The 60,948-nt window shown below is 55.8% G+C and overlaps 1 protein-coding gene across 1 annotated transcript; it reads left to right on the top strand.

Annotated features, from left to right (window-relative positions):
* Nucleotides 1-770: 770 nt before the first annotated feature.
* On the top strand, nucleotides 771-36,902 carry MAP2K2 (mitogen-activated protein kinase kinase 2). Its single transcript, XM_030935751.1, has 11 exons — nucleotides 771-1,174; nucleotides 7,869-8,079; nucleotides 16,391-16,537; nucleotides 24,404-24,481; nucleotides 25,455-25,506; nucleotides 25,592-25,716; nucleotides 27,641-27,854; nucleotides 29,690-29,754; nucleotides 31,903-31,964; nucleotides 32,956-33,001; nucleotides 36,517-36,902. Exons 1-11 carry the CDS (start codon nucleotides 1,083-1,085, stop codon nucleotides 36,625-36,627), a joined length of 1,203 nt encoding a protein of 400 aa, XP_030791611.1. The 5' UTR covers nucleotides 771-1,082; the 3' UTR covers nucleotides 36,628-36,902.
* The last annotated feature ends 24,046 nt before the right edge of the window (nucleotides 36,903-60,948 follow it).

Below are 60,948 nucleotides of genomic sequence, written 5' to 3'. Positions count from 1 at the left end.
TTGAGGACATGGCCCTCAGTGAAATATGCCAGACACAAAGGGACAAAACCTGTGTGATCCTACGCATATGAGGTCCCTAGAATCATCAGATTCACAGGAAGTAGGATGGTGGGTTCCAGGGGCTGGGGAGGGGGATAGGGAGTGAGATTTCACAGGGACAGCGTTTCAGTTTGGGAAAATGAGAAACTTCTGGAGATGGTGGTGGTGGTCGCTTAATGCCTCTGAGCTGTGCATTTAGAAATGGTGAAAATGGCAAGTTTTATGTTATGTGTATTTTATAATAAAAATGTTTTAACATGCGCATAACAATACATGCAATTTTATTTGTCAATTAAAATAAATTTTAAAAAATGTTTTAGAGTGGCCTTGCTCTGATGAAAGAGGGGGAGTAACTGACACTTTAAGGCGGTGGGAGCCGGGGGCGTGTGTCCACCTTTGCCAAAAAGATTAAATGGACTCTGGGTAGGTCTCGTCCACTGTTCTGGGGTTTTTCGGGTTGTCTCAGCCCCAGCCTGGGGCACCAGAGGCTTTCAGGAGTCTGGCTTCCTGCCTACCTGTGCATGACCGTCAATCCCACCCTCATCCATCCGTCTCCTCTCCTGCGCCCGCGCCTCGTGCCCCAGGCGCATGCGCACACGCGCCGTGGGAAGGCAAGCGAGTGCGCACGCTCCGGGAAACGCCTCGCCTCGGTGTCCGCCCCTTTCCCCTCCGAAAGACGGCCTGGGCTTCTGCGCAGGCGCGCCGGCTGGGGTTAGGGTCCATCGCGGCTCCCGATCCTGTTATCGCGAGAGGCCGGTCCGCGATCTTGTGGCTGCCCCTCCCCTCCCCCGGCCTCTTGGACTCCGGCTGCGGCGTCAGCCTCTCGCGGGCCTCGGCAGAGGTGGCGGCTCCGTCGCCTCAGCCCCAGCGCCGTTCGGCTACCCTCGGCCCAGGCCCGCAGCGCCGCCCGCCCTCGGCCTCCCCGACGCCGGCCTAGGCCGTGGCCGCAGCCCCGGGCTCGCGTAGGCGCCGATCGCTCCCGGCCCGCCCCCTATGGGCCCCGGCTAGAGGCGCCGCTGCCGCCGCCGGCCCGTGGAGCCCCGATGCTGGCCCGGAGGAAGCCGGTGCTGCCGGCGCTCACCATCAACCCTACCATCGCCGAGGGCCCGTCCCCTACCAGCGAGGGCGCCTCCGAGTGAGTGGGCAGGGGTCGGCCGGAGGCTCGGGGTGCACGGTGCAGGGAGCCCTCGGGGAAGCACGGGGCGAGGGGTGCAGGGGGCAGGAGGGTCACGGGGGAGGATGGGGTGAGGGGTGCACGGGGCAGGGGGTTCTCGAGGGGAGGACAGGGCGAGGGATGCAGGGGGCCTTCGGAGGAGGATAGGGCGAGAGGTTCAGGGGACCTTCGGGGGAGGACGGGGCAGGGGGCCCTTGGAGGACGGGGTGAAGGGTGCACAGGGCAGGGGGGTCTGGGCCGGTGATGGAACGAGGGTCTTTGAGCAGTGAGATTGGGCGAGGGGAGGTCCTTGTGGTGGAAAAAATAGGGTGTGGGATTCCTGAAAAGTGAAATTGGGATAAGGGGAGTCTCTGAGTAGTGAAGTTGGGGTGAAGGGTGTCTCTAAGAGGAGAGGATGGGGGCCCCTGAGCAGTGAGACTGAGTGAGGGAGGCCCCTGCAGTGCAGAAGATGGGGTGTGGGGCTTTTGAAAAGTGAAGCTGGGGTGAGGGGAGTCCCTCAGTAGGAAAATCGGAGTGAGGGGTGTCCGTAAGGAGAGAACAGGATGAGCACTGAGATCGGGGTGAGGGGTCTCTCTAAGAGGAGAGAACAGAGTGTGGGGTCCCTGAGTAGTGAAATAAGGGTGAAGGGTTCCTAAGAGGAAAGGACAGAGTGAGGGTTGCCTTAGTCATGAGATGAGGGTCAGGGGAGCCCCTGAGTAGGGAAACCGGGGTGCAGGGCGTTCCCAAGAGGAGAGGATGGGGTGAGGGGAAGTTAGGCAGCCCCTGAGGAAGGAATTTGGGCAAGGGGGCTCCAGAGGGGAGAGGATGGGGTGACGGGTCCCTGAGTGATGAGACTGAGATGGGGTAGGGTCCCTCAGTAATGAGATTGGGCCAAGGAGGTCCCTGTGGGGAAACAGGGCGTGGAGTCTCTGAGTAGCAGAATGCTGGTGGATCTCTGAGTAGTGAAATGGGGTGAGTGGTCCCTGAATAGTGAAATCAGGGAGATGGGGGGGTCCCTGAGTAATGAGATTGGAATGAGGGGAAATCCCTTTGGGGAAAATATGGGGTTTGGAGTCCTTAAGTCATGAGATCAGGCCAAGGAGATGTCCTTGCAGAGAGAGAGGATGGGGTGCAGGGCTCCTGAATTGTGAGATGGGGTCGAGGGGGTTCCTGAGAGGCGAGGATGTGTCGGTGGGTACTTGTAGGGGGAAGGATAAGCAAGGGGTGTCCTGCCCAGTGAAATGATAGTGAAGCGAGTCCCTCGGGGGAGAAATGGGGTGAGGGGTTCCCTATGGGGGAAAGACGGGGTGGGAGGGTCCCTGGGCCATGAGTTGACAGTGCAGCACCTGGGTGAGGAGGACAGGCTGAGAGGTCCTGGGGTGCGGGGAGCAGTCCTTCTGGGGAATGAGTCCCTGAGTAATGAGGTTGGGGTGGGATGAGGAGGGCACCTAGGGGGCTAAGGTGGGGCGGGGGCGCCCCTTAGGTGAGAGAATGGGCGGAGAAGGTCCATAGACAACCAGGAAAAAGAGAAGAGAGGGGAGGATGGGGGCTCCCAGAGGGGTCAGGATGGGGTAGGAGACCCTAGAGGGGTCAGGATAGAGGGGCTCTAGGGGGGATCAGAGTGGGAGTTCTGGGGTATCTGAGGACAAGGCAGGTCCTAGGGGAGTCAGGATGTGGGGGGCTCTAGCGGGGTCAGGATGGGGGTTCTTGGGGTTCCGGATGGAGGGGTTTCTGCGGGGGTCATCTAGCGGGGTCAGGATGGGGGTTCTAGGGGGCTCATGTTGTGGGGGTTTGGGGAGGTCAGGTTAGGGGTCCTGGGGGGGTCATGTTGGGGGGTTCTGGGGGTTCAGAGCAGGGGGTCTTGGGGGTCATGTTGGGGCAACTCTGGGGGGGTCATGGCAGGGGTCCTAGGGGAGTCATGTTGGGGGATCCTGGGGGGGGTCAGGGCAGGGAGTCCTGGGGGGTCATGTTGGGTTCTGGGGGTTCAGAGCAGGGGGTCCTGGGGGATCATGTTGGGGTGGTTCTGGGGGGTTCAGAGCAGGGGGTCCTACGGGGGTCACATTGGGGGATTCTGGGGGGGTCAGCAGGGGCCCTAGGGAAGTCATGTCGGGGGATTCTAGGGGGTCACGGCAGGGGGTCCTAGGGGTCTCCTGTTGGGTTCTGGGGGGATCAGGACAGGGGGTCCCAGGGGGTTCAGGTTGGGCATCTCTGAGAGGGCATCTCCTGCTTGTGGCGGTGCCTGGTGTGTGGAGTCCCTGAAGCTGGAAGTGTGGTGAGGAGACAGGGAAGCTGGAGTGTGAAGAATGAGGAGGCGCGGGGATCAGGGGACCCTGCTGGCCCCTGGAAGCGGAGGTGCAGATTCTGAAGCAGGTGGACTGGAAAACCCTCCTGAGGGGCTGACCCAGTGCAGAAGCTTTGAGGAGGTGGAGGGAGACCAGAGGCCTGGGCGAAGGGGTCTGAGAAAGGGGCATGCTGGGGCTGGGGTCGCGTGCTGGCAGAATCACACGGCTCCAGGGCGAGGGAGGGGACTGGGTGTTGGGGGCACACACTGGTGGGGTCATGCCAGGGTGATCTCTGCCCTTCCGTTCTGCAGGGCAGAGTGGGGCAGGGCAGGACGATCCCCGGGGCCCTTGGCTAGGGTCCGGGTGCCGTACCTGTGGTGTGACCCCTTGAGAACCAGGTGTCAGGGACTGTGGCATGTCTGGTGGCCTCTCCCACTCGGGGGCCGGCCTTCTGTGACCCGGATGAAGAAGACTCTTGATGCCAATGTGTGCAAGTCAACACGGGCACAGCCAGACACGGGACCTGTTCCTCATTCTCCGCATGGAACTCGCCCTTCACATTCTCTTCTGTGTGGGGTTTGATTTCCATCCCTTGAAGGATTACCCCCAGGAGAGGAAGCTGGCTGTAGGGATGCCAAGGTTTTGTTTTGTTTAATAACCACAGTTGTGTTGCCAGCAAATTTAAGATGGATTAGTCAGCTGACTCCAGGATGCATTTTCAGTGTTTTGAGCAGTACTTGAGATCTTCCAAGTGTGCCATCAGAAGTGTTCATTCATGGCCAGGTGCGGTGGCTCACGCCTGTAATCCCAGCTCTTTGGGAGGCCAAGGTGGCTAGATTACTTGAGGCCCAGTGTTCAAGACCAACCTGGCCAGCATGGCGAAACCCAGTATCTATTAAAAATGCCAAAAAAAATTAGCTGGATGTGGTGGCGCACACCTGTAATCCCAGCTACTTGGGAGGCTGAGGCAGGAGAATCGCTTGGAGCCAGGAGGCAGAGGTTGCAGTGAGCTGAGATCGCGCCACTGCACTCCAGCCTGGGCGACAGAGCAAGACTCTATCTCAAAAAAAAGCAATATTCATTTATTCATTTATGTTATTCATTCATTCATGTCCCCCCCCACCTTCTGTCCCACTCCCAGGGTCTCGCCATTCCTGCTGCTTCTGGGTCTTTGTTCAGCAGCTGCTCAGTGAGCACCTGCTAGGGCTCTCTTTCCCCTCATAGGGGACACTGAGATGAGCAGGAGTTGTCCTGACCTCGGGCAGGTGTTCTGACCTGGGGCAGGTTCCCCCACCCCTGTGAGTCTGTTCCCTCCTGCCTGGGCCTCCGGGGACAATGGTGTGAATGGAATGAGATGGTGTTTGTCCAGCCCAGGAAGCAGTGCTCAGGCCCCTGCCTTCTGGCGAGCTCTTTGCAGCACCAGCTCCAGTGCCATCACCTCATTTCTGGCCTGTGTGCCCCGTGGCTTACGCCACTTCCAGCTGTAGGCAAACAGTGGTCAAACTTTGGGATTGGAAGGTTCCAGATGGAAGGAGCAGTTCACGCCTTCCTTCCCTGCTTCAGTCCCCTCTATGGCTGTCCACCATGACTTTAGCTGCTTCCGAAATTGGGACCTTTCGAGTTGGCCTGCTCTTCCAGGGAGACGTTTAAAGCTGCACTGCCTGGTTGAGTAGCCCCTGGCTACAGGCAACACATAAAACAGGAATTGCCCAGACCCACAAGAGCATAGGCGATAATGCAATAATGCTGTTGTAGATATCAAAGGCTTAAGATGGAAGCAACGTGAAACACTCATTCATTTTTCATACTGGTTGTATGTTGGAAATAACATTTTTGATGGGTTAAATCAAATGTGTTATTAAAATTAATTTCATGGTGGCTCAAGCCTGTAATCCCAGCACTTTGGGAGGCCGAGATGCGCGGATCATGAGGTCAGGAGATCGAGACCATCCTGGCTAACACGGTGAAACCCCGTCTCTACTAAAAAATATAAAAAACTAGCCGGGCGAGGTGACGGGTGCCTGTAATCCCAGCTACTCGGGAGGCTGAGGCAGGAGAATGGCGTGAACCCGGGAGGCAGAGCTTGCAGTGAGCTGAGATCTGGCCACTGCACTCCAGCCTGGGCGACAGAGTGAGACTCCGTCTCAAAAAAATAAAAATAGGGCCGGGCGCGGTGGCTCAAGCCTGTAATCCCAGCACTTTGGGAGGCCGAGGCGGGCGGATCACGAGGTCAGGAGATCGAGACCATCCTGGCTAATGCGGTGAAACCCTGTCTCTACTAAAAAATTCAAAAAAACTAGCCGGGCGAGGTGGCGGCGGCTGTAGTCCCAGCTACTCGGAGGCTGAGGCAGGAGAATGGCGTAAACCCGGGAGGCGGAGGTTGCAGTGAGCCGAGATCGCGCCACTGTACTCCAGCCTGGGTGACAGAGCGAGACTCCGTCTCAAAAAATAAATAAATAAATAAATAAAAATAAAAATAATTTAAAAATTAATTTCAGCCAGGTGTAGTGGCTTACGCCTGTAATCCCAGCACTTTGGGAGGCTGAGGCAGGCAGATCACTTGAGCCCAGGAATTCAAGAACAGCGTGACCAACATGGTGACACCCCATCTCTACTAAAAATACAAAAATTAGCTGGGCGTGGTGGCGGGCACTTGTAATTCCAGCTACTTGGGAGGCTGAGGCAGGAGAGTGGTGTGAACCTGGGAGGCAGAGGTTGCAGTGAGCCAAGATCGCACCTCTGCACTCTAGCCTGGGTGACAGAGTGAGACTCTGTCTCAAAATAAATAAATAAATAAAAATTAATGAAAAATAGCCAGACATGATGGCTTACACCTGTGATCCTAGCTACTAGAAAGGCTGAGGTGGGAGGATCACTTGAGGACAGGAGTTGGAGGCTGCAGTGAGCTATAATCTTGCCACTGCACCCCAGCCTGGGAGACAGAGCAAGACCATGTCTCTAAATAAATGAAATCAGTTCACCTGTTCTTTTTAAACATGGGTACTAGAAGATTTTAATTTGTACACACGGCTTACATTCCATTTCTTTTGCACAGCACTTGGTTCTTGTGTGCATTGAGCTCAATTGTCTGTTAGAGAGAAGTTGTCTGTTACTCCAGGATCTGGTTCCGAGTCAAGGCATTTGTGAAAATAGCTTACCGTCGAAATTTCCTTTGAAAATTCTTGGAATCACCCAATAAAGTGCAATGTACATGGTTGTTTACATTTTTAAAAATTTTTTTATTGTGCAGAAACAATGTCTTGCTCTGTCGCCCAGGTTGGAGTGCATTGTCATGATCATGGCTCACTGTAGCCTCAACCTCCTGGGCTCATGTGATCCTCCCACCTCAGCCTCCTGAGTAACTGGAACCACAGGCATAAGCCACCATGCTCGACTGTAGGTCTCACTTTGTTGCCCAGGCTGGTCATGCTTGGTTTTTGGATTTTTGGTTTGTTTTGTTTTGAGACAGAGTCTCCCTCTGCTACGCAGGCTGGAGTGCAGTGGCAAGATCTCAGTTCACTGCAACTTCCGCCTCCCAGGTTCAAGCAGTTCTCGTGCCTCAGCCTCCCAAGTGGCTGGGATTGCAAACGTGCACCACCGTGCCTGCCTGGTGCAGGTTTTGTACTGAGCCTTCTGCCTTCTGCCTTCTGCTCTTGGTTCTCGTACTGTGCTCAGAACACTTGTTCCTCTATCTCCCGCAAAGACAGGCATCCTGGCCCGGGCTCCGTTCACCTGATCCCTCCCTCGTCTCCTCCCGACATGGTCCGGAGCTTGTGCCTTAGGAAGGAGGGCCTCCCAGCCGGGCGCGGTGCCTCACGCCTGTCATCCCAGCACTTTGAGAGGCTGAGGCGGGGGGATCACTTAATGTCAGGAGTTGGAGACCAGCCTGACCAACATGGTGAAACCCCATCTCTACTGAAAATATAAAATCAGCCAGGCATGGTGGCGGGCACCTGTAATCTCAGCTACTTGGGAGGCTGAGGCAGGAGAATCGCTTGAACCTGGGAGGCGGAGGTTGCAGGGAGCCGAGATTGCACCACTGCACTCCAGTCTGAGCAACGGAGGGAGACTCCGTCTCAAAAAAAAAGAAAAAGAAAAAGCAGACGGAGGCCTTTGAGCTGCGGCTTATCCTTGAGATCCTGAGGTCTGCTAGAGTTGCTGAGATGGGATCGAGGCAGCATCCTCAGTTCCCGGGGATCCGCCCTGGATTCTGGTCATTGGTGTGTCTGCTGGGTGTACACAGCATGGATCCTTCTTTCCTTCTACACCACAAACCCCTGAAGTGCAGGAATCCGGTCTGCGTCCCTCTGGGGGCCGGCGCGCCACGGCCATGCGGTAAACGGCCAGGTGGAATCTCCCTAGGTAGCTAACCCCTGCCCTGGGGGTCTCTGCAGGGCAAACCTGGTGGACCTGCAGAAGAAGCTGGAGGAGCTGGAACTGGACGAGCAGCAGAAGAAGCGTCTGGAAGCCTTTCTGACCCAGAAAGCCAAGGTCGGCGAACTCAAAGACGATGACTTCGAAAGGATCTCAGAGCTGGGCGCGGGCAACGGCGGGGTGGTCACCAAAGTCCAGCACAGACCCTCGGGCCTCATCATGGCCAGGAAGGTGAGCGCTGCGGGGTCAGAGGTCGGGGAGTGGTGGGGAAGGTCCCCCTGGAAACAGGAGGGAGGTTGGGAAGGCAGCCGGATCTCTGCATTCTGATTAGCTCCAGGCTCCGTTCCTCATCCCCACCAGGGACTGTAGGTCCTGAGAAAGGGCCCAGCTTCTGGGCAGATGGGAGCGGTGCCAGCCACACACAGCTGTGCCCTCCGGTGACTACCTTCTGCCCTGGAGGGCACTTGAAATCCACATTCCCAGAAAGCTAGCAAGTGTAGATTTCAGGAATATGAGTGTGTTACGGTTCTCCAGAGAAATAAGTGATGAAGCGTGTGTGCGTTTGCGCCTGTGTGTACAGCCATGCACCTCATGGTGGTGGCTCAGCCAATGACAGACCGCCTATGCAGCGGTGGCGACGTAAGATGATCGGGCCATGTCTTTAATGTGCCTTCTGTATGTTTATTTTTATTTATTTATTTATTTATTTTTGAGACAGAGTCTCTGTCATCCAGGCTGGAGTGCAGTGGCACGATCTTGTCTCACTGCAATCTCCACCTCCTGGGTTCAAGGATTCTCTTGCCTCAGCCTCCCAAGTGGCTGGGATGACAGGTGGACACCACCATGCCCAGCTAACTTTTTTGTATTTTTAGTAGAGGCGGAGTTTCGCCGTGTTGGCCAGGCAGGTGTGGAACTCCTGACCCCAGGTGATCCACCCACCTCGGTTCTCTATATTTAGATAAACAGATGCTTATCAGCACCGCACTGCACTGTACAGAGTACAGGAGCCTGGGTGTAGAATGGGCTTTCCGGTGTTCACACAGTGATGACCTCGCCCAGTGAGGGATTTCTCAGTGTAACCCCGTCCTTAACGATACTTGACTGTATGTGTAGAGAGATTTATTCTAAGGAACTGGCTCACACAGTCCCTGGGCTGGCGGGTCTGAAATCTGCAGGACAGACCAGAGCCCCACGGAATAGCTGACGCCGCGGCTGAGATCCAGGCCCTCCTCCTCTGGGGCCTCGGGCATTTTTTTTTCTTCTTCTTCTTCTCTTTTTTTTCCCAAGACAGGGTCTCCCTCTGTCGCCCAGGCTAGAGTGCAGTGGTGCGATCATAGCTGACTGCAGCCTCCGCCTCCTAGGCTCAAGCGATCCTCCCACCTCAGCATCCTGAAAGTAGCTGGGGCCACAGGTGCACACCCGGCTAATTGTTTGTTTGTTTTGTAGAGACAGAGTCTCACTATATTGCCCAAGCTGGTCTTAGACTCCCGGGCTCAAGTGATCCTCCTGCCTCAGCCTCCCAAGTAGCCAGGACTAAAGGGAACACCAGGCCTGGCTAATTTTTTTATTTTTTGTAGAGATGGGGTCTTGGTTTGTTGCCTAGGCTGGTCTCGAACTCCTGAGCTCAGGCGATCCACCCGCCTCGGCCTCCCAAAGTGCTGGGATTACAGGCATGAGCCACTGCACTTGACCTATATTCTTTCTTTCTTTCTTTTTTTTTTTTCTTTTTTTTTTTTTTTGAGACGGAGTCTCGCTCTGTCGCCCAGTCTGGAGTGCAGTGGCCGGATCTCAGCTCACGGCAAGCTCCGCCTCCCGGGTTTACGCCATTCTCCTGCCTCAGCCTCCCGAGTAGCTGGGACTACAGGCGCCAGCCACCTCGCCCGGCTAGCTTTCTTTTGTATTTTTTAGTAGAGACGGGGTTTCACCGTGTTAGCCAGGATGGTCTCGAACTCCTGACCTCGTGATCCGCCCGTCTCGGCCTCCCAAAGTGCTGGGATTACAGGCTTGAGCCACCGCGCCCGGCCTCTTTTTTTTTTTTCTTGGCTCACTGCAACCTCCACCTCCTGGGTTCAAGGGATTCTTCTGCCTCAGCCTCCCGAGTAGCTGGGATCACAGGTGTGCACCACCACACCCAGTTAATTTTTGTTTTTTTAGTAGAGATGGGGTTCACTGTGTTGGCCAGGCTGGTCTCGAACTCCTGACCTCAAGTGATCCTCTTGCCTCGGCCTCCCAAAGTGCTGGGATTACAGGCATGAGCCACCGCGCCTGGGCAGGCTTTTCCCTGAAGGCCTTCAGCTGATTGGCTGAGACTCACCCACTCTGGGGAGGAGTAATCTGCTTTGCTCAGAGTCTACCGATTTAAAGGTTAATCACATCTTAAAACATACCTTCCCAGCAACCTCTAGACTGGCGTTTGACAACGGGCCACCGTGGTCTCACTCAGGAGACGCATAAAGCTGACTGTCACCCCACTGTTTGATAATCTGCAAGCCCTGGCGCTGATGGCCCCCGAGCTGAGTCATCCCGGGCTCCTAGGCCATGATGCAGCCTCTGCTCTGTGATTGAGGAGAGTGCCCAGGGGATACAGGGAGGTTGTGACCACTTGGAGACAGTGGCTCTTAAACACATAACCTGAGGACTTAGTGTTGACGGGATGTTCAGCTCCTCACCTGTGTTCTTGCAGACATAGAATGCTGCCTCTTCCTGGAAGCCCACCATCCTGTAGTTCCCCAAACTGGGGGAACCTGACCGCACCTGGTCCTGTGGGTCTGCGCAGGTGGCAGCATTGCTCGAGGGCCCTGCCTTCCTCGGGAGCAGCGGCTCAGCTCCTGCGGGGATTTAGCTCTGCAGCTCTGTCTTGTGGCCTCTAGAGTGCTGCCCTCCCTCCCTCCTGAAGTCTGCAGCCGCGGACTTGCTATTCCTGTCCCCGTACTGCAGGCAGCCTCTTCCAAACCAGAGCAGCCTTGGAAAGCTCAGGTCCGCCTCCGCCCGAAGCACCAGGAGGGGAGAAGCAAGCTTGTGGTCGACAGAGCCCCAGCAGGGCCTTGAGCCGGAGTGCCAGTCCCCATGTGTGCCAGGGACCCTCGGGCTTCTCGGGGAGCCTCCAGTGGTCCCTGATGGGCTGGGCAGTGGACATGAACCCAGTGCTTGCTGCAGCAGCAGCTCCTGCTTGCGCGGACAGGCACAGGTGAAGACGGGCTCACCTGCAGCTTTACTGCAGCCGGGAAAGGGAGGTCAGGGCCTTTAAACCTGAGGGCAGGCGTGGCTGGGCAGGCTCTGTGGTCTGGTGCGTGGGGACGTCCCGGCGTCGGCTCCGGGGTTTGGTACTGTCCTTCCGTCATGAAGATAGATGTCATTCACCTTGGGGAAGGCGGGGAAAGGGCACACAGGACTGTCGGTACTATTTTTGCAACTTCCTGTGCTTCTATAATTCTTTCAAAATTAGGTTTTCTTTTAAGCGCCTGAAGACTCGGGGGTGGGAGAGGATGCATTGAGCGCACAGGCTCAGCGGCTCTGGCTGCTATGCAGGTGGGGCTGCGAGGGCTCCTTTCATTTCATCTTATTTATTTACTTACTTTTATTTTTATTTATTTATTTTTTTGAGCCAGAGTCTCGCTCTGTCACCCAGACTGGAGTACAGTGGCGTGATCTCGGCTCACTGCAACCTCCACCTCACGGGTTCAAGCGATTCTCCTCCCTCAGCCTCCTGAGTAGCTGGGATTACAGGCGCCCGCCACCGTGCCCGGCTACTTTTTGTATTTTTAGTAGAGATGTAGTTTCACCATGTTGGCCAGGCTGGTCTCAAACTCCCGATCTCAAGGATTCCACCTGTCTTGGCCTCCCAGATTGTTGGGATTACAGGCGTGAGCCACTGCGCCTGACCCAGTCTCGGTATTTAAGGTCGTGCTGGCTTGTGAATGTCTTCTTGGCTTGACTAGTGGCCTCTGATCCCTCTCCCATTGGAGCAGCACCCCTGCATTACCTGGGCCGGGGAGACAGGTGAAGAACTTGCTGCTTGTTACGCACGTGGGGCTTCTTTGAATTGCCCATGCTCATAGCAGAGATGGGTTTGTTTGTTCTTGCTTCTGAGTTCCTCCACTCCGCCGTAGCTTACTTCCAGGGTGGCGGTCACACGGCCTGCCCAAGGCCACCTCACAGTACCAGCTGCTGTCTCACAAGTGGTGACCTGAGTAAAGCCACTGCCAACACCTTTGACGCATGTTCTCCTTAAAATTGAGCATCAGCCCCGTTTTACTGTTGAAAAAACCGAGGCTGAGTGGGGTCAGTGACTGAATTGGATTTGAACCCTCTTGGACTTGGGAGCAGCTGCCAGGGCATAGCCTCCGGAATCCATTGCACATCCCCTAACTGGCCACCACTCCCATCCTGTGTGTTCATCTTTCACATCTCTTGTAGAGAGGAAGGCTTGCTATGTTGCCCAGTGTTGAACTCCTGGCCTGAAGCGATCCTCCCGCCTCAGCCTCCCAAAGCACTGGAATTACAGATGTGAACCACGGCATCTGGCTCTGTTCCGATTTTTACAACAGCCAATTCGGAACGTTTGGAAGCGCAGCGTGGGCCACACGTGACTGTTGGCTACATCCAGCCCTGGAGCTGTCAGTTTCCGATCCGTGATTTACGATATTGCTGAGATCATTCCAGACCCAGGCCTGCGGCGCGGCAGCCTGGTCCTCCTCCCGCTCCGGCTCTCGCGGACACTCAGTGAAGCTCTTTCCTCTCCTTTCCTACTCCAAATCCCCAACCCCACCCCTGGCCCAAATTCCTCATTCTTCTGTAGAAACCGTCTCCACCTCCGAGCCAGGTCTGGCATTCAGTTTTAACACCCTGACACCATCCGCATTTAATCAGCTATTAGAGCTGGCACGGCCTGGGCTGTGGTGTCCTGGAAAGAATACGGGCTGCAGTGTGCCCCGAGGCAGCCCCCATCCTGACTTAGCAGCTAATGCCACTGGGAACATGGCTCTGAGGCTCCGAACCCGGCTTGCTCAGTCAGCAGGAGCGGGGCAGCCCACCCGTCCCCCGGCGTTGTCAGGGTGAACTTCAGAGGGTGCAGGTGCTCAGGGACGCCCCCTCCCTGCCTGTCTGTCTTCCTTTCCCCTCGCACACCCTCAGTGGTGGCTGCCTGTTCATCTGGAATGCTTGCTCGACAGGCCCCAGGTATTACAGAACCATTAAAACTGAGATCACGCTGCAGCCGCCCTGTGCAGACCGGCCTCCCGCACATCTGCTATTTACTACAGCCTTCCAGAAGGCCTGTCTTTTCCGACGGCCTCATTTCACGTTAGGGGCTCCTGGGATCCCTCCCAGTGCCTGTCCGCCACTTCCTCTCCTCAATCACGGCTTGTGACGGCCAGCCGAACACGCGCTCTTTCCTGCTTCTTGTCACCCATATATGGCTCCTTTGAAGTTTTTGGTCAGGAGCTGAGCCGTCCAAGACAGCAGCCCCCGGTCAGATGTGGCTACTGGGTTCTTACAATGCAATCAGTCCGGATGTGCTGAACGTAGAATACACACACCAAACTTGAAGGGCTTGGTGTGAAAACAAATGTGGCCTTTTCTTTCTTTCTTTTTTTTTTTTTTTTTTTGAGACGGAGTCTCGCTCTGTCACCCAGGCTGGAGTGCAGTGGCGCGATCTCAGTTCACTGCAACCTCCGCCTCTTGGGTTCACGCCATTCTCCTGCCTCAGCCTCCCGAGTAGCTGGGACTACAGGCGCCCACCACCATGCCCGGCTAATGTTTTGTACTTTTAGTAGAGACGGAGTTTCACCGTGTTAGCCAGGATGGTCTCGATCTCTTGACCTCGTGATCCGCCCGCCTCAGCTTCCCAAAGTGCTGGGATTACAGGTGTGAGCCACTGCACAGGGACTTTTTTTTTGAGACGGAGTCTGGCTCTGTCACCCAGGCTGGAGTGCAGTGGCGCAATCTCGGCTCACTGCAAGCTCTGTCTCCTGGGTTCACGCCATTCTCCTGCCTCAGCCTCCCGAGTAGCTGGCACTACAGGCGCCTGCCACCGTGCCGCTAATTTTTTGTATTTTTAGTTGAGACGGGGTTTCACTGTGGTCTCGATCTTCTGACCTCGTGATCTGCCCGCTTCGGCCTCCCAAAGTGCTGGGATTACAGGCGTGAGCCACTGCGCCCAGCCCAAATGTGGCCTTTTTGAGAAAATCTCCCAACCTCCACGTGAACATCCAAGCTTCAGTACCGGGCCCTTGTGAAACAGGAGTGGGCACCAGCACCTCTCAGATACAGCCTGGCTGTAGGGGAGAGCATCCTAGGGTGCTGGGGTGGCCCTGGGGCCTGTGGAGTCACCATGAGGGAGTGGAGTAGCCCAGGGACCCCCGTCTGGAGCTGGATTCTGCAGGGTGACCTGAGGGGAGAAGCCAGAGCTACAGGGGCAGGCGGTGTCAGGGCTGCGGTCAAGGTGGGACACCCTTTGCCTGAGGAGCGGCTGGGTGGGGGGAGCTCAGCACTGTGCCCCTGGGCCCTGCCACGCTTTTCAAGGTCACAGGCCTGGAGCAGGGGGCACACCCCACACGCGCCCTGTGCTGTGGCCACGGTCAGCCTCCTGCTGCCCCGAACGCAGCAAGGGCTCCTTCATGCCTCCGTGCCCGCTGACAGGCGGCTCTTTGTCCCTCTGCCTGGAACACCCTCCCCCATCTCCTCCTCACGGTGACTGTCCTTCCTCAAGGCCCGGCCCCAGTGTCACCTCCTTGTTTCTGCTCCCCAGGCACCCAGATTGCTTCTCCTTGGTGGCATTTTTGCCATGTCGAGGTGGTCTCACCCATTCCTGTTCCCTTCCTGAGCCCGGGTCTCCTCCAGGAAGGAGCCGTCTCCGTCTCAGTCAGTGGCTGTTTCTTCACTGCACACCTGGGCCTGGCTTTGCCTCCGTGGCAGATGAGTGGACACCATGTCTTTTTCTTGTCTTATTGCAGTGGCTGGAGCGGGATGCTGTGATTCTCCAGAGCGCTGGCCCAAAGCCTCAGGCTGCTCCTTGCCGTGTGGGGGGTCCTGGCTCTCCTGGGGCTTGTCCGTGGGGTTAGGGGTTACTCGTGGTGTTTTATCTGATGTCCTTTCTGCACCTTTTTTTGTTTGTTTGTTTGTTTGAGATGGAGTCTCACTCTGTCGCCCAGGCTGGAGTGCAGTGGCGCAGCCTCGGCTCACTGCAACCTCCACCTCCTGAGTTCAAGTGATTCTCCTGCCTCAGCCTCCTGAGTAGCTGGGATTACAGGTGCATGACTAATTTTTTGTATTTTCAGTAGAGATGGGAATTCACCATGTTGGCCAGGCTGGTCGCGAACTCCTAACCTGGTGATTCGCCTGCCTTGACCTCCCAGAGTGATGGGATTACAGACGTGAGCCACTGCGCCTGGCCAAGTTTTTGTATTTTTAGTAGAGACGGGGTTTCACCATGTTAGGCTGGTCTCAAACTCTTGACCTCAAGCAGTCCACCCGCGTCAGCCCCCCAGAGTGCTGGGATTTCAGGTGTGAGCCACCACACCAGGCTCCTTTCTGATCTCTTGAGCGGATCTTTGGCTTCTTGCCTTTTTAAAGTGGCACCAGGGTCAATTTGATGACGATTTCCCCTGCCGTCTTGAAATTGAGTGGAAGGAGAGGGAGAATCCTCAGGGGCGTCCGCGGCTCTGTGTGCCTAACATCTCCACGGGGTGTCTCCAGCTTGAGGGTGGGAAGGGGCTCGAGATAGACCCACCCCAAGCAGGGAGAGGGCTGGAGGGGAGCCATTGCCCTGCCTCCTTCCTGGGACAGGTGAGCACTTTGTCCAAGTCTGATTTGACGGGGAAAACGCTTTCACACAGCTCCCACTACAACTGAGTGGGAATGAGGTATTTGCTTCATTGGTCTTTTTTGAAAACAGGTTTGTTGAGGTGTAATTCACACACCTTACAGTGTCCCCTTTGAAAGTGTGTGACTCAGTGGATTGTAGTGTATTCGTGACATTGTCCTCATCATCACAGTCAATTTTACAGGATTCCGTCACCCCAAAAAGAACCCTGTCCTCATCAGCAGTCACCCCCATCCCCTCCTCCAGCTCCTGGCACCCATGCATCCCCTTCCTGTCCCTGGATCAGCCTGTCCTGGACAGTTCATAGAAATGGGATCACATACGGTGTGGCCTTTTGTGTCTGGCATCTCGCACTAAGTGTGACACCCTCAGGGTCCCTCCACGCTGTGGCCGGGGTCAAGGCCTGGTTCCTTTTTATGGCTGAGTCCTGTTTCGGTGGGGGATGGGCTGCGCTGGGCTGGCCTGCTCTGCCCTGGGTGGGCACCTGGGCTCTTCCCACCCTTGCCTGCTGTGAATCCTGGCGCTATAAGCACTTGTGGACACGTTTCTGTGCAGACGCACGTGTCCACTTCACCTAGGCGGACATCTAGGGGTGGAATTGCGGAGCGGGGGCTGAGTTGGTCTTGACCACTGTTGTGAATGCCTGCAGAGCAGAGGCCCCAAATGCGCTCATCCCATTTTCGGGCGCCTCCAAGCCGGTCTCCCCCCTCTCCCCGGCAGCTGATCCACCTTGAGATCAAGCCGGCCATCCGGAACCAGATCATCCGCGAGCTGCAGGTCCTGCATGAGTGCAACTCGCCATACATCGTGGGCTTCTACGGGGCCTTCTACAGCGACGGGGAGATCAGCATCTGCATGGAGCACATGGTGAGTGCGTCCGGGACAGAGGCAGGGGCAGGGCCTCCCTGGAATAGAGCATGTTGGGGAGAAGGAAGGCTCCCCCTCACGGCCCCTTTCCTCAGAGGCAGCAGTGCGCCGGCTCCCAGGAGATGCCATACAGGTGTGTATATAGATGCTTTGATTTTGTTTTGTTTTCTTTTTGTGTTTTTTGAGAGGCAGTCTGACTCTGTCGCCCAGGCTGGACTCTAGTAGTGCCGCAATCTCGGCTCACTGCAACCTCCACCTCCCGGGTTCAAGCCATTCTCCTGACTCAGCCTCCTGAGTAGCTGGGACTACAGGCGCCCGCCACCATGCCCGGCTAATTTTTGTATTTTTAGTAGAGACGGGGTTTCACCATGTTGGCCAGGCTGGTCTCAAACTCCTGACCTCAAGTGATCCACCTGCCTCGACCTCCCAAAGTACTGGGATGACAGGCATGAGCCGCCACGCCCGGCCAACGATTTTGTTTTTTAAGCACTCATGCCTTCCTCCCAGCTGTGCTTTTTCTCTTGCTGTATCCCGGGTATCGTTACAACAGCAGAGCAGGAAAACACTCCCGTTTTGGGGGTCACGTAGGTTGTTTCCAGTCTCTGCCCCATCTCAAGTAACAAGGCACTGACTCGCAGGCAAACCTGTGAGGTTAAGCTATGTGGGTTCCAGGGCAGATACGACTGAAAATTGATCACTATCAGGCCGGGCACGGTGGCTCATGCCTGTAATCAGGATCTTTTAAGTCCAGGAGTTCGAGACCAGCCTGGGCGGTGAGAAACCAACCCTATAATTGAAAATATTAGGTGAGTGTGGTGTCACATGCCTGTTTTAAGATTTTTAACAACATTTAAAAATGGGGATAAAAGTAGCGCCAGCTACATGAGCGGCTGAGGCGGGAAGATCCTTGAGCCCGGGAGGTTGAGGCTACAGTGAGCTTTGGTCACGCCACTACACTCCAGCCTGGGCAGCAGAGCGAGACGCTGTCTCAAAACAAAACTAAGCTGATGACTGTTTTTAAATGGCCTTCTCAGGAAGGTGTGGCAGTCTGAGCTTGTCAAGGCGGGCCTGTGCCTCCCCCAGCTCAGATCTTTGGGATCACAGTCTCTCGGGGGGCACAGGCACCCCCTCCATTGACTCTGACGCGCCCCCTTGTTTAAGACTCTCTGGCCTTGAAGCCCAGAAGTGGGTAAGATTGGGTGGAACAAAAGGAGAAGTGGCCAGAGCTCAAAACCCCAGAGGAAATGCTGCCGACCCCGCTACACCAAGTTCATCAGGTATCAGACTACCCGCCACACGGCACCCTTTGCAAAACCAGAATGCTTGGGTGACACCCTGCAAACATGCGATCCCCTTTGACAGTTTTGTAATGAAGGCAGGAAGTGAATTTGAGCAAGGCCCCCACATAGCCATGTGACTCGGGCAAGGCAGCACCTGCCTTGGAACCCCTTTCCCGCCAGCAGGGGAGACCTGGCGTCTGCCCCGCTGCTCACAGAGTCACGGTTCCGGCGGCATCAAAGGGCGAGGAAAGGATGAGGAAGCGCTTTGTGGTCTGAGGCGGCCCCTCTGTCATGTAGTGCTCCCCATTCCTCCTCGTCTTCCTCATCTTCCCTCTCCTCGCGCCCAGCAGGCACCCTCTCTACTCAGGAGTTCTGTCTGTCCTCCCCTCATGTGGCTGACTGAGCTCTCAAGACCCCTGCTTCCCATGCGGAAAGGGGAGAGCATGGCAACCCTCCTCCAACCTCTGTTCTTGGTGAATTTAAAATGGGGGTTCCCCGAGTGGGTGCTGGCACCCCAGGGGACACCACACAGACCACCAAGCTGCAAGAGGGAGACACAGGCCATGCTGTCTGTGTTTATGGGATGCATTCTTTAAAAGTTCCAAGTTTGTCTAGCCAGGGATGGTGGCTCACACTTTGTAATCCCAGCACTTTAGGAGGCCAAGGTGGGAGGATCACCTGAGGTCAGGACTTCAAGACCAGCCTGGCCAACATGGTGAAACCCCGTCTCTACTAAAAATACAAAAATTAGCCAGGCACGGTGGCGAGTGCCTGTAATCCCAGCTACTCGGGAGGCTGAGACAGGAGAATAGCTTGAACCTGGGAGGCGGAGGTTGCAGTGAGCCAAGATCGCACCACTGTACTCCAACAGCAGAGTGAGGCTCCATCTCAAAAAAAAAAAAAAAAAAAAAATGTGTCCCACGCCTATAATCCCAGCACTTTAGGAGGCTGAGGTGGGTGAATCACTTAAGCTCAGGAGTCCAAGAGTAGCCTGGGCAATGTAGTGAAGCCCTGTCTCTACGAAAGTACAGAAATTAGCCAGGTGTGGTGTGCACGCCTGTAATCCCAGCTACTCCAGACAAGAGTCGGTTGAACGCTGGAGACAGAGCTTGCCGTGAGCTGATCGCGCCACTGCGCTCCAGCCTGGGCGACAGAGCAAGACTCTGTCTCAGAGAAAACGTCGGCCAGGTGCGGTGGCTCATGCTTGTCATCCCAGCACTTTGGGAGGCTGAGGCGGGCGGATCACGAGGTCAGGAGATCGAGACCATCCTGGCTAACACGGTAAAACCCCGTGTCTACTAAAAAAAAAAAATACAAAAAAAATTAGCCGGGCAAGGTGGCGGGCGCCTGTAGTCCCAGCTACTCGGGAGGCTGAGGCAGGAGAATGGCGTGAACCCGGGAGGCAGAGCTTGCAGTGAGCTGAGATCGTGCCACTGCACTCCAGCCTGGGTGACAGCCAGACTCCGTATCAAAAAAAAAAAAAAAAGAACTAAAAAAAACAGTGTGGAGCATGTTGATTTTAAAGCATTGGGTGAACCCTGACAGAGCAGCATCCTAGGAAGTAAAGCCATCCAAGGGGGCCATCCCTGCCACCCTCACTGGCCCTGTGAATACTCTCCATGCTGAACGATGCCCTCGGAATTCACCCAAGTGCCTGTAGGTTTCCACGGCAGGGCCTGCCCAGCACCTGATTCATTCCCTTCCAGGCCACCCCAGTGAGGCAGAGGGGCAGCTTAGCACCAGGGCTGAGGGTGGGCGTCCGGATGAGGTCTCGGCCCCACTGCTCACTCTCCCCACGAGTTCAGGACAGGACTCGCTGCTTCTGCTGCGAAGCCGAGGGAGGTGGTAGTCCCTGCTGGGGTGAGGACTATGTGAGCTCTCCCCAGGATGGCACCTGGCATGCACGGGGTGTTGCATCCGTGTCCTGCGGCCATTTCCCTGTATTTCTATGCAATTTCCCCATATTTCTATGTCATCTTTATTTTCTTTTATTTGGGGGGTAAGGGGGTACAAGGTCTCTCTCTGTCACCCAGGCTGGAGTGCAGTGGCATGATCCTAGCTCACTGCAGCCTGCACCTCTTGGGCTCAAACGATCCTCCTGCCTCAGCCTTCCAAGTAGCTGGGACTACAGGTGCACCAGCACACTCAAGTAGTTTTTTAAGTTTTTTGTAGATATGGGATCTCACTATGTTGCCCAGGCTGATCTTGAATTCCTGGGCTCAAACGATTCTCCCGCCTCGGCCTCCCAAAGTGCTGAGATTACAGGGGTGAGCCACCGCGCCCAGTCATGTATTTATATAAAATGGCCAGCACTTGTTGGTGACTGGAGCTTAGGAACAGTGGGGCTGGCTGCTTCCCTTGGGCCTGAACCTATTGCTGGATAACTCAGGGCAAGAACCCAGCGGACACTGGGACCTCATGCGATGGGAGAGGAGAGCCAGTGACTTATGGACCTCATAGAGGTACCCCTTGGCCTTTCTCAGGGTCTGGTGAAATCTGCTGAAGAATGCCCATGTTGTTCTGCAGTTATGGAAACTGGACGTGTCCATCAGTAAGGGAGGGATTAAAGAATGGTATTTGGCCACTTTGCAGTGGCAAAGTGAAATCCACAAGGGTGTGCTGAATGGTAGTATCCCCAAATACAACACTACTCATGTAGTGGAGGGGTGGTTGTAGAGAATAAACATTGCATGGGCTGGGCGCTGTGGCTCATGTTTGTAATCTCAGCACTTTGGGAGGCCAAGGCAGGCGGATCACGAGGTCAAGAATTTGAGACCATCCTGGCCAACGTGGTGAAACCCCATCTATACTAAAAATACAAAATTAGCTGGGCACGGTGGTGCACGCCTGTAGTCCCAGCTGCTCAGGAGGCTGAGGCAGGAGAGTCACACGAACCTGGGAGGTGCAGCTTGCAGTGAGCAGAGATCATGCCACTGCACTCCAGCCTGGCGACAGAGCAAGACTCCGTTTCAAAATAAAAGAAAAAGAAAATAAACGTAGCATTGGCCCATTCATTTACTTATTGGCTTTTCAAGTCAGGGTCTTGCTGAGTTGCCCAGACTGGAGTACACTGGTACCATCCTCCCACCTCAGCCTCCCGAGTAGTTGGGACCACGGGCACGAGCCACCATGCACAGCGAATTTATTTGCTTATTTTTGTAGAGATGGGGTCTCTCCATGTTGCCCAGGCTGGTCTTGAACTCCTGCCCACAAGTGACCCTCCTGCCTCGGCCTCCCAGAGTGCTGGGATTACAGACATGAGCCCATTTCGATGTTATTTTAAACTCCGGCTGGGCAAGCATGCCTTTAATCCCAGCGCTTTGGGAGAATCACGTGAGCCCAGTAGGTCGAGGCTGCAGTGAGCTGTGATTGAACCGCTGCTCTACAGCCTGGGCAGTGGAGTGAGTCCTGAGTCTGTATTTCTAAATACACAGTCCAATCTGGGGGCCAGGTGCTCACTCCTGTAATCCCAGCATTTTGGGAGGCGGAAGCAAGAGGACCTCTTGAGCCCAGGAGTTTGAGAGCAGCCTGGGCAACTTGAGGAACCCCAGTCTCTACAAAAAATTGGCAGGACTTGATGTCATGCCTGTAGTCCCAGCTACTTGGAAGGCTGAGGTGGGAGGATTGCCTAAACCCAGTAGGTCCAGGCTGCAGTGAGCCAAGATCACACCACTATGCTGCCATCTGGGCAACCCCTGTCTCACAGAGAGAAAGAGAAGAGAAAAGATCTGGAACAATCTGAGTCACGCTTGAGGGGAGAATGGTGGAAGTGATGGGGCATCCGGGTTTTTTATCTTCGTTTGAATTTTTTACAAGAAAAATGTGTTCGCCTACTACCTGTGTAACAAAAGTACAGTTACAAGACCATTTGAAACATCACCCACACACACACACACACACACACGGTAGAAGTGTATGGTCATGCACAGAGTGAGATTTGGAGCCAGCAGTACACAGCTGCAATACCCTCTGCACCACATCCTGTGTCTGTGACTCAGACAAATTGTTTGTCCTGCCAGACGTTGGTCTTTATAGCTGGAGACCAGCCCTTCTCAACTAGGGGCAGTTCTCCCTCCCAGGAGACACCTGGTGCTGTCTGGGGACGTGTGTGGTTATCACGTCTGCGGGGTGCTCCTGGCATGGAGTGGGTGGAGGTCAGGGACGCTGCTCAGCACCCTGCAGTGCCCACACCGGCCCCACCCCAGAGAGTGACCTGGTCCCGAGGTCACAGTGAAGAAAGGCGGCTGCGGAGAGAGCTCCTGTGAGGCGTCTTCCGCCAGCTCGTGAGGCTTGCAGCCCAGCACTCCGCCTGCCCTCACCTCCTGGGAAAGGCCTTTTTGAATTTCCTCACGCAACAAACATTGATTGTGACCCTATAAGAAATGGAGACTGAAGGAGCTGTGCTGGGGAGCAGGGGTTTTAGGGTTTTAGGGTTGCGTTGGCTGCGCTGGCTGCGTTGGTTGCGTTGGTTGTGTTGGTTTATTTTCTGCCACCCTGCCTCTTTGAAGTTGTTGGTCTCTTTCTGGTTTTTGTTTTTTTGAGGTAAGGTCTCCCTCTGTCACCCAGGCTGGAGTGCAGTGGTGCGATCTCAGCTCACTGCAACCTTGGCCTCCCAGGTTCAAGGGATCCTCCCACTTCAGCCTTCCGAGTAGCTGGGACTACAGGCTTGCGCCACCACGCCCAGCTAATTTCTGTATCTTTTGTAGACGTGGGGTCTCACTGTGTGGCTCGGGCTGGTCTCAAACTCCTCAGCGCAAGCATGCCTTTTCCTCGGACTCCCAAAGTGGTAGGAGTATAGGTGTGAGCCACCACATCTGGCCTTTTTGTTTTAATTGAGGAGTCCTGCTCTGTCACCCAGGCTGGAGAAAAGTGGTGTGATCTCGACTAACGGCAACCTCCGCCTCCCGGGTTCAGGCGATCCTCCTGCCTCAGCCTACAGAGTAGCTGAGATTACAGGCGCCCACCACCACGCCCAGCTAAATTTTTGTATTTTTAGCGGAGATGGGGTTTTACCATATTGGCCAGGCTAGTCTCGAACTCCTGACCTCAAGTGACCCGCCTGCCTCAGCCTCCCAAAGTGCTGGCATTACAGGTGTGAGCCACGGCTCCCAGCCCATGTCTGGCTTCTTTTTAAAGAATTAGTTTAAGATAGATTGATAAAACTAAGACTAGAGGCAGTTTCCACCTGGCCCTGGCTCACCGGAGCCCCCATCCCGGCGCCTCCTCCTGGGCTGTCTGAACCCAGGCTACACCTGCCTTCTCACGCTGTGTGTCTGCATCTTCAGCCTGGAGCTGGTGGATGGAGTCATATCTGTGCTCTGGAGGCCTCAAAGCATGTTGGGTTCTCTAAAACTGCCCTCGGCCTTTCTCTCCAAGCCTAGCTGGGCAGAAGTGGCCAGAAAGCGGCAACCCGGGCACCCCTGAGCCCCAGGATTTCTCCCCCGGCTCCTCCCGCCCATGTGAATGAAAGCCATCCCAGGGGAGGCTGGGCTTTTGTAGGAGTCCTGGAGCAGCGTGGTGGGGAAATCCAGGCTCCCCCGCCCGCCTCTCCAGCCTCAGTTCTACTTTCCTCTCTGCTGAGCGCAGAAGAGAAGCGTGCCAGACGGTGGCAGTGGGAACTCGGCCGGTCACCTCCTGCTGTCCTGGGGGTGGCCTGGCAGGTGTGTCCGGAGCCTCCACCTCTGAAGAGGCATCTTGGGTGGCTCCCAGTGCCTGGGGTTTTGGCGTTTGGGGGTTTTGGTCCCCAGGCTTGTTGCCAGGCAACCTTGGGCAAGACATGGAATTTCTGTTTCACCATTCGTGACATGGATGTGGGGCCGCACCCAGGGACCAGCCTGCCCGTGATGGCTGGTTTCCAGGCCTCCACAGGATGCCCGGCACAGCGGCGAGGAGACCGAGGCTGTGGGGAGGGGCCAAGGTCACGGTCACCTGGGCTGGCCTCACTGGGGTCCGTCCTGCAGTCCATGCACCCCCTGGCACCCGGTCCTACTCAACCTGGCCTTTCTGTCCTAAGCGGCAGGGACAGGCGCAGGGCTTGGTTAGGGAGCCCCCGTGGGGGTCTGGACAGGCACACAGCAACCCGCCGCCTCCTCCCACATGGGGCAGCTCCCGCTTCTCCTCCACGCCCTCACCCTCCCCTTCCCTTCGTGTGCTGGGAAGAGGACCCAGGCCCAAGAGGCTGGTCTCCAGCCTGGCCGCCTCCCATGGCGCACAGACAAGCCCACCATGCAGGCTTCAGGGAGTGCAGGCCCCACAGCTGGCTGAGCCCCCGGCCATGGTTTGGGCTGGCCTGGAGCAGAGCCCCTGCTGTGGCGACCTCAGGAGGGCCGAGTCACGCAACTGATTCCAGGAAGGGACGGGAGGCGGGGGCACCCTGGACCCTGTTTCTTTCCCACCTTGTGGGTGGGTTGCAGACCCAAAGGCAGAACTATCAGAAGGCCCCCTGGACCAGTGGGTGGAGTTGGGCTCCGGCCCCCGCTTCCCATCAGTCAGGAGGCAGACCACCCCTCACTGGGAGTGGCGGACGCATCCGTGGCTTTGCAGCCACCTGCTCAGAGCCTGCACTCACTCGTTGTGTGCCCTCTAGGATGGCGGCTCCCTGGACCAGGTGCTGAAGGAGGCCAAGAGGATCCCCGAGGAGATCCTGGGGAAAGTCAGCATCGCGGTGAGTCCCGCCGCAGACCCTGCGCAGGCCTCCTCCCCACGGCCAGGGTTCCAGGAGCCACTCACAGTGCGGTGGGAGTTAGGGTGGCCCCTGCAGAAAGAGAGTGACCAAGGCTGTGCCCACCCCCTGTGGAGCTTGAACAAGTGACGTCCCTTTTGGGGCCTGAGGTCACCATCTGCCGAGTGAAGGCGTTAGGTTCCCTCTTCACTCTTAGTATCCTCTGTTTGCCATGCTGGTCCCCTCTGAGCCTCGTGGCAGGGGGATGTTGGCCAAGGGCGTCTCTGCTGCCCGGTCTCCAGTGCAGCTGCTCCACAGAGCCGTGTGGTCTCAGCAGACCGTGCGTGTTGCTTCTAGGAGCTTGCACCTTGCCCATAGCAGGGGCCGAGTCCCGCCTGCCCGTACCGGAGTTGGGATTAAGACATACGCCGCGCGCTGCCACACATGCTCTTCAGAGTAGAAAGCTGCCGTCAGCACTGCCTGTGCTGCTTCCTTCACTTCTCGGGATCCTCCTTCTAGGGTGGGCCTGGGGGAAGCGGCGTCCTTTCCGGGCACCCTTAGCCCGTCCCGTCTGGGGGCCCTTGGCACAGTCCCTGGGACCCCAGATGCGTTACAGATGCTGCCCTTCAGGCTGGTGTGGGCAGACTCAGCAGCCCGGTCTACTCCCGGGCCGTGGGCCACCGTCTCAGCTTCCCTGGGGCTCAGCTGTGTGCCCTGATTCAGAGGCAGTAATGGCATCGGCCGCACTGCGGCCATGTGGGAACCGGGGTTTACTTGCACATAGCACAGGACCATCAGCATCGTCTCGTCTCTGTCCTCACTTGCTCCGCCCCAGCGAGCTCCTCACAGCCTGAAACAGGGTTCCTGCCGCAGGTCGCTCACTCCAGCTCTGGCTGCTCAGTTCCAACCCCTGGCCTCGGTCAGGAGCTAAGTCCTGGCGGCCTTGTCCCGTGACCGTCTCTGCACTTCCCTGCAGGTTCTCCGGGGCTTGGCGTATCTCCGAGAGAAGCACCAGATCATGCACCGAGGTAAGGCCCAACCCGCCCTCCCCAGAGCCCTGTGGGCTGGCAGGCAACTGTTGGGCGCCCCTCACTCGCAGCCTGCCGCCCCCAGATGTGAAGCCCTCCAACATCCTTGTGAACTCCAGAGGGGAGATCAAGCTGTGTGACTTCGGGGTGAGCGGCCAGCTCATCGACTCCATGGCCAACTCCTTCGTGGGCACACGCTCCTACATGGCTGTGAGTCCCCCCGGCTGTGAGTCCCCCCAGCTCTCCCCTCAACTCTCCCCGCCAGCTCTCCCCCTCAGCTCTCACCCCCATTTGTCCCACGCAGCTGTCCCCTCCATCTCTTCCCCTCAGCTCTCCCCGCCAGTTCTCCTGCGCAGCTCTCTCCCCACCACCCACAAGGCTTTCCCAGCTACTTCATGGGCACACGCGCCTACATGGCTGTGAGCCCCCCCCGGGACATTCCCACCCCAGCTGCACCCTCCCCTCCGTCAGCTCTCCCCACTTGCCACAAGTCTTGCCTAAAGCCGCTGCCTCCTGGGAGCCTGCTTTTCGGATTCCCCTGGCTATTTTTTATTTGTTAATTTATTAGTCTTTTGTAGACACGGGGTCTCACTGTATTGCCCAGGCTGGTCGTGAACTCCTGGGCTCAAGGGATCCTCTTGCCTCAGCCTCCCAGAGTGCTGGGATTCTACCAGCAGGTGTGTCTGAGCCCCACGCCAGCCAGATCTCCCCTTCCTGTTGGAATTCTCATGGAGGTTTTTGTCTCTAGCAATGCCTGCCAGGTTTCTTTCTTTCTTTTTTCTTCTTTTTTTTTGAGACAGAGTCTTGCTCTGTCACCCAGGCTGGAGTGCAATGGCACAATCTTGGCTCATTGCAACCTCCTGGGTTTGAGCAATTCTCCTGCCTCAGCCTCCCAAGCAACTGGAACTACAGGCATGTGCCACCACACCTGGGTAATTTTTATTTTTTTTATTTTTATTTTTATTTTTATTTTTTTTTTTTTGAGACGGAGTCTGGCTCTGTCACCCAGGTTGGAGTGCAGTGGCGCCATCTCAGCTCACCGCAAGCTCCGCCTCCCAAGTTCACGCCATTCTCCTGCCTCAGCCTCCTGAGTAGGAGACTCAGGGACTACAGGTGCCCGCCACTACGCCTGGCTAATTTTTTGTATTTTTAGTAGAGACGGGGTTTCCCCATGTTAGCCAGGATGGTCTCGATCTCCTGACCTCGTGATCCACCTGCCTCAGCCTCCCAAAGTGCTGGGATTACAGGCGTGAGCCACTGCGCCCCGCAGCCTTGGCTGATTTTTTAAAAAATGATTTTAGGGCCGGGCGCGGTGGCTCAAGCCTGTAATCCCAGCACTTTGGGAGGCCGAGACGGGCGGATCACGAGGTCAGGAGATCGAGACCATCCTGGCTAACATGGTGAAACCCCGTCTCTACTAAAAAAATACAAAAAACTAGCCGGGCGAGGTGGCAGGCGCCTGTAGTCCCAGCTACTCGGGAGGCTGAGGCAGGAGAATGGCGTAAACCCGGAAGGCGGAGCTTGCAGTGAGCTGAGATCCGGCCACTGCACTCCAGCCTGGGAGACAGAGCGAGACTCCGTCTCAAAAAAAAAAAAAAAAAAAAAATGATTTTAGTAGAGGCGGGGTCTCGCCATATTGGCTAGCCTAGTCTTAACTCCTGGGCTCCCACCTCAACCTCCCAAAGTGCTGGGATTACAGGCATGGGCCACCACATCCGGCCCTTACTTAATTTCTGGACCAAGTAATTGGACTCTGGGGCCTTTTAGGAAATGACTGGGGATTCAGCAACCTGCCAAACTGAGCCTTGGAGCAGGCTGTGAGATGTTAGCCGTGGAGAAGGAGGCCCCTGCTTCCTGGGCCGATCGTCCATTCCCAAAAGCGCTGAGCGTTGTGGGCTCTTCAAGAGCTGCGGTCAACACCAGCTCCAGGCGTCGTTCTGGAGCCTCTTCAGCAAGTGCTGCAGGGAGGCCCTGGGTTGCTGAGCCGGGAGGTAGAATTGCTTAACAGCTCTCCATCCATTGCTGTGGTCATTAGCCATGGAGAGGGTGACTGGAGCTGTAATGGGGCAAGCCTCCTGGGTTCCAGCTGCCATCGTCGCCCCTCTGGGCTCTTTCCTTCCTGCCTCTGCTGCAGCCGGAGCGATTGCAGGGCACACATTACTCGGTGCAGTCGGACATCTGGAGCATGGGCCTGTCCCTGGTGGAGCTGGCCATCGGAAGGTACCCCATCCCCCCGCCCGACGCCAAGGAGCTGGAGGCCATCTTTGGCCGGCCAGTGGTCGACGGGGAAGAAGGAGAGCCTCGCAGCATCTCGCCTCGGCCGAGACCCCCCGGGCGCCCCATCAGCGGTACGGCCTGCATCTGCAACTTCGGTCTAGACGCGCAGTACCCTGTGCGGGGCCTGCTGTGCCTGGGCCAGCAGCTGCCTCTCCTCTGCCCCTGTCGCACCACCTGTCCCCTGGATGGTGCCGGCTGCGGTCAGCAGTCCTCAGATGGTCCTGGGGTTTCCGGGGACAGAGCTGGAAGCAGTGAGCGCCCCGAACCTGTTCTGTCCGGGCAGTTGCAGCTGTCGTTGCCAGCTGGAGGGATCTGGGGGCACAGCTTTGCCGCCAAGCCCCTGGGCAGTTCGATTTTCCAACATGTTATCCCGAACGCCTTCAAACGTACGGGAAAGTGGAAGAAACTGGCCACTGCGGAGCCTGGATTCTGCAGGTGACACGCTCCTGTGTGCAGGCCAAGCCTGCCAGGGAGCCCCGAAGTGGAGATCTGACTTGGCATGGCCCTCCGTGGCCTGCTGGCTGCGGCCCCAACACACACAGGAGGGGATGCAGCCCGGGAGGGGGCGGGAGGGCTCAGGCCCCAGGGACAGCTGGGCTCTCAGAGGACAATCCGACGCTTCGGGCAGGCACCTCGGGCACGGGAGCTCCCAGACGCCAGCCAGAGACGCCTGAGCAGACACTTCCACCGCCTGAGGGAAGAACCAGGGGCCGACGCTGCTTGGTGCAGAATCACGGGAGGGTCCTGTGATTGTTTTTTGAAGTCAGACATCAGGGAGAGTTAGTGGAGTTAGACCCCAAAGGACCCTGTAGCGGACTCTGGTTGGTTTTAAAACCACGTTTCCGAACTAAAGCACACACCCCACAACTCCCTCATTTCAGTGGTTTTCAGTCACAGGGCCACGCCTCATCACCTCTCATTCCAGAACCTTCTCAGCTTCCCAAGAGGAAACCCCGTCCCCATCAGCCGTCCCTCTCCATCCCCTTCCTGCCCCTGTGAACTGGCCCGTCCTGGGCATTTCACAGAAATGGGATCACACACTGTGTGGCCTTCTGTGTTGTGCGTGTGGCTTCTCTCCCGGAGCGCAGTGACCTCCAGGGTCCTCCACGCCATGGTGCGTGTCAGCGCCTGGCTCCTTTTGAAAGGCTGAGTGGTATTTTATGACATGAGCAGGCCACGTTTTGTGGTCCTTCTACCCTGGACGGACTGGGGCTGTGAGAAGGTGATTTTCACAGCACTGGCAAGCCCAAGTCCTCCCCTCCAGCCAGACTGCTGGGATGTCTTGATCTCATCCCAGGGAGAGTCCCCCAAGTCCTTACCCTCAGGCCTGGCCTCAGCCCCTCCCAGGTGGTATACCGTCCCCAGCCCAGGGCCCCAGCCCGCCTGCCCATTTTGGGACAGGCAGAAGGCGAAAGTCCAGCTGCCAAGCTCAGGCCTGGCCAGCTGGTTCTCAGACGGGTCAGCCACCCCTAGCCGGTCTCCCGTCCTGAATGGCACTCGGGGCCTGCCACCATCACCGCCAGCAGCTCCATGCAAGGTCACACTGCTGTCCTTGCCTGCGGTCAGCACCGTCCCTCCCCCTGCCCGCCAGAGAGGAGGGTGATGACTTTGGCACGCCCGGCAAGCCTCACCGAGCCCAATGTGTGACTTCTCAAAAAATGTTCATGTTCCTTTTGCTGTTTTTTTAATTCACTAGAGGCTCAGGCAAGGAGTGGCTGCCCCAGGGAATGGAACGCAGCATCAGGCAGAGGAGCCTTGTCCTGTGCCTCTGCACACCCACCTCCGATTTAGGCTGGCATGGGGAGGAGGGTGTCCAGTGGTGATCAGCCCCCTGGGAGCCCAACCCCCAGCAGAAGTAGTGAGGTGGCCCCCAGCCCCTCTCACCTCCATCTCTCTCCCTGTGCAGGTCACGGGATGGACAGCCGGCCCGCCATGGCCATCTTCGAATTGCTGGACTATATTGTGAATGAGGTTTGTGCTCGACGCCTTTTGACTTTTCTTTTCTTTTCTTTTTTTTTTGAAGCAAAGTCTCTCTCTTGAGTAGAGCAAGAGTCACCCAGGCTGGGCCGGGCGCAGTGGCTCACACCTGTAATCCCAGCACTTTGGGAGGCTGAGGAGGGCAGATCACGAGGTCAAGAGATCGAGACCATCCTGGTCTAACACAGTGCTAACACAGTGCTAACACAGTGAAACCCCGTCTCCACTAAAAATGCAAAAAATTAGCTAGGCGCGATGGCAGGCGCGTGTAGTCCCAGCTACTCGGGAGGCTGAGGCAGGAGAATGGTGTGAACCCAGGAGGCGGAGCTTGCAGTGAGCCGAGATTGCGCCACTGCACTCCAGCCTGGGCGACAGAGCGAGACTCCGCCTCAAAAAAAAAAAAAAAAAGTCACCCAGGCTGGAGTACAGTGATGCCATCTCGGCTCACTGAAACCTCCACTTTCCAAGCTCAAGTCATTCTCGTGCCTCAGCCTCCCGAGTAGCTGAGATTACAGGTGCACACCACCACACCCAGCTATTTTTTTTTTTTTTTTTTTTTTTTTTGAGACAAAGTCTAGCTTTGTAGTGCAGTGGCTTGATCTCGGCTCACTGCAACCTCCGCCTCCCGGGTTCAAGTGATTCTTGAACCAATTCCACGTGCATCGCATCTCCCATCTTCCACTGTGCTGCACAAGCCCAGCTCCTTCCCAAGGGCCTTGTTTTTTTATGAAGACGAACCCAGAATTCCCGCCGCAGCCTCTCACCCTGAGTCTAGCGGGAGGTGCGTGCCAGCAGCCCTGGGCTCAGGCCAAGGAGCCAGCCTACCGCTTGAGCGGTGGTCCAGTGTCTCTGCATTAGAGCGTCCAGGAACCCATGGGTGTGGACTCATAAATCACCCCACTTCCACAGAGAAAGGGACAGGCATGGCCCTTGCCTCTTGGAAGGAGGCCAGAGAGCCTAGAAGGACCTACAGGTCCTGGGGTGGCTCCTGCTCTGTCAGTCCCCGTAACCACCCCATGAGCCACAGTGTGAGAGTTTCTACTGCCCAGATGAGTAAACCAAGTCACAAGGAGGGGCATGGCCTCCTCCCAGGCCTGCAGTTGTCAGGGAGGCACAGGACTGCACCCCAAGGTCCTGCTGGCCACGTGACCAGGCCAGGCCACCTCCCTGAGCCTTCTGTGGGCTTCTGTGTCTTTGGCAGCCCTTTGGAGCTGGGGCAGAGAAACAGGCATCTAAGCTGCCTGCAGACTGGGCTAGGCCTGGGATTGGGTGGCGAGATGATGACAGGGCCAGGTGGGGTGGCCCTGGTGACCCAGCTCTCCCTGCACCTGGCAGCCACACCCAGGCCTGGTGCACACATCCCCCCACTGCTCCCCTGCCTCTTCCCACCCCTGCGCAGGAGAGGCGCTGACGCTGCACTGCTGGCACCACTTCCATGGCCGCTCCCGCTCCAGGGTCGTGTGTGCTGGGCCGGGCTCCCCAGTGCTTGGGCTTAAAACTTTGGACCCAGTTTGGTTGGGCACGGTGGCTCAGGTGTGTAATTCTAGCACTTTAGGAGGCCACAGCGGGTGTATCACCTGAGGTCAGGAGTTCGAGACCAGCCTGGCCAACCTGGTAAAAAATACTGTCTCTACTAAAAATAAAAAAATTAGCCAGGTGCAGTGGCAGGCACCTGTAATCCCAGCTACTCGGGAGGCTGAGACTGGAGAATCACTTGAACCCTGGAGGCGGAGGCTGCAGTGAGCCGAGATCACTCCATTACGCTCAGCCTGGGTGACAGAGCGAGACTCTGTCTCAAAACAAAATAATTTTGGACCCAGCTGTTCCTCTCTGGGGCCCAGTCCCAAAGCTCATCCTTCAACCAGCGTCACTGGGGAAGGAAGCAAGTGATGATACTCGAGGGGTTGTCCTGTTTATAAAAGGGGGGTGCACCCCTTTCTCCTTCCCTCCAACCAGCCATGACTCTCAAACGAGAACTTCTGGGAGAAGGCCGGCTCTCACAGGGTGCAGCTAGTTGGCATGTGGTGTCGGCCAGGCCTGCAGGGTGGGTGACCGGACAGGACAGTGAGGGGTTGGGAGGGCTACAGCCAAGGGTCCCTGAGGACGCCCAGGGCTGACCCCACCCTCTGTTCTCCTCCGCAGCCGCCTCCCAAGCTGCCCAACGGTGTGTTCACCCCCGACTTCCAGGAGTTTGTCAATAAATGGTAGGTGGAGCCGGGCCGCCCACACCCCTGGCCAGGACCCAGATGTGCCACTCCTTCCAGGTCCTGGGTGGGGCCCATGGCCCAGCCTGCCCGTCCAGAATCCCAGTGCAGGGTCACGCAGGACTCTGAGCCCAGCAGGAAGCCAGATTCCCTTTCCCAGGGCTGTGGTGCTGCAGCTCCTGGCTGCCATGCCATCCTGTCCCCGAGCCTGGGGGTGAAGCAGGATTGCAGGCCCTGTGGCCATGATGGCGTCCCTGCCTCACTGTCTGCAGCCGGAGAAACCTCTGCCTGGTCCCCGGACCCCTGATGTGCTGACCATGGGCTCCCCGAGGCCCGCCTGCGGGTTCTAGGAGGGTTGCCAACCTCTCTCCATTCTCCTGCCCCCAAGCACCCAGCAGCATCTGTGGTGTGGGCCTCAGGCACGGGCCACAGACCATGGGGGAGGAGCTGGGGACACCCGCTTGCCCATAGGGCCGGTCCGTGTGTCTGAGCTGGGGGCTGTGACATGGCACCGCACTTCTGGTGCTGAAGTTGTCCTGGGCCCTTGATGTGTCCCCCAGCAGGCCGTGGACGGCCTCTGACCCACACACGGGGCTGCTCTGTGTCTGAAGAGCCCCTCAGCCCCGACTGCTTCTGGCTCCCGCCTCAGCCAGTTGTGTTTTGAAGGACAAAATTCCGTGTTGACGTTCAGGCTCCTGGGCCTGGGGTTTTTATTAGAAAGTTAGCTGGGGGTGCGTCCAGGCTTCTGACCCACCAGGCGGGGTTTCCCGCCCTCTCACCCTCCCCCCAGGGGTGTCCTGCCTCTGGCACCAAAGGGCAGAGGTGGAGCCCTCGTCCACTGCCAGGCGGCAGAGCAGAGCGGGCGGGTCTGTGCCACAGATCCAGGCCTCCCCCGGCCACGGCCCAAAACGCAGGTGCCCTGGGGCCACCAACTAACTGCCCTATCTTGTCTCCCCTACTGCCTCCCGGTCCTGCCTCTTGGAACCCCCAGCCTCATCAAGAACCCAGCAGAGCGGGCGGACCTGAAGATGCTCACGGTGAGTGATGCCAACGGGTTCTGGGGCCGGGAGGGTGCAGGCTGCCACCCGGGCCCCAGGAAATCAGGATGTGGGCAGTCCAGGTGTGCCAGGCCACACTGAGGACCCTCTGTGGGTCTCCCTCGTCCATGAGAAGCCATCCTGGAGTGGCTGCGGGAGCAGAGAGTGTGTGCATGGGAACAGCTGTGGGCTCTGAGCTCCGCCGCTCCTGCCTGGTGCTGGTCCCGCACCCACAGGACGGGACCCTGGGCTCATTTGCCCTCATGAGAGGCTGGAGGCAGCTGTCAGCTCCCCGAGCTCCTTTCCCTGCAAACAAGAGGGTGACCGTCCCTTTTGTGCACACTGGCAGGCAGGTCCCCGGAGGCCGTGGGTGCTTAGGTGTCTCCTTAAACTCCCGTCCTCTGATATCCTCAGAAGCCTAGCTGTTCACCAAAACTCACCTCCCCAGTGGGGACTACGCCCTCAGAGGAGGGCCCTGGGCATCATTTTCCTGCCCTCAGCCCGGCCTGCACCCCGGGTGCTGTCCCGCACCATGGCCACCGTCAGCAACCTTCGAACCCCTCCACAGCTGATGGGTGGATTGGAGACGCCGCCCTCCTAGACAGCCCGCTACTTTCTGTGCCTGTAAGAAAAGAAGAGATGCCAGCTACAGGCGCCCAACCCGTGCACCTTATGATACCAGAATGTGGCTTTCAGTTTTGTATTTTTCTTGAGGGTTGGACAGAGTCTCACTGTGTCTCCCAGACTGGAGTGCAATGACGCAATCTCGGCTCACTGCGGTCTCAGCCTCCCAGGCTCAAGCGATTCTCCTGCCTCAGCCTCCCGAGTAGCTGGGACTACAGGCGCCTGCCGCCATGCCCGGCTAATTTTTGTATTTTTAGTAGAGATGGGGTTTCACCATGTTGTCCAGGCTGGCTTCACACTCCTGACCTCAGGTGATCCACCTGCCTCGGCCTCCCAAAGTGCTGGGATTACAGGCGTGAGCCACTGCGCCCAACCTGCTCAGCTTGTTTTTTAGAGAGATAGGGTTTTGCTCATTGTCCAGGCCGGTCTCAAACTCCTGGGCTCAAATGATTCTCCCACCTCAGCCTCCCAGAGGGCTGGGATTACAGGTGTGAGCCACTGCACCTGGCAATGTGACATTTTTTCTTTTTTAATGAGGCAGGCTGGGCACAGTGGTGGGCGCTTGGAATCCTAGTGCCGTGGGGGGATGGCTGAGGCCAGGAGTTCAAGGGCAGCCTGGGCAACATGGTGAGACTGTGCCTCTCCAAAATAAATAAATAAATAAGAGAGGAGTACTAATGTTGAAATAACTTTTTTTTTTCCCCTGAGACAGAGTCTTGCTCTGTCGCCTAGGCTGGAGTGCAGTGGCGCAATCTCAGCTCACTGCAACCTCCGTCTCCCAGGTTCAAGCAGTTCTCCTGCCTCGGCCTCTCGACTAGCTGGGATTACAGGCTCGTGCCACCAGGCCCGGCTAATCTTTGTGTTTTTAGCAGAGATGGGGTTTCACCATGTTGGCCAAGCTGGTCTTGAACTTGTGATCCACCCACCTTGGTCTCCCGGAGTGCGGAGATTATAGGCATGAGCCATTGCGCCTGGCTGAAATAGCCTTTTTGGAACCAGCTTCTTAAAAATGTTCCCCTGGCCGGGCGCGGTGGCTCAAGCCTGTAATCCCAGCACTTTGGGAGGCTGAGACGGGCGGATCACAAGGTCAGGAGATCGAGACCATCCTGGCTAACACGGTGAAACCCCGTCTTTACTAAAAATACAAAAAAACTAGCCGGGCGAGGTGGCGGGTGCCTGTAGTCCCAGCTACTCCGGAGGCTGAGGCAGGAGAATGGCGTAAACCCGGGAGGCGGAGCTTGCAGTGAGCTGAGATCCGGCCACTGCACTCCAGCCCGGGGGACAGAGCAAGACTCCGTCTCAAAAAAAAAAAAAAAAATGTTCCCCTGTGGGGTAGCCTGGTAACCTGTGGACCTAGCCGAGATGTGTCCTATCAAGTTGGTTGGGTTTTCACCCATACCTGCACCGACTTTTAGGAAGACACCCTTGCCTGCCTCCAGCTGCAAAAGAGGCAGCATTCGGGGGCCCAAGGTCCTGGACGCCACCCTCCTGGGAACCCAAAGGCCTCCGCTCACCCGCCGTGGGGTGGCCCAGCCCAGCCTTTTCCCTAAGGGCACCCGCCCTCCTCCTCCAGCCCTTCTAACCAGGAGGCTTCTCATGTTTTGCTGTTCTGTACAGGAACCACTAACCACACATGGCTGTTTAAATGTGTTAAATGGGGCCGGGCACAGTGGCTCATGCCTGTAATCCCAGCACTTTGGGAGGCCGAGGCGAGTGGATCACTTGAGGCCAAGATTTCGAGACCAGCCTGGGCAACATGGAGAAACCTGGTCTCTACTAAAAACACAAAAATTAGCTGGGCGTGGTAGCACACGCCTGTAATCCCAGCTACTTGGGAGGCTGAGGCAGGAGAATTACTTGAACCTGGGACACAGAGATTACAGTGAGCTGAGATTGTGCCACTGTGCTCCAGCCTGTGAGACAGAGCAAGACTGTCTCAAAAAATAAAAATTAAGGCTGGTTGCGGTGGCTCATGTCTGTAATCCCAGCACTTTGGGAAGCCGAGGCAGGTGGATCATTTGAGGTCAGGAGTTCGAGACCAACCTGGCCAACATGGTAAAACCCTGTCTCTACTAAAGATACAAAAATTAGCCGGGTGTGGTGGCACATCCCTGTAATCCCAACTACAGGGGAGGCTGAGGCAGGAGAATCTCTTGAACCCAGGAGGCGGAAGTTGCAATGAGCTAAGATCACACCACTGCACTCTAGCCTGGGTAACAAGAACAAAACTCTGTCTCAGAAAAATAAAAAATAAAAAAAACTAAAAGTAATTAATGAATTTGTTGAACTGAAATAAAATTGAGGCTTTTGTTCTCAAGCCACAGGAGCCACACTCTGGAGCCTCATGTGCTGGTGGGTGGGACGGCGCCTGTACAGTGCTCTGCAGAGAGTTCTGTGGAACAGCCTGTTCTTGCCTAGACTGCCCTGCTCTGGGGAACCCTGGCAATGGCTGAGGACACTGTAGTGTCGTGACTTGGGGAATCCCCTGGCATGGAGTGGGTGGAGGCCAGGGATGCTGCTCAGTACCCTGCAGTACCCAGGATGGCCCCACCCCAGAGAACGATCCAGCCCCAGTGTCCACAGTGGCCGGAGGACCTGGCTTGCGTGAGCGTTGACCCTCCCCTGGGAGCCCAGGCTGCCGGGCTGGTGGTGTCCCCGCCCCGGGTGGAGTGCAGCATCCTGAGACCCCTCGCAGGCCTGGCGGACGCCGCTGCCCTTTCTGGGTGGCTCTCCCTCTCCTGCCCCAAGTGCGTCTTCCTGGGGAGGAGGGAGGGGCTCCTCTGTTTTTTGCTTTCTGTCCTGCACTATCTGCCAGGGCTGGGCAGACACTGGCCCTCCCCGGTCTACTGTGACTCCAGGCCCGGATACTCACGGCTCCCCTTTCCTTGCAGAACCACACCTTCATCAAGCGGTCCGAGGTGGAAGAAGTGGATTTTGCTGGGTGGTTGTGTAAAACCCTGCGACTGAACCAGCCCGGCACACCCACGCGTACCGCCATGTGACAGTGGCTGGGCTCCCCGTGTCCTGCTGGTGACCTGCCCACCGTCCCTGTCCACGCCCCGCCCTTCCAGCTGAGGACAGGCTGGTGCCTCCACCCACCCTCCTGCCTCACCCTTGCGGAGAGCATTGTGGCGGGGCGACTGCGCACGCAGGAACAGGGGTCTCCTGTCCTGCCCGTCCCGGCCGAGATGCCTCCGGGGACGGGCGACGCTGCTGTGTGTGGTCTCGGAGCCTCGGCTTCCTTAGGTTACAAACCAAAACGGAGAGAAAAAGCAAACCGCACCCTCGTGCTGCTTTCTTCCGTTCGGCGGTGGGTGCTGGGTTCGCTTCAACCCAGCATGGAGAGGGCGTCGCTGAGCTGGCCTGCGTCGCGGGGCGCCGAGGCTGAGGGCGCAGGGCTCTCCCGAGGGCCAGCCGCTCCCTTTGGGTCAGGGATGAAGACCTGCAGGGAGCCCCCAGGCGATGGCGGCTCTCACCGAAAGGAAGGAGAGCGAGGCTGGGGCGGCGGCTCATGCCTGTCATTCCAGTGCTTTGGGAGGCTGAGGTGGGAGGATCGCTGGAACCCGGGGTCAAGGCTGCGGGGAACTGCGACAGCGCCAGCGCACTCCAGCCTGGGCGACAGAGCAGGGCTCTGACTGGAAAAGAAGGGAAGTGCCACCTGGCTTCCCTCTGTCCTCCCCACCACTGTCTGCCTGTGGAAGGCAGAGTTTCGGCCTTCCGTGATGGAAGCCACTTCCTCCACACTGCTCCTGTCACGTAGCCTCCAAGGGAAGGCCGCCCCTGCTTCTTCCCCAGCGTGACTCGGTCCTCTCCCTGTCCCCACTCTTCAGAGAGCGGCGGCTCCCAGCAGTGGCAGCTGAGCTGAGACTCGGCCCCGCAGAAAGGAAGTGCTGGCTTTCCAAGCTGTCGGTGTGGTTGGAAACCCCAGCAGGTCCCGAGACACGCCCTGCACCCACCCTGTGCCTGCAGCAGGCCCTGCCCAGGGCGGGTGGTTCTGTCACCTCTCCTCGCCCAACAAATCAGAAGTGACCACCAGGGCATGTCACCCTTTCGGGCCTCAGCCTTTCCGCCGCAGTGGGTTGCAGATGAAACGGCGAGGGCTTGTCCTGGAGTCCTCAGGGTTCCCGGAGGCCTATCACCTGCTTCTCCGGTTGTCCGAGACCCAAAGCCCAGCCTTTCTGCCTTCAGGGCCGTGTCCCTGGACAGAGGAGGCCCCCTCTGGGCTAGATGTGGGGGCGGCTGGGTCACTCTAGGGTCCCTCTGAGCTCTGTAAGGCTCTTGAGGTTGCGAGCCTCCCCCTTCAGTACTTCCTGGAGACTACCAGCAAGCTGATACTTATCTGTAGGCGAATTGTAGGGGAAGGGTGGCTGGCACTGTATTTCTGGAGAAAACAAAGCAGAAGGTGGGAGCTTGTGGTTCTGTGGGAACTGCTGGATCATCCTTTTCTTCTTAGGGTGACCCTTCTAGTCTTGTGTGGTTTTTTTTCTGTAGACACCAAGGAAGAGGTGAGTTGACACCCCCTGCAAACAGCTCCCTGGGCTTCTCTGCTCCTTCATACTTTTCCCCTAAAGTCTCACATGACTTTAAAAAAAAAAAAAAGCCAGGCTTGGTGGCTCATGCCTGTAATCCAAACACTTTGGGAGTCAGAGGCAGGAGGATCACTTGAGCCCAGTTCAAGACCAGCCTGAGCAACAGAGTGAAACCCTATCTCTACAAAAAAAAAAAAAACATTGGCCAGGCGTTGTGGTGCACAGTGTAGTCCCAGCTACTCAGGAGGCTGAGGCAGGAGAATCACCCGAGCCTGGGGAGGTGGAGGTGGAGGTTGCAGTCAGCCGAGATGGCACCACCGCGCTCCAGCCTGGGCGACAGTGTGGCTCCAAAAAATAAAAAATAGGATTTGAAAAAGTGTTGAAGGCGTCGCCCTGTGGGTAACCAGGACCCTCAGGATTGCTGGGAGGGCCAAGGGGAATTTGTTGGCTGCCTGTGCTCCAAGCAGGCGGGACCTCTGGGCGGTCCTGGAAACCCCAGGGTCCCGGCCACCCCCTGCCATTGGCAGGGAGTGAAAGGACGGGTTTCCAGGGGAGCAGGGGCAGTCTGGGCTGGGTGGGGACGGACTCCACGCCAGGGTCCCTGCGGTGTGCGAGGCCATCCCGCAGTTTCACTGGAACCCCACAGCACCCCAGAGGGAAGGATGGGAGAGAAGCTGTGGTCTTGCCTGTCTCCCCGCCTCACTTCAGGATCAGGCTTCTAGAAACTACTTTGTAGACGTGGCGAGAGGGCGTCCATCACGTCAGTTCCTAGGTCTGTCAGCTCCTGCTCCCCGCAAGAAACCCCCCAGATGCAGCCGCCGCCTCATCCGAGACCCCCCTCCCGCCTGCTGACCTTTGGACTTGCCGCTTCATGCTCTCCACTGCGGAGGCCTGGGAAGGGATCCCGGGTGCTCCCAAAGGTGGCTACACACTGGGCGATGCCCCGTTTTGCCCTGGCACAGACGCGCTGCAGTCCAGGGGGTAGGATTCCCCTGCATCCCGGGGCCAGACCCTTTCCTGTAAAACATGTGGCATTTTAAAGTGTGCAGGGCATGGGCTGGGTGCGGTGGCTCACGCCTGTAATCCCAGCACTTTGGGAGGCCGAGCTGGGCAGATCACCTGAGGTCAGGAGTTCAAGACCAGCCTAGCCAACATAGTGAAACCCCATCTCTACCAAAAAATACAAAAATTAGCCGGGCATGGTGGCGGGCACCTATAATCCCAGCTACTCGGGAGGCTGAGACAGGAGAATCACTTGAACCCGGGAGGCGGATGTTGCAGTGAGTCGAGATCACTCTACCACACTCCAGCCTGGATGAGAAAGCCAGACTCAAAAAAAAAAAAAAAAAAAAAGGGGGTTGCGGGACTTGGCCGGGTGCAGTGGCTCACGCCTACAATCCTAGCACTTTGGGAGGCCGAGGCAGGTGGATCACCTGGGGTTACGAATTCAAGACCAGCCTGGCCAACACGGCGAAACCCTGTCTCTACTAAAAATTCAAAAAATTGGCTGGGTGCGGTGGCTCACGCCTGTAATCCCAGCACTTTGGGAGGCCGAGATGGGCGGATCACGAGGTCAAGAGATCAAGACCATCCTGGCTAACACGGTGAAACCCCATCTCTACTAAAAATACAAAAAAAATTAGCCGAGCGTGGTGGCGGGCGCCTGTAGTCCCAGCTACTTTCCGGAGGCTGAGGCAGGAGAATGGAGTGAACCCAGGAGGCGGAGCTTGCAGTGATCCGAGATCGCGTCACTGCACTCCAGCCTGGGCGACAGAGCGAGACTCCATCTCAAAAAATAAATAACATTGACAGGACTTGAGGGTGAAGGGGGTGTCACTGAAGGCCAGGCCTTGGGGCGCCCGGGGGCAGCTCATTCCTAGACATTGGAAGGTTTTACACAAACGTGTTGAGGTTTTCTGTGGTTATTCTTAAAAACCTTGGCTGGGTGCAGTGGCTCACGCCTGTAATCCCAGCACTTTGGGAGGCTGAGGCGGGTGGATCACAAGGTCAAGAGATTACGACAATCCTGGCCAACATGGTGAAACCCCGTCTCCACTAAAAATACAAAAAAAAAACCAAAAAATTAGCCGGGCGTCGCGGCATGCGCCTGTAATCCCAGCTACTCGGGAGGCTGAGGCAGGAGAATTGCTTGAACCTGGGAGGTGGAGGTTGCAGTGAACCGAGAACGCGCCACTGCACTCCAGCCTGGAGACAGAGCAAGACTACATCTCAAAACAAAACAAAAGGCCGGGCGCGGTGGCTCACGCCTGTAATCCCAGCACTTTGGGAGGCCGAGACGGGCGGATCACGAGGTCAGGAGATCGAGACCCTCCTGGCTAACATGGTGAAACCCCGTCTCTACTAAAAAATACAAAAAATTAGCCGGGCGAGGTGGTGGGCGCCTGTAGTCCCAGCTACTCGGGAGGCTGAGGCAGGAGAATGGCGTGAACCCGGGAGGCGGAGCTTTCAGTGAGCTGAGATCCAGCCACTGCACTCCAGCCTGGGCGACAGAGCGAGACTCGGTCTCAAAAACAAAACAAAACAAAAACCTCCAGACAGCTGGAAGCGGTGGCTCATGCCTGTAATCCCAGCACTTTGGGAGGTCAAGGGGGGCAGATCACGAGGTCAGAAGTTTGAGACCAGCCTGGCCAACATGGTGAAACCCCGTCTCCACTAAAAATACAAAAATTAGCCAGGCATGGTAGTGCACCTGTAATCCCAGCTACTCAGGAGGCTGAGGCAGGAGAATCGCTTGAACCTGGGAGGCGGAGGTTGCAGTGAGCCGAGATCACGCCACTGCACTCCAGCCTGGAGAACCGAGCGAGACTCCATCTCAAACAAACAAACAAAACCCTCCGGACAACATGGTAGCCCTGCCCCCATGTCTGAGGCCCACGTGGACCTAGGATATACCACCTGTGGCCCCAAGGAGACAACCTACAGCTTTTTATTGGCTGTTTTCCCAGCTCGGTACTTTTTGTTTTGTTTTGTTTTCAGACAGGGTATTGCCCTGTCGCCCAGCCTGGACTGCAGTGGCACGATCTCAACTCACTGCAACCTCTGCCTCCCAGGCTCAAGCAATTCTCCTGCCTCAGCCTCCCGCGTAGCTGGGATTACAGGCATGTGCCACCACACCTAGATAATTTTTGTGTTTTTAGTAGAGACAGGGTTTCACCATGTTGCCCAGGCTGGTCTCAAACTCCTGACCTCAAGCCATCCACCCGTCTCAGCCTCCCAAAGTGCTGGGATTACAGGCATGAGCCACCATGCCCGGCCCCCAGCTGGGTATTTTCATCGTAAATAAACAGCGCTTGACTTGGTCACGTGTGCTGGCTTCTGTCTCTGGAGAGCATGGGCAGCCCTGACATCCATCTCCATAGCGCAGTCTGTCTCCAGACACACCAAAAAGTCACGGGCTCCATGCAAGTGCCCCAGGCTGTGTGCCGGGCAGGATTCGCTGAAATATTCGATTTATGAAGCGAGCGTCACAGGCGACCGCCTGCTCGCTTCATCCTGTGGAATTCTCCCCAGATGGGACCCAGGCTGGCCCTGGGATAGGCACACACTTCCTTCTCCTCCTGCAACAGCCGCCCCGGGGTGGGGCAAGTGGAAAGGTCATCAAATGAAATGAGGCTGGAGAAGCAACCGGCCGCCCAGAGGGTGAGATTCCAGAAGGGTCCCCACGCCATGGCGTCCCCATCCTGTCCCCATTCCTTCCACCCCAACCCAATGTGCATGTCGCACCCCAGCCGAAAAGTACATTATGTACATGTCCCAGTTTTAGCAGAATTTCCCTGTTAAAACATTTTAAATAGAAAAGGCAGCCGAGCGCGGTGGCTCACGCTTGTAATCCCAGCACTTTGGGAGGCCAAGGCGGGCGGATCACGAGGTCAGGAGATCAAGACCATTCTGGCCAACATGGTGAAACCCTGTCTCTACTAAAAAGTACAAAAAATTAGCCGAGTGTGGTAGTGGGCGCCTGTAGTCCCAGCTGCTAGGGAGGCTGAAGCAGAATGGCATGAACCCAGGAAGAGGGGCTTGCCACAGCACTCCAGCCTGGGCGACAGAGCGAGACTCTCCGTCAGAAAAAGAAAAGAAAAGAAAAGGCAGGGCCCGGTGACTCACGCCTGTAATCCCAGCACATTGGGAGGCCAAGGTGGGAGGATCACTTGAGGTCAGGAGTTCGAGACCAGCCTGGGCAATATGGTGAAATCCCATCTCTACTAAAAATATAAAAATTAGCCAGGCATGGTGGCACACACCTGTATTCCCAGCTACTAGGGAGGCTGAGGCAGGAGAATCACTAGAACCTGGGAGATGGAGGTTGCACCGAACCGATATTGTGCTACTGCACTCCAGCCAGGGGGACAGAGCGAGACTCTGTCTCAAAAAAAAAAACCACAGGCTGGGTGCAGTGGCTCACGCCTGTAATCCCAGCACTTTAGAAGGCCGAAGCAGGCAGATCATGAGGTCAGAAGTTCGAGACTAGCCTGACCAACATGATGAAACCCCGTCTCTACTAAAAATACAAAAATTAGCCAGGCATGGTGTTATGCACCTGTAATCCCAGCTACTCAGGAGGCTGAGACAGGAGAAGCACTTGAACTCGGGAGGCGGAGTTTGCAGTGAGCCGAGATCGTGCCATTGCAGTCCAGCCTGGGCGACAGAGCGAGACTCCATCTGAAAACAAACAAACATAAATTAGCCGGCGTGTTCACTCAAACCCAGGAGATGGAGGCTGCGGTGAGCCAAGATTGTGCCACTGCCCTCCAGCCCGGGCGACAGAGCGAGACTCTGTCTCAAAACAAACAAACAGAAATTAGCTGGCCTATTCGCTTAAACCCAGGAGGCGGAGGCTACAGTGAGCCAATATTGTGCCACTGCCCTCCAGCCTGGGTGACAGAGGGAGACTCTGTCTCAAAAAAAATAAATACTGTTCGGGTGTGGTTACTCATGCCTGTAATCCCAGCACCTTGGGAGGCCGAGGTGGGTGATCACCTGAGGTCAAGAGTTCAAGACCAGCCTGGCCAACATGGCGAAACTCCATCTCTACAAAAAATAAAAAAAATTAGCCGGGCGTGGTGGCGGGCGCCTGTAATCCCAGCTACTCGCGGGGCTGAAGCAGGAGAATCGCTTGAACCCGGGAGGTGGAGGTTGCAGAGAGCTGAGACTGCACCACCGCACTCCAGCCTGGCGACGGAGGGAGACTCCATCTCAATCAATCAATCAATCAATCAAATATATTAATAAACAAAATAGAAGAAAAGAACAGATGATTTGATAGTATATTTAACCCAACAGAGCCAGAATATTCCCATTTCACCTTGGAATCAATATGAAAAATTTAGGCTTTTTTCTTTTTTTGTTTTTGAGACGGAGTCTCGCTCTGCTGCCCAGGCTGGAGTGCAGTGGTGTGATCTCGGCTCACTGTAACCTCCACCTCCCGGGTTCAAGTGATTCTCCTGCCTCAGCCTCCCGAGTAGCTGGGATTACAGGTGGTGGCATGTGCCACCACCCCCGGCTAATTTTTGTATTTTTAGTAGAGACAGGGTTTCACCATGTTGGCCAGGCTGGTCTCGAACTCCTGACTTCAAGTGATCCGACCGCCTCGGCCTCCCAAAGTGCTGGGATGACAGGCAAGTGCAACCTCGCCTGGTGGTTTTGTTTTGTTTTGTTTTGTTTTGTTTTGTTTTGTTTTGTTTTTTTGGATGCAGATTCTTGGGAATTTTGTCTGCCAGGGACTGCCTGACCGGCCGGCACAAAACTCAGTCATTTCTGTCCCCCCACAGATGTCATTCAGCCTACTGGATCTTAGCAGGAACAATTTTGTCCCCCCACCCAGGGGAGGCTTGGAAACTCCAAGATATCTGTGGTTATCGAGATGGAGGGTGCCCCTGCCATGGAGTGGGTGGACACCAGAGATGTCACCCAGCACCCTGCAGTGCCCAGGGCGGCCCCACCCCCAGAGAACCATCCAGCCCAGATGTCCACAGTGTGGGGTGGAGGCAGGGGTCTCAGGCAGCCCTCCCTGAGGCCATAGTGGTTTCCTGTGTACAGAGCCTGGGACACAGGGTGGAGGGGGTGCAGGCAGGGGACAGCACCACCTGGGGTGGGGACATGATGGGGCAGCACAGAAAGAACCTTCTAGAAGGTGGGCGGTCTGGGGCCACGTGGCCATGGGTGGAGGTGTGTGACCCGCAGGAAGCCTCAGGTCCCGCAGGCGGAACTCAGCCTCCTGGGGGCCCTGGGCTCCAGGGCAGGTTAAGGAGAGTTCAGAGGAAGTTGTCACAGCCTTTCCCAGAAAGCAGGGGTCTGGCGAGGAGTGGGAGGGAGGGAGGGAGGAAGGAGAAGGGGCCCGGCTCAAAACGAAACCAGCAGCGGCCGGCAGCCCCACCCCTTCCTCCGCTCCCTTCCTGGCCTGTGAGCTGACCAGGTGTGCGGGCCCCAGGGCCTCCAGGCCACACCTGGAGCAACAGGCCAGGTGGGTTACGGGTGGTGCAGGAGTTACCTGTTCCCCAGTCCCTGGCGGGTGGGCAGGAGAGCCCTGGGCCCAGTGGCGACCTGGAGCTGGAGGCCCAGTCTCAGGTTTCTGCTGGGCTTCCCAGGGGAGGGACAGAGGTCTGCAGAGAGGCCCCCCTGGGGGACAGCACAGGTGAGGACTAAACCCCAGCTGGGACCCAGACACCAGCTCTCTCCCCGTCCACCAGTGACTCACCACCAGCCCCTCAGGACAGCAGGGCTTCCTGTTTTATGTTTTCGTGTGAGGCAGGGTCTCACTCTGTTGCCCAGGCTGGAGTGCAGTGGCACCATCATAACTCACTTCAGCCTCCGCCTCCCAGGTTCAAGCGATCCTCCTACCTCAGCCTCCTGAGTAACTGGGACTGCAGGTGCGAGCCACCATGCTCGCGCTAATTTTTTGAAACTTTCTCGTAGAGACGGGGTCTCACCACATTACCCAGGCTGGCGTGGAACTCCTGGCCCCAAGCAATCCTTCCGCTCCCAACGTGCTGGGATTACAGGCGTGAGCCACTGCGGCCGGCCAGGGCCTCCTGTTTGAACATCAGGCCACAGGCCTGACGATCTTTCTGCTGTCCTTGGGCCTGTGACCTTGGGTAAGATAGAATCCCCTCTGACAGCCTCAGTTTCCCCATCCGCAAAGGAACTCATCATAGGCCAGGCGCGGTGGCTCACGCCTGTAATCCCAGCACTTTGGGAGGCCGAGGCGGGTGGATCACCTGAGGTCAGGAGCTCGAGACCAGCCTGACCAACATGGGAAACCGCATCTCTACTAAAAGTTCAAAAATTATCCGTCTGTGGTGTTGCATGCCTGTAATCCCAGCTACTCAGGAGGCTGAGGCAGGAGAATCGCTTGAACCCAGGAAGCGGAGGTTGCGGTGAGCCAAGATCGCACCACTGCACTCCAGCCCGGGGCAACAAGAGCAAAACTCCGTCTAAAAAAAAAAAAAAAAAGGACCTCATCATAGACCAAGAGACAAGCGTCCACAGAGGGGCAAATCCTCTCTGCAGACTTCCAGTGAGGCCCACATCCCTTCTGTTTGCACCCCACAAATAGGCTGACCAGGTTTGCCTCTCCCCACACAACCTCTGCGACAGCTGAGTCCCTGCAAGTTAGGTGACCTGCTGAAGGTGACTCGAACCTCTGCCAGGGAAGACATGGACAATCCTGTGGTCCCTCCACCCTGCTCTCTCCCCTCACAGGACATTGCTTTCATGACCCACAAACGTTTGGGGCTCTCCTGCAGTGACCTGTGGGGCCCTAAAAGAAAGAGCCCCTGTCCATCCTTGGGCAGCCTGCAGCCTCACCACGGTGCTCTGTGCTGGGGCCCAGAAATTAGAATTTATAGCCGCCCTAAGGGCTAAAGGCAAATGTAGCCAGAATCTAGAGGAGAAGTCCTGGGAAGGAGGGGAATCCACAGGTGAGGGCTGGAGAGGACATTCCTGACAGTGGCAGGGCCAACATGGGCAACTGTGTCAGCAAAGGCTCAGTGGCAGGACTGGGTGACAGGGGTCCCTGGGGAGCACCAGCCTGGTTGGGGGCGCGGGCTGGGAGCAACGAGATTCAAAATATGGCCATGCAGCTGAGATCCCTTCCTCCCTCCAGGCAAGAAAAGGGGGCAGGTTTGAAAGCTCCCAGCACAACCTCCTGAGCTGTGGGATCGCTGCAGAGATAGCACTGAAGGCCCTCCATGCTGCGGGGTCCCTACTGGGCCCCCTGAGTGTGGCTGGTGGCTGGTGGCTGGTTGCCTCTTGGAGTGAGGCTCACTGCACACCAAGGTTAAAGGCTGGAGGTCACCAGGCCTGGAGCAGTGGCAGGTTCAAACGCAGATGTTGCTGCAACTTCCGTCAGTATCTAGAACTATCTAGAATTCCCAGGAACACCGCCATCCAGGTCTCCTTCCCCTCCTCCCTCAATTCGGACTTGAACTCTGTGCAGAGACAAAGGCTGGGCGCTGAGTGGCTGTCCTGGGTCCCTCTTCCTCCCAGAATCCCAGCTCACACTGTTTCTCAGGCCGTGGGAGACCCTTCCTGTCAGGGCTTTGCAGCTCTGTTACACCCACCCTGGGCTCCCTGGGCTCTTGGAGGAGGAAGGAGGGAGGAGGAGCAAGGAAGAGGAGCAGGTAGGAGGGAGGAGGGGCATGGAGGAGGAGGGAGGAGGGGCAGAGAGGAGGAAGAAGGAGGAACAGGGAGGAGTAGGGGAGGGAGGAGGAGTAGGGAAGAGGAGGGAGGAGGAGCAAGGGTCAGTAGGGAGGAAGAAGGAGGAGGAGGGAGGAAGAAGGGGCAGGGAGGAGGATGAGGAGGGAGGAGTAGGGAAGAGGAGGGAGGAGAAGCAGGGGTGAGTAGGGAGGAAGGAGGAGGAGGGAGGAAGGAGGGGCAGGGAGGAGGGATGAGGGGCAGGGAGGAGGAGGAGGAGTAGGAGGGAGGAAGGAGGAGCAGGGAGGAGGGAGGAGGGGCACAGAGGAGGGGGAAGTAGGAGGGAGGAAGGAGGAGCAGGGAAAAGCAGGGAGGAGGGGCAGGGAGGAGGAGGGGGAGGAGCAAGAGGAGCAGAAGGAGGGAGGAAGGAGGAGGAGCATCGAGGAGGAGGGAGAAGGGAGGAGGAGCAATGGTCACAGACATAGGAGGGAGCTCTCTGGGACTTCCTAGGATCCTAGTGCCAGAGCCAGGTGGGCTGAGGGAAGAAGAGATCCTGAATGTGGAACCCTGGAAGGGAGATTAGGCTGCAGCCCTAGCTGGCACCTGTGGGTGTCACTCTACACTCCCCAGATCTTTTTTTTTTTTTTTTTTTTTTGGAGACAGAGTCTCGCTTTGTTGCCCAGGCTGGAGTGCAGTGACACAATCTTGGCTCACTACAACCTCCGAGTAGCTGGGCCTACAGGCGCGCCTCACCACGCCCAGCTAACTTCTGTATTTTTAGTAGAGACAGGGTTTTGCCATGTTGTCCAGGCTTGTCTTGAACTCCTGACCTCAGGTGATGCACCTGCCTCAGCCTCCCAAAGTGCTGGGATTACAATGAGCCCCACCGCCTGGCCTACACTTCCCATATCTAATCCACCCACTTCATCCTCCCAACTACCTTTCTGGGGACCAGAAATGTCAGGTAAAGACGCTGAGGTCGGGAGGGGGAGTAACTTGCCTCAGGTCACACAGCTCCGAAGCCCCACTGAGCCTGCGTCCAGGCCACCTGGTGCTCAGGGCTATATGCACGGGGCTGGGCCTGCCTCTCTGGCGGGTGTGAGGTGGGGGATGCTTTAAAGAGGAGAAGGACATCAGCACGCTTCTCCCTCGGAGTAAAGAGTGCATCCACGCGGGGCTCGGTGCCTCACGCCTGGAATCCCAGCACTGTGGGAGGCCGAGGCGGGCAGATCGTTTGAGGTCAGGAGTTCAAGACCAGCCTGGCCAACACGAGGAAACCCCGTCTCTACTAAAAACACAAAAACTAGCCGGACGTGGTGGTGGGTGCCTGTAATCCCAGCTACACAGGAGGCTGAGGCGGGTGAATCGCTTGAACCCAGGCAGTGGAGGTTGCTGTGAGCTGAGATTGTGTCATTGCACTCCAGTCTGGGCAACAGAGGGAGACTCCATTTCACAACAATAACAAAAAAGAGTGTGTCTGACCTCCCAGGTGCAAATCCTTCACTCGTTTCTAGTTTTCGCACCTGCTGTTCCTTGTTCTGGAAGGTTCTTTCTTCCATCCCTCATTTCCACTTCCACCTCCTGCTCAAAATTCAGGCTCCGGGTCAATATCCCCTTGTTGGGCAGACTTTTCCTTCCCATGCCAAATGCTCAAAAGAGAAAATATTAATTTGCTATTATATTGATATATATTAATATTGAGAAACTAATATTAATATTTCTCAAAAGAGAAAAAAGGTTCAAAAGAGAAAATATGAATATTTGCAAATCATGTATGGGATAGAGGTCTAGGATCCAGAATATATAAATCGCTGTGTCAGTTCATCAACGAAACAATAAATAGCTCAACGAAAAAAGGGAACAAGGCAACAGGCCGGGCGTGGTGGCTCACACCTATAATCCCAGCAGTTTGTGAGGCCGAGGTGGGTGGATCAGTTGAGCCCAGGAGTTCAAGACCAGCCTGGGAAACAGGACAAGACCCTGTCTCTCCAAAAAAAACAATTAGCCAGGCATGGGGGTGTGTGCCTGTAGTCCCAGCTACTCCGGAGGCTGAGGTGGGAGGATCGCTTGAGTCCAGGAGGGGTGTGGGACGTGCCCCTCGGGAGCTTAGGCAGAACTGGGGACTATTGAGGGCCTGAATTCATGGGGGTCTGGCCTAGTCTGCAGCGGGCCTGGGGTCTCTGCCCAGGATGCTCAATACACCTGCATGCGGGGAGGTGAGAAATGACCTTGACCCAGGATTAGGGGTGTGGCAGGAGCACAGGGGAGGCTGGAGTGCAGGGAGAGGGCACCCCCACGGAACCCACGGAATCCTTCACAGGAAAGAGCAGTACTCCGTTCCCAGGCGACGGAAATAGGATCCTTAGCGCCTCCCTCCTCCTCCCCCTGCCCAAGGTGCTCCCCTGCCTGAGGTGGGAGGCACAAGTTACAAGCAACTGCCCATCTGTACCCAGGAGGAAGCCCAGAGCAGGGCAGAGGTGCCCCGTCCCTCCCCTCCCCTCCCCTAGTTCCCCTCTCCCCTCCCGTCCTCTTCCCTGCCCTCCCCATCCATTCCTCCTCTCTTTTCTTCTTCTTCTTTTTTTTTTTTTTTGAGACAGAGTCTCGCTCTGTCGCCCAGGCTGGAGTGCAGTGGCGTGATCTCAACTCACTGCAAGCTCCGACTCCCGGGTTCACGCCATTCTCCTGCCTCAGCCTCCCGAGTAGCTGGGACTACAGGCGCCCGCCACTGCGCCCCGCTACTTTTTTGTATTTTTAGTGGAGACAGGATTTCACCGTGTTAGCCAGGATGGTCTCGATCTCTTGACCTTGTGATCCGCCTCCCTCGGCCTCCCAAAGTGCTGGGATTACAGGTATAAGCCACTGCGCCCGGCCCCCTCCTACCCTCTTTTCCCTTCCTCCTTCCCCCTTCCCATCCCCACCCCTCCCTCTCTCCCTCCCCCTCCCTTCATCTCCCCTCCCTGTCTTCCCCTCCCTGCTCTTTCCCTCCCTCCTCTTCCCCTCCACCTCTCCTTTCCTCTCCCCTGCCCTCCCCATTCCCTCCCCCTTCCCCTCCCCACCCCTCACTCTCTCCCTCCACCTCCTCCCTCCCTTCTCCTCCCCCCCTTCCCTTCCCCTTCCCTGCCCAGCATTTGTTTGTTTGTTTGTTTGTTTGAGACAGGATCTCACTCTGTCACCCAGGCTGCAGTGCAGTGGTGGCATGATCCCCTCTCACTGCAGCCTCCTGGACTCAGGTGATCCTCCTGTCTCAGCCTCCTGAGTAGCTGGGATGACAGGTACATGCCACCATGCCTGACTAATCTTTGTATTTTTAGTAGAGCTGGAGTTGCACCATGTTGGCCAGGCTGGTCTCGAACTCCTGACCTCAAGTGATCCGCCTGCCTCTGCCTCCCGAAGTGCTGGGATGACAGGTGTGAGTCACCGTGCTGGGCTGCTAATGTGGGTTTCTAAGGTTCCAGCAGCAGCCTCCCTAAGCCTCCTGTTTGGAAGTCCTGGGTTCCCACCCTGTGTGGGGTAGAAGAGAAGGGGATTTTCCAGGAGCACAGAACTGCCAGCCCAGGTGGATCCCCCTCAGCACCTCAGTCAGCCAGTGCTGTCTTTCTCTCTATCCATTTTATTATTTTTATTATTATTATTATTATTATTATTATTATTATTATTATTTTAGACAGGGTCTCACTCTGTTGCCCAGGCTGGAGTGCAGTGGTGCAGTCTCAGCTCACTGCAACCTCCACTTCCCAGATTCAAGTGATTCTCCTGCCTCAGCCTCCCGAGTAGCTGGAATTACAGGCGCCCGCCACCACGGCTGGTTAATATTTACTTATTTATTTTCTCTCTTTTTATTATTCCCGTTTTATGATGAATAGGCTAGTTTTTATTTCCTTTTTTTTTTTTTTTTTTTTTGAGATGGAGTCTCGCTCTGTCGCCCAGGCTGGAGTGCAGTGGCCGGATCTCAGCTCACTGCATGCTCTACCTTCCGGGTTTACGACATTCTCCCGCCTCAGCCTCCCGAGTAGCTGGGACTACAGGCGCCGCCACGCCTGGCTAGTTTTTTGTATTTTTTTTTAGTAGAGATGGGGTTTCACAGTGTTAGCCAGGATGTTTTCGATCTCCTGACGTCGTGATCCGCCCGTCTCGGCCTCCCAAAGTGCTGGGATTACAGGCTTGAGCCACCGCGCCCGGCCTTAGTTTTTATTTTCTTAATTTTTAATTTTTATATTTTGAGATGGAGTCTTGCTCTGTTGCCCAGGCTGGAGTGCAGTGGCGCGATCTTGGCTCACTGCAGCCTCTGCCTCCTGGGTTCAAGCAATTCTTCCGCCTCAACCTCTGGAGTAGCTTGGATTACAGGTGCAAGCCACCATGCCTGGCTAACTTTTATATTTCTAGTAGAGACGGAGTTTCACTACGTTGGCCAGGCTGGTCTTGAACTCCTGACCTCAAGTGATCCGCCCCTCTTTGCCTCCTAAGGTGCTGGCATTACAGGTATGAGCCATCCAGCCTAGCCAAGTGACTATACTAAAAACCACTGAGGCTGGGTGAGGTAACTCATGCCTGTAATCCCAGCACTTTGTGAGGCCGAAGGGTGGGTTGCTAGAGCTCAGGAGTTCAAGACCAGCCTGGGCAACATGGTGAAACCCTGTTTCTACTAAAACACAAAAATTAGCCGGGCGTGGTGGTGGGCGCCTGTAGTCCCAGCTACTCAGGAGGCTGAGGCACGAGAATCAGTTGAACCTGGGAGGTGGAGGCTGCAGTGAGTTGAGACTGTACTGCTGTACTCCAGAGTGAGACTGTCTCCAAAAGAGAAAAAAGAGAAAAAACCACTGAACTATATACTCTAAATGGATGAATTGCACAGTATGTGAATTATATCTCAATAAAGCTGTTAAAAAAAAAGACAAAAAACAGGAGATCGAGACCATCCAGGCTAACACGGTGAAACCCCGTCTCTACTAAAAAAATACAAAAAACTAGCCGGGCGAGGTGGCGGGCGCCTGTAGTCCCAGCTACTGGGGAGGAGGCTGAGGCAGGAGAATGGCGTGAACCCGGGAGGCGGAGCTTGCAGTGAGCTGAGATCTGGCCACTGCACTCCAGTTCGGGCGACAGAGCAAGACTCCGTCTCAAAAAAAAAAAAAAAAAAAAAAAAAAAGACAAAAAAAACACTTCTACCCTCTCACGTTTTGACACAGACTAACTGCCTATCTCTACTGAGATAGGTTATTGATATTGACATGCAAATAGTCACTCCCTTATCCTACCTGACCAGCACCAAGCACCTGCTGCACCTTGACCGGGCCCTGTGGGGGTGCTGGGGACAGGAAGGCCAGTGGGTCCCAGTCCCTGCTCTCGAGTGAGTAGCTCAAGCCCCAGGCCCCCACCAAGCAGGAAGGACCTAAGGGTAGGGTGGGGATGGAGGTGGGGTGGGGACGAGGCCATGCCCAGCTGAATTTCCAGTCTGGATCTGCTAGCGGACAGAGCTCCAGCATCTGCTGGGGGTTCTGGGGGACAGTGGCTCACCCTGGCCTCGGGACACGGGCAGCCCAGAGCCTCCTTCCCGGTGGTTTCTGGGCCAAGGGTCTCTCCCTGGCCACAGGAGTAGAGCGGCTGACATCCTGTTCTGCCTGGGACTTTGCCCCGCCCCCTCCCACGGGGACATTATGGGATGGTCCACGGTGCTGGAGGAGCCTTTGAACTTCCCAGAGCCGGATGGGGTGTACGTGATTCTTAGCCCCACTTTTGGGTAACTGGGGGGTCCAGGAAAGGAGGCCCAGGGATAGTAGGAAGTTGCTTCTCCCACCCAAGGTCACACAGGGAGAATTTGACCTTGACCCCGTGACCTTGACTTCCAGTATCCGCCCCCAGGCCAGAGAAAGGTCAGGAAAAGGAGCGGCAGGTGGTGGACCCCTCCCCGGCCCTGGACCTGACGATGCCACCCTCCCCGGCTCTGTCCCTCTCTCCTCTTTCTGTCCCCAGCCCTGAAAGTGAAACCGGTGATACCAAAGTGAAACCGAAGCCCGGGTCCCCGCAGCCAAGCCCGGCTGGCAGAGACAGAGAGAAGGAGAGGGGGCCAGGGGCCAGCCCACGTGGCAGGTGGGCTGGAGGGAGGGAGGACTCTGCTCTTTAAATTGCGGTGATTCTTTTTTTTTTTTTTTTTTTTTTTTTTTTTTTTTTTTTTTTTTTTTTTTGAGACGGAGTCTTGCTCTGCCACCCAGGCTGGAGTGCAGTGGCCGGCTCTCAGCTCACTGCAAGCTCCGCCTCCCGGGTTCACGCCATTCTCCTGTCTCAGCCTCCCGAGTAGCTGGGACTACAGGCGCCCGCCTCGTCGCCCGGCTAGTTTTTTGTATTTTTTAGTAGAGACGGGGTTTCACCGTATTAGCCAGGATGGTCTCGATCTCCTGACCTCATGATCCGCCCGTCTCGGCCTCCCAAAGTGCTGGGATTACAGGCTTGAGCCACCGCGCCCGGCCCTAATTGCGGTGATTCTTAAAAAAAGAACAAACCCAGGACGTATGACTGGACCAGAACCGCAGCCATGATCTCCCTCCCACGGCCCCGCCCCCACCCCAAGTCTGGAGTGAGTCTTCAGCTCCATGCTGGGGGTGCCATGTGGAGGATTCTGCACAACTGGGGGCTGAGGGAGAGGACAGACTGGCCTTGTCTATTGTTGGGGGGTCCCGTGGTGTGAGGGTGACCCTTGGGGTTCATCTCCAGGGTCCAGGATTCACCCCAAAGTAGGTAAAGCCAGGGGCCAGGGTCCCCCCCTTATCCCAGAGTAGGGACTGTCTGCTTTGGACAAGGGGGTGCCTGTAGGGGCTTGACCCCAGGCGTGGTGGTAGAGGGCGGTGGATGGCTGAAGTCCTGCCTTGTCCAGAGGTCACTGGCCAGCGGCTTTTCTTCTCTGCAGAGCACAGAGAGGAGAGAAGTGTGCAGGTACCTTCTACAGGGAGCAAGACTGAAGTGAGACCCAGGCTAGAATTTTGGCCCCTTGGTGTGGTGGACACGATGGGGCCGGATCAACCTCTGGGGCGGGTCTGTCCTGGGCACTGCAGGGTGCTGAGCTGTGTCTCTGGCCTCCACCCACCCCCTCCCCAATCACGACACCTAAAACTGTCTCCAGATATCACCCAGTGTCCCCTGGAAGGAGGCAGAGTCGGTCCAGATGAGACCTCCTGAGCTAAAGGGTACTGGGCCATAGAGAGAGGTCGAGACTGGGCCCTGAGCCATGATCCAAAAGGCCGGCAGGCCCTGGGCTTTGGAGCTCTGTGGCCAGGTCCTGAGAGTGCCTGGGAGGCAGCCATCCAGTCTGGAAGAGACAGGGTGGGGCAAGAGGCTGCTGCTTAGGTGCAGAGAGAGGCCTGGGCCGGGTAAAAATGGGGCAGAAGGACCCATTGCACAGATGGGAATACTGAGTGGTGTAGTGGAGACAGACCCCGTCCCAGCATCGCTACCAGGGCTTCTGACTTCTGGAACTAATTGAAGTTGCCTCTTAGCTGCCCAGTGAAAATACTTAGGCACCATCTTCCCAACCACTGTGAATTCAGAGGCCACGGAGAAGTCGGCAGCTCAGAAAGTATTTCTCCTAGGCCGGGCGCGGGGGCTCACACCTGCGATCTCAGGACTTTGGGAGGTCGAAGCGGGTGGATCACCTGAGCTCAGGAGTTCGATACCAGTATGGCCAACAGGGTAAGACCACATCCGTAGTAAAAATGCAAAAGTTAGCCAGGTGTGGTGGCACACACCTATAATGCCAGCTACTCAGGAGGCTGAGGCAGGAGAATCGCCCAAACCCAGGAGGTGGAGATTGCAGTCAGCCGAGATCACACCACGGCACTCCAGCCTGGGTGACAGAACGAGACTCAGTCTCAAAAAATAAAATAATAAATAAATAAATTGAGATATAATTCACATACCAGAATATGTACCATTTATTTATTTATTTATTTATTTATTTATTTATTTATTTATTATTATTTTTTGAGACAGAGTTTCACTCTTGTTGCCCAGGCTGGAGTGCAATGGCGCCATCTCGGCTCACTGCAACCTCTGCCTCCCTGGTTCAAGCGATTCTCCTGTCTCAGCCTCCCGAGTAGCTGGGATTATAGGCACGCACCACCACGCCTGGCCAATTTTGTACTTTTAGTAGAGAGGTTTCTCAGTGTTGGTCAGGCTGGTCTCTAACTCCTGACCTCAGGTGATCCACCTGCCTCGGCCTTCCACAGTGTTAGGATTACAGGCGTGAGCCACCGCACCCGGCCTTATTTATTTATTTACTTTATTTGAGACAGAGTCTTGCTCTGTTGCCCAGACTGGAGTGCAATGGCGCAATCTCGGCTCACTCCAACCTCTGCCTCCCGGATTCAAGTGATTCTCCTGCCTCAGCCTCCCAAGTAGCTGGGATTACAGGCACCCGCCACCACACCTGCCTGATTTTTGTACTTTTAGTGAAGATGGGGTCATCATGTTGGCCAGGCTGGTCTTGAACTCCTGACCTCAGGTGATCCAGCTGCCTCGACTGCCCAAAGTGCTGGGATTCCAGACGTGAACCACCACGCCCGGCTCATTTTTTTTATTTGTAATGGAGATGCGGTGTCATCATGTTGGCCAGGCTGGTCTTGAACTCCCGACTTCAGGTGGTCCGGCCACCTCAGCTTCCCTAAGTGCTGAGATTACAGGCATGAGCCACCGCGCCCAGCCTTGAGCCTGCCCTTTTTAAAGGATGAGATTCAGTCATTTTCAATACATTCACAAAGTTGTGCAACTGTCACCATTATCTAGTTGCAGAACCTATCACCCCACAAAGGAAGCCCCGTCCCCATTGGCAGTCATTACCCATCCCCCTCCCAGCCCCAGCACCCACGCATCCCCTTCCTGTCTCTGTGGCTTGGCCTGTCCTGGACATTTCACAGAAATGGGATCACACGCTGTGTGGCTTTTTGTGTCTGGCTTCCCTCACTGAGTGTGAGGTCCTCAGGGTTCATCCATGCAGTGGCCTGAGTCACAGCCTCCTTCCTTTTTATGGCTTCCAGGACACTTTAAATAAAATCCACAGCCTGCACCACTGCCCACAGGTCCCCACTGGGTGCCCTCTGGCTCCCAACTGCAGCCACCCTGGTCACCTTGGCTGTTCCTCTCACCTAGGAAACACATGGAGGTCTTCAGCTGATTCTATCTTCATTCAGATCTCTGCTCATGGCCGGGAGCAGTGGCTCATCCCTGTAACCCTAGCACTTTGGGAGGCCAATGTGGGTGGATCACATGAGGTCAGGAGTTCAAGACCAGCCTGACCAACATGGTGAAACCCCATCTTTACGAAAAATACAGAGTAGCCAGGCATGGTGGCAGGAGCCTGCAATCCCAGCTACTTGGGAGGCTGAGGCAAGAGAATCTCTTGAACCCGGGAGGCGGAGGTCGGAGTGAGCCGAGATTGCGCCACTGCACTCTAGCCTGGGTGACAGAGCAAGACTCTATCTCCAAAATGAAAGAAAGAAAAGAAAGGAGGTCGGGTGTGGTGGCTCACGCCTGTAATCCCAGCACTTTGGGAGGCCGAGGTGGGTGGATCACGAGGTCAGGAGATCGAGACCATCCTGGCTAACACGGTGAAACCCCATCTCTACTAAAAATAGAAAAAATTAGCCGGGGGTGGTGGGGGGCGTCTGTGGTCCCAGCTACTCGGGAGGCTGAGGCAGGAGAATGGCATGAACCCGGGAGATGGAGCTTGCAGTGAGCTGAGATCACGCCACTGCACTCCAGTCTGGGAGACACAGCAAGACTCCGTCTCCAAAAAAAAAAAAAAAAAAAAAAAAAAAGAAAGGAAAGGAAGGAAGGAAGGAAGGAAGGAAGGAAGGAAGGAAGGAAGGAAGGGTCTCTGCTCAAACATCACTTCCTTTGAAGAAATCATTGATCTTTTTTTTCTTTTTCTTTTTGGTAGAGGCAGGATCTCACTATGTTGCCCAGGCTGATCTTGAACTCCTAGGCTCAAGCAATCCTTTAGCTTTGGCCTCCCAAGGTGCTGGAATTACAGACGTGAGCCACCTTGTCCGCCTTTCAGGACTATCTAAAAAATAAAATAGCCTCTAGGCACAAGTAGGTTTTGTCTGATTCTGTGGGATCTCTGTGTCGTTTGCTATCTTCGAATTATTTCACAACTCAGTAAGTTGTTGAAAACTGATAATAATTGCAACGATTCTTGTCCACAAGAAAACAAATTGTGTACCGTGTCTTCCTTCTATTTGTAGATTCATTCTAGCCTATTTCTTTTTTTCTTTTTCTTTTCTTTTCTTTTTTTTTTTTTTTGAGACAGAGTTTTGCTCTTGTCGCCCAGGCTGGAGTGCAATGGCACGATCATGGCTCACTGCAACCTCCACCTCCCAGGTTCAAGTGATTCTCCTGCCTCAGCTTCCTGAGTAGCTGGGATTACAGGCATGTGCCACCACGCCTGGCTAATTTTGTATTTTTAGTAGAGACGGGGTTTCACCATGTTGGTCAGACTGGTCTCAAACTCCTGACCTCAGGTGATCCACCTGCCATGGCCTCCTCAAATGCTGGGATTACAAGTGGGAGCCACCATGCCCAGCCTATTATTATTATTTTAAATTTTAGAGATGGAGTCTTGCTCTGTTCAGGCTGGAGTGCAGAAGATACTGACGGACACGATCATAGCACACTATAGCCACCAGTTCCTGGGCTCAAGTGATCCTCCTGCTTCAGCCTTCCACATATCTGGGACTATAGCCATGCACTACTGTGCTTGGTTCCTAATTATGAAAAAAAAAAAATTCCCTGGCCAGGTGTGGTGGCTCATGCCTGTAATCCCAGCACTTTGGGACGCCACGGCAGGCAGATCACCTGAGGTCAGAAGTTAGAGACCAGCCTGGCCAACATGGTGAAACCCCATCTCTACTAAAAATACAAAAATTAGCTGGGGGTGGTAGCAGGTGCCCGTAATCCTGGCTACTCAGGAGGCTGAGGCAGGAGAATCACTTGAATCAGGAGGTGGATGTTGCAGTGAGCTAAGATAAGGTGGCACCATTGCACTCCAGCCTGGGCAACGGGGCGAGACTCCGTCTCAAAATCAAACAAACAAACAAACAAACAAACAAACAAATCCCCAGGACTGGTCCTGGTATTTCCATTCCTATGGCTTGCTTTCCTCATTGCGCTCATGGTGTCTGCAATTGTTGTATTCATTTGTCTTCTTTCTTACTATCTTTAGCCTCCTGTAGCCTGTACGCTGGAGAGCAGGGACTTGGCCCATGGAAAGCACATGGTCCATTTTTGTCCAGTGAATAAATGAGATAGGAAGGCATGGCCGGGCACGGTGGCACATGCCTATAATCCCAGCACATTGGGAGGCCAAGGCGGGTGGATCACTTGAGCCCAGGAGTTTGAGACCAGCCTAGGTAACACAGGCAGACTCTGTCTCTGTCTACAAAAATAAAAAGAAAAATAATTAAGCCGGCACGGTGGCTCAAGCCTGTAATCCCAGCACTTTGGGAGGCCGAGATAGGTGGAACATCTGAGGTCAGAAGTTCGAGACTATCCTGACCAACAGGGAGACACACCGTCTCTACTAAAAATACAAAATTAGTCGGGTGTGGTGGTGTGTGCCTGTGATCCCAGTTACTCAGGAGGCTGAGGCAGGAGAATGGCTTGAATCCGGGAGGTGGAGGTTGTGGTGAGCCGAGATCATGCCATTGCACTCCAGCTTGGGCGACAAAATAAAAACTCTGTCTCTAAACAAATAAATAAATAATAGGTCGGGCGCGGTGGTTTATGCCTGTAGTCCCAGCACTTTGGAAGTCCGAGGTGGGTGGATCACAAGGTCAGACGTTCAAGAACAGCCTGACCAACATGGTGAAACCCCATCTCTACTAAAAATACAAAAATTAGCCGGGCGTGGTGGCATGTGCTTGTAGTCCCAGCTACTTGGGAGGCTGAGGCAGCATTGCTTAAACCCGGGAGGCAGAGGTTGCAGTGAGCCAAGATTGCACCACTGCATTCCAGCCTGGGCGACAGAGTAAGACTCCGTCTCTAAATAAATAAATAAATAAATAAAGCATAAAGCCGGTCATGGTGGCTCACGCCTGTAATCCCAGCAGTTTGGGAAGCCAAGGCAGGCAGATCCCAAGGTCAGGAGTTCGAGACCAGTCTGGCCAACATAGTGAAACCCTGTCTCTACTAAACATACAAAAAATTAGGCCGGGCGCGGTGGCTCAAGCCTGTAATCCCAGCACTTTGGGAGGCCGAGACGGGCGGATCACGAGGTCAGGAGATCGAGACCATCCTGGCTAACATGGTGAAACCCCGTCTCTACTAAAAAAATACAAAAAACTAGCCGAGCGAGGTGGTGGGTGCCTGTAGTCCCAGCTACTCCGGAGGCTGAGGCAGGAGAATGGTGTGAACCCGGGAGACGGAGCTTGCAGTGAGCTGAGATCCGGCCACCGCACTCCAGCCTGGGCGACAGAGCAAGACTCCGTCTCAAAAAAAAAAAAAAAAAAAAAAAAAATTAGTGAGGGGTGGTGGCGGGCACCCGTAATCCCAGCTACTCAGGAGGCTGAGGCAGGAGAATCGCCTGAACCTGAGAGGTGGAGGTTGCAGCGAGTCAAGATCGTGCCATTGCACTCCTGCCCGCGCAACAGTGCAAGACTTCCTCTGAAAGAAAATAAAAATAAAAATAAAAAATAAAAAGCACAGTTGTTTCTAGAATATTGAAAGAGTTACGGAACCATTACTTCTATATAATTTCACATTATCATCATCACCAAAAGAAACCTCATATCCAATAGCAGTCACCCCCATTGCCCCCCACCGGCCTCTGACAACCATGCATCCGCTTTCTATCTCTGTGGATTGGCCTCTTCAGGACATCCCAGAGAAATGGGATCACACAGTTTGGACTTTCGTGTCTTGCTTCTCTCACTGAGTGTGATATCCTCAAGGTGCATCCACACTGTGGCCTGCATCACAGCCTTGCTCCTTTTCATGGCTGAGTCATATTCCACTGTGTGGATGTCCTATGCTATGCTTATCCATTGACCTAATAATGGAAGCTGGGTGCGGTGGCTCATGCCTGTAATCCCAGCACTTAGGGAAGCTGAGGCGGGTGGATCACCTGAGGTCAGGAGTTCGAGACCAGCCTCGCCAACATGGCGAAACCCTGTCTCCACTAAAAAATACAAAAATTAGCCTGGCGTAGTGGCAGGTGCTTTTAATCTCAGCTACTTGGGAGGCAGAGGCAGGAGAATCGCTTGAACCTGGGAGGTGGAGGTTGCGGTGAGCTGAGATTGTGCCACTGCACTCCAGCCTGGGCGACACAGGAGACTCTGTCTCAAAAAAACAACAACAAAAAAAGAAAATAAAAATACCAATGGACACTGGAATTGTTTCCACCTTTTGGCTGTTGTGAATTATGCTGTTATAAACATTCTATTTCATTATTATTATTATTCATTTATTTATTTATTTTTTTTTTTTTTTTTTTTTTTTTTTTTTTTTGAGGTGGAGTCTCGCTCTGTCGCCCGGACTGGAGTGCAGTGGCCAGATCTCAGCTCACTGCAAGCTCCGCCTCCCGGGTTTACGCCATTCTCCTGCCTCAGCCTCCCGAGTAGCTGGGACTACAGGCGCCCGCCACCTCGCCCGGCTAGTTTTTTGTATTTTTAGTAGAGACGGGGTTTCACCATGTTAGCCAGGATGGTCTCGATCTCCTGACCTCGTGATCCGCCCGTCTCGGCCTCCCAAAGTGCTGGGATTACAGGCTTGAGCCACCGCGCCCGGCCCATTTATTTTTAAAAAATGGAGATGGGACCAGGTACTGTGGCTCATGCCTGTAATCCCAGCACTTTGGGAGGCCAAGGTGGGTGGATCATGAGGTCAGGAATTTGAGACCAGCCCGGCCAATACGGTGAAACTCCGTCTCTAGTAAAAATACAAAAATTAGCTGTGCATGGTGGCATGCACCTGTAGTCCCAGCTACTTGGGAGGCTGAGGCACAAGAATTGCTTGAACCCAGGAGGTGGAGGTTGCAGTGAGCTGAGATCGCGGCACTGCACTCCAGCCTGGGCAACAGAGCGAGACTCCGTATCAAAATAAATAAATAAATAAAAATAAAATAAAATATTACAGACTTCATAGCAAAGTCTAGTCAACAGA

This window comes from Rhinopithecus roxellana, chromosome 8 (genome assembly GCF_007565055.1).
Source record: "Rhinopithecus roxellana isolate Shanxi Qingling chromosome 8, ASM756505v1, whole genome shotgun sequence".
NCBI lineage: Eukaryota > Metazoa > Chordata > Mammalia > Primates > Cercopithecidae > Rhinopithecus > Rhinopithecus roxellana.
This window is presented reverse-complemented; position numbering and strand designations above follow the sequence as displayed.

Excerpts from the sequence above, each read along its gene's own strand:
- MAP2K2 (XM_030935751.1), top strand. The coding sequence starts at position 1,083 with ATGCTGGCCCGGAGGAAGCCGGTGCTGCCGGCGCTCACCATCAACCCT. Across the intron at positions 25,507-25,591 it reads GCACCAGATCATGCACCGAG|ATGTGAAGCCCTCCAACATC; the intron begins GTAAGGCCCAAC and ends TGCCGCCCCCAG. Across the intron at positions 33,002-36,516 it reads CGGACCTGAAGATGCTCACG|AACCACACCTTCATCAAGCG; the intron begins GTGAGTGATGCC and ends CTTTCCTTGCAG.